We start from the raw sequence: 72,089 nt of genomic DNA, 5'->3' as shown, positions 1-72,089 counted from the left end.
CCCACTTTTCCCCAGCCACCCTTGCTTCTACTAAAGCTTGGAGGCTGGTCAGCAACTCAGGTTTATTAACCTGGTGCTCTGGGGAACTCCCCGTTCTTGACATAGGACATACAGGACATCCTTGCTCATGCCTTTCACAATCCCGATGTTGAGATCCATGATTATTAACAAATACTTAGGGCCTCATCACGAGATGGGCGGTAACGCTGGCGCTATTAGTGCCGGCGCTAATAGCCCTACCGCCAAACCCCCGGAGCTATTAGCGCCGGATCACGGGTTTGGCAGAAGGGTTATTGCCCATTCCCCATTGGGCCCATTCGGGAATTCCTCATTCCCCATTGGGCCCAATGGGCAAAATTCGCGATATTACCGCCGGCGGATTTCCCGCCGGTGGTAATTGCGCTGAAAATCGGCAAATTTGCAGCGGATTTCCCCGAGCTCAGAGCTTGGGGGAAATCCGCCAAAGCCATGATCTGGCGGACCCTTAAATGCGGCGGTAATAGCGCTACCGCCGCATTTAAGGGTTACCGCCAGACTCGTGTTGAGGCCCTTAGTCTAAACATTGCCTGTAACAGTACCTTTATCATTGGGGGACTGAGCTGTGTGCAAGGTCATTGTGTAATATATATAGCAGATACCTTTTAATGTTAATTTAGCACAATTCACATCTAATTTTCTATTCTGATCCTACGCTCAACTCTCTAGTGGAACATACATTAAATCACATTCCTTTTACATAGTTGGTGATTTTATAGTAGATATTTACATGGTGTCTTTTACATTTTACGCAGACTTAACATAAGACTCCCGACTCCATTTTTTACACGGTTGTTGACAGATCATATCTCCAAATAGGTGGTTTACAGCATTTTAAAGTCATTATACATGTTCATTTTTGGGTGCTGTAAAAAAAGAAATTGCTTGCACATACATTCAGTTTGCTGGCTTTTAATTGGCATGTTGATCTTGTGCAAGGCTTCTTCATCTGCACTGAACTCAGGAGCTAAATATTTACAGCTGGAGAAGGACTAAAGAGTATTACATTATACAGCGCAATATGAAATTAGTCCCTTTAACGCTATTTACCATTCCTCTGTGTTTGTCCGTGCAGGCCCATTCTGTCTTTTGTGTTAACTTGTCTTTACAATTACATTTGTTTTGCATTCTGAATACCTAAACCATGTTACGGTTCGATCAGCACCTGTGCTTTTCATCCCTATCAGAATAAAGTATTGCTATTAATTAATTAATAGCAATAATTAAATAATAATTAATTTTACAACCATTTTCCCATAATTCAAACTGCCTCATGATTGGAAGCACAGGTATTTGTATGAGAATGAGTCACTCCCCTTATCTTGTGCCGGCTCGAAATCCTTGGAATCAACAGTAGCAAAAACTGCACAGTGCTATTCACATCGGCTCATGCCTTCACTCTGCGGGTAGTCTGATTTGATGCATACATGGTTCGAATCAATCTCATTAACTTCGAGTCAATAGGTCTGTATTGCTCAAATTGGATGACTGCTTTTTGAATAAATATATTGATTTGAACCATCCTGATCTTGTTTTAATCATAGGAATCTAATATTATGTACACTTTCGAGACAGGTCTACCTAGTAAAGATAAAATGAAACTAAATTACTAACTTCCTGTTTCCTGTTGGTGCCTTCGGCTGCTGAGAGAGAGAAAAGAGGCACTGCAGACAGACATAGGGAATCAGAGCTGGGAAATTTGGTGAGGGTCTGTTTGTGCTTTGGTGGGTTTTAAAAAAATGTTTAAGGAGATGGGGACGCGACTGGGACAGATGGAGGAAAATATGGACAGAGAATGTTCAAGTTAAAGGAGGGGGTTTGTTGCTACGCTGCCTCTAACCAAACACCAGGAGAGATCCTGGAGCAGCATCAGCAGTCACTACTCCAGGCTGCTGAGTTGCAGCAGCCACTGTTGGTAACAACTGTGTTGTATCAGGGCGGTTCAGGAGACCCAAGACATCAGTGGGGATGGTTCTGGCTATGGAACATGGGAGTATTTCGCCATAATTCCTGTCATAACCCCCCCAGCAAAACGTCGGCCACAGTGCTGTGCAGTCTTTGTGAGGAAGTGGTGCTGGCTAGGGGAAAGGGGCCCCATTTCACCAACTCTAGAATGCTGCTTCACCTCAGCAAGAAACATATCAATACGTTGCCTCCCATGGTGCCACTTGACCATGCACCCCCATCCACTGGAACCTGCCCCGTGCTTATCCTTCCACCCTGTCTCCCAAGAGTCAGTTCTAAACACTATTCTCGCCCTCAAACCATTCAGCTGCAAAGGAGATACAGTCCCCACTCAAATTATAAATCTCTACGCTCCCAGCCTCACCCCCATCATCACCGAGTTTGTTAATTCATCTTTCATCTCGTGTGATGTGCCCAACTCCAGCAAAGCTGCCTTGATCACCCCTTTGCTTAAATAAAAACACACTTGACTCTACAGTACCTACCAACTACAGGCCCTTCACTACAGTCGCCTGTCTGTTTCCAATTCTAGACTGCTATGCCTGCTTGCAAGTGAAACAATTCTTGGAACAACAGTCACTCGTAGGGCTTCCAGCTAAAGCACAGCCCGGAAACAGCACTCATTGACCTAAACATACAACTTGACAGTATTAGAGATTCTGGCATATCAGTCATCCTTCTCTTTCTCGACCTCTCTGCTGCTTTTGACCTGGTGGACCATGACCTACTCTGCCAAAATCTCTCCCAGATATTCCACTTCTCACCTCTGGCAGTCTGCTGGATCAAATCCTTCCTAAACAACCGTACCTCCAGAGTCTTTCATGGCAACCATGCTACAGACCCATCCCCGTCCCTCTCAGTGTACTACATGGATCCTGCCTCTCCCCCACCCTCTATAACACCTACACCAAACCTCTCTTCGAAATCCTTTACAACCGAGGCATCACCTACAACAGATTGACAGAAGATACGCAAGTCCATATCCCACTGTCTGGCAATTACATCACTGTCTCCTCCTCCATTAACAAGGTTTTCAGCACTATCCAATCCCTCTAACAACCTCTGCCACAATGAGAAGACAGAGGTCCTCATCACGGGCTCCGCTCCTACCTAAAATTCCTGGATACCTTGTATTCCTCCTTCACTATTGATGGCAACACCAATCCTGTCCTCAAACATGCCACAACTCTAGGAGTATACCTTTACACTGTACTCTCTATGACTAGACATGTAAATTCCCTAGCATCCTCCAATGCAAACACTGCAAAACTCATTTCACTTAGCAGACAATTCCTGGGTCCCGGCAATTACCTCACCCTCTCAAGAGCAATCATCTTAAACAAACTTGACTATTGCAACGCCCTGTTCAAGGGCATGTCGGCCGCCAACTTAACCAAGCTACATCTGTTGCAGAATAAAGCCTTGCAGGTGGTACTGGGCCTCCACAAATCGGATACATATCCGCAACACGCAAGGAAGTACACTGGCTACCTATAAGAGCACTGATTAACTTCAAAACTCGAACCATCGCTCACTGATGCATCTACAAAGAAGGACCCAAATACCTGAATGACTGCATCACAAGAAAAGAGCACACCCACACCCTCCACTCCTCCAATCAATTTACACTATCTATTCCACGGTTCAATCCTGACATAGCGGGAGGGGGTAAGCTTCTGCACCACTGCTCCTTCTCTTTGGAACTCTTTTCCAACGACCTAAAAAATGAACCTTCCTACCCAGCCAGAAAGTTTTGAAAACATGATTATTTAACAAGTATGACTAATGGCCTCCTATCAGTCGCGCCTTACCTAGCCTTGACTATCTGTTCACCTTTATGCTATTGAGATACTACTTCTACTGTATCCTTCTGTACAAACGCTGTTATACCCACCGGTCTGGGTGTTACATAAATGTAAAAACACGTTTTAAGAAAAATATATGTCTCTGCCTCTGGAGATTTAGAAGCCACACGTTCATCCTGGAAAACAGAGGCCAAAAGTAGCTGATAAGGAAGCATTTCTTCCCTGAAGCCACATGGACCGTTAGCTCTATGGTAGTTTTCTATCCGACAACCCGTGGATCCACACTCAAGGTTGCGAGTAGGTCTGTTTACAGTTTTCCCGCCTTGTCATCACCTGCCAAGTCACAGACCTTTGCCATGTCGGAGAGGTTTAATTCAAGGAGGTCCCCAGAGAACCTACCTAAGTGATGCAGCGTGATGCTTACCTCTTGATAGACTCCTCAAAGGGTAACAGCAAAGAGAAGACATTGACCAGCACTTGCCACTGACTTAGAGTTTAGAAAACCCCATATAATGCTTTGCTGTGTGCGCTGCAATAGTCTGAGTTTGGATTGCACTTCTTCTGCAGTCTCACCAACTTGTATAAACTGCTGTTTCAAGAGTGGCTACCGGGGTGTTTTGGTTGTGCAGTGACAACATGTGAATAACTTATAATCGGTGCAGGGCATTGTTTGCATGGTAAGCTTGGCTATGCCACTATGACCCTTTCCTTGACAGTCTGACAGCTATTCACAAAGCATGTAATGTTCAACTGTAGTACATGTCCAATCATGGGATTTACAAAGCATTGCCAATTCCATTCATTGATTGCTGCGACAAATCCCAACTGCACATTTTGCAGCCTTCGACACTTTTTTTAGACCTCCTCCACCTTCTCCCAGAGGTCAACGCCCCTGTGGCTTCTGGCTTGAAAAATCACTGTATGCAAAGTGTTGTCTGACGAGCAACTTTGTCTCCCTTGCATTATTATGGGAACCCTCTTGCCTTGTACAAAATAAAAAGGCCACCCAGTGTGTTGTGATGGCCATGCAGTCAATGCTCTGACAAATGGCTCACAGTAAAATGTATTATTGCACACTCTGACTGCGGTAGTACCTGTCCACTGTGACCATAACATGATTCTATTATTTGGATGCTACATTGAGTGAGAAAAAACGTTTGGTTGGGAATTTACAGGCAGTGATATGCTATTTCCTAAAGTTCCGGAATCCAGGTCTCTCCTCAAAAGAGTAGGGCAAGAGGTCTGTTACCGACCTAATCACAAGATTTGCATTACCAGACCCTGTCAATCATATGACCTGTGATCATTTAGGCCACGCCAAAATGATTCTATTACACTGGCCAAACACAAAGGGTTGTTGCTGGTATTCATCGCTGGGATACTACGGGTCTGGCTTGGTGTTTTACTAATAAAATATTTTGAGGGTAATTGTGCTTGTATGCTGCTTGTCATTACATAATGGAATACATATTGGAAAGGATGCAATTTGGGTCTTTGGAGTTCTGCAAAGATGTGGTTCCCAAGTTGCTTCTTGCATTTTCTCAGTGCCCAGGTTGAGGTGTGCTTAGATTAATTCTGCCTCTGTGTTTGTGGTCACATTGTCCTCCTGCTCCTCATCTCTAGTGTCACTGCTTTCCATCAGCAAGACAATCATGCCCGGACTCTGATGGATCCCAACCCTTCTCATGATCATCAACATTCATGTCATCCCAAACATATTAATTTATGTCAGACTCCTCCTAACTAGATAGATCTGAGGAGACAGAGGGCTGAAACGTTCAGTTTCTACATGCTCGCTCCCCGAAATAGTTGTTGGAATCTGGAATTCTGGGTGCAAAATCATTGTGCTCCAATTCCGTTGCATGTACTTGTGCTGCCTGCACCTCGGAATGTGTGATAACCTTTAATTGACCTCATGAAATTCTGGCATCACCAGTGCACAAAGCAAGTGGTGCCACTGTTGTAAGGCGACCACAAGCAACATGACCCACCCTGCCTCAAGATGGTTTCTATACTCCAGATAAATGTAGGCACCTGCATGGTTCACTTAGTCGATCAAGAGATGACCAGTCACTTTTCAGTATCTCCTGCCTCTCTGTAACTTTATGCAACCCAATTGTCACTTTTGCGGTCTCAACACAACAGCACAAGATGCACTAAAAACTGATATGCTGTTCACTTGAACCGAGTATAACCCAGGGATTGCTGCACAGTTCACTCAGTCAAGAAAGATGGATGGTAACTGGTTAGTATCTGCCTCCGTAACTTTCTGCAACCCCAATTGTCACTTTGCTGTCTCAACACAACAACACAAGCTGCACTAAGGGACTATATGCTCTTGCCTTCCACTGGGGGTTACACAGAAGCTCTTGTGCAGTTCACTTATTTAAGAGATGGAATATCACTGGTTGTTATCTCCTGCCTCTGTATAGCTTTCTACAACCCCAAGTGTGGCTTCAATTCCTCAACACAACTGTACCGTGTTGTGCAAGAATAATGGTCTAGAAATAAATTACGCTAAAATTAAATGTATGGTATTTAAAACACCTGGAAAAAAAACTGCAGAAATTAAATCTGAGAATTGATGCGTCACCTATAGAACAAGAAAAATACATTTGACTATCTGAGTCTAAGGTCCATATATACTGGAACCTGGCCTGAGCAAGTCAAGACATCTCATTGAAATTTATCCAGATATAGTGGTGCTATTGTAAGATATGCTATGGACCATGGTAATGGTGCAATGAGGCCAACTATTGGAATATAGAAATGACAGTCACACCAGGCCACATTATATGGCTGTGGACTATGGGGACGCTGCAACAAATAAATTGGAGGCAACTGAAAACAGATTTTTAAAGAATATTTTTAGCCTCCCGAGAAGTAACCCTACGATTCCACTTCATGAAGAACTAGGACTCAGTCATGCAGGCAGCAAAGCTGCACTCAACCCTTTATTATACTGGTCCGGATTTGGATTGCCCCGATGCTTGAAAAGTGCAGGGACGTACTGAGAGATGTAATCACCTAGATGGGGGCAGCAGTTTACCATGGGTGAAGCAAGAGAAAGAACTATCACCTTGGTTACGTTAACTGTTGAACCCATGCAAACACCATTGTTCCTAACATTAGAAAAAGCCCTACAACAAATTTAGGCTAAAAGAGGCAGAGCATCGATAAAAGTGTGTCTATGTACAAAACAGAAATTGGGTATGAAGATTATTTAGATATGGTTAAACTGAATTTAGCCTGTAATTCTTTTGAAAGTTTTGATGCAAAAATGTACCTTTGAGCACTCATGCCTTTGTCTGTGGCAAAACTCAAACTGATTGTTGCCCCAACTGCCCTGACCATAGTTAAACAGAGATAATGTTTTTTTTCTTATTTGCCCTTTGTATGCTAATTTGAGAAGAGCATATTTTGAAACCCAGATACACATAATTGAATATTCGTAACACATTGGATGCACAAGTGCTTGTAAAGGCACTAATAGCGACATGCATGTTCTTGCTGTTGTTGCATGTGTATACCATGCTTGGAAATGCAGAACAAACGTGATAGATGACTCCAACCAAATAGCCCTGATCTGACATTATCCAGGAGATAATATGTCATCACACAAAATTAAGTAGAGTATTGCTACTATAGGTCATATCACTGTTTGAACTTTCTAGCTGTAGGGCAAGTTGGGATACATGCTGCACTCATTTATTGAGAATAATATGTTATCGGTTGATGTGATTTCTCTTTTATACTGATGCAGTTAGTGAGAATTTGGACTTTGTCGTATAATATGGATTTGCTATTGTTATGTTGTATTGAGATTGATACTTCTATCGCCATATAGCCCTATTATCATTCCATTTCAATATTATCTTGATACTAAATTGACTTTATGTGTTCTCTGGACATTTTAATTGTACGTTATGTTACCTTATAACTTTTATAGGTGTTTTTGCCAAAATAAAGTACTTTGGTTGATTGATTGATTGATTGATTGATTGGCAACAGAATAAGCAGTGGAAAGGGTGTATATGTTCTTCCCTTCAACCGAGTGTCACCCAGAGACTCCTGAACAGTTCACACAGTCAAGACAGAGGGAAAGTCACTGGTTGTTAGCTCCTGCCTCTATGTAACTTATTGCAACATCAAGTATCATTTCAGTGTCTCAACACAACACAACGCAAAGGGATACCGGACACCGTTAAGGACATTGGTGGCGGTAATCCTTTTGCACCCTATTCTGAGGTCCCTTAGTGGGTCCCGCAATGGGTGCCTGGTTTTACCAGGCGCCCTTAGCAGGAGCCGCTAAGAGTCCAGAGAGCTAATAACGGTACTGCAAATTGCGGTACCGTTATTAGCTACTTCCCCATTCTCATTGAGCCCTATGGGGACTTACCGGTCCCTCCAAGGTTGGAGGTAAGTCCCCATTAAACCAGGGCGGACTTGGTACCGGTGTGGGAGGTAGTCATGGCGCAAATAGCGCCATGATTAACTCCATACTCGGAATGAGGCCCTATATGTTCTCCCCTTCAACAGAGTGTCCTCGGGGACTCCGGCGCAGCTCACTCAGTCAACATAGATGGACGGTCACTGATTGTTATGTCTTACCTCTCTGTAATTTTCTGCAAGTGTCACTTAACTATCTCAACACAACAGCAGAATATGGCTAAGGGATTATATGGTCTTCCCTTCAACCGAGTGTCACCGAAGGATTCCTGGGCTGTTTGCTCAGTGAAGAACCAAGTGCTAACTGGTCGTTATCTCATGCCTTGTTGTAGTTTTTTGCCATGCCAAATGCAATGTCACTATCTCCTTACAACAGCAGAAACTGAGATGATAGAATCTATGCTCTTCTGTGTAGTCTCAATTTTTTTTTAGAAAGAAAATAATCTGCTGAATGAGAGAGCAGGAACATGCTTTACAAATATTGGCCCTGAGTAAACCATGCACTTATTTTTTTTCAGTGTTTCAAAACGAAATTAAAGTGTTTTTGGGTTGGAATAAAGGATTGCTGTTGATTAAATACAACTCCAAGCATAGAAGCATCTCCCTGCTGAGTCTGCAAAACAATAAATTAAGGCAGGAAGTGTAGGCCATATTACATAACTTCCCTTCATCTCCCAGAATACATTAGTAATATCATAGACGATGTGTTATAGCCATCTTTGAACCATTTCAAAGCTCTATTAATTCTAAAGTTTCGAATTTGGTTCAAATTGGTTCTCACCCCAAAGGAGGAACAGCCATTAAACTCACAGAAATCATTAGTAATTCCATTGAGAGTAATTCTAGCTGTCTTTGAAACTTTTCAAAACACTATTATTTCTAAAGGTTTCAATTTGTCTCTTATCGGTTCCACCACTTAAAGACTCCTATGAGCCAGCGTGTTCACATTTTTGGTTTGAACTTTTCATAAATTGCCTGCAGTTTGAATTTTTCAAACCACCTGAAATTCAGAAGGTTCAAAGTGTGAATAAATAAATTCACCCAGATGTACTGTCCATGAAACATCTCTTTTGAACCCCTAAGGAACGGCAGCATCTTCCTACAGGTGACAGGAACCCTCCTTGGGACTTCTGCTGGGAAACATTCAAAGACAGAACTGGCATCATAAAGGCCTACTCACAACCGAGCGGTAATTACTGGAGTCCTAGTGAAGTAGACAGACAGTGGAAGGAGGCGGATTTACAGGAGCCCAGAGGAGAGGTTTAGAGTGGTTCCATCAAAGATTCTGCTAGGGCATCTTACTTTTTCTGCTTGCCTCCCAATACCTGCAGACATATGTCATTGGAAGGCAAAGGACACTTGTTAGAGCAGTCGGGATTGGAGCCTTGACAAAAGGCCAGCTCTGGTCCAATCCACTGTAGCATTTTAGCAATATAGATGGGGGGAGACCCTTCACTTGGTTGATTCATCTTTCAACTTGGACACAAGAGTGATCCACCTGGAACTCTTTTGGGGATACAATTGGTTCCAAATTCCTCTGCCATGCAGTTTCCAAAGAAGAGTAAGGCTTTTCTCACTACCCATCCAGTGGACACTTTTGGGTTAAAATTCCAGTGGGGACAAGGCATACTGCAAATAAGCACTGATATCCAGGATCCTGCTTCTGAAGGTGACAGACCCCCTGCAAGTGTTCACTACAAACCATCCTGAATGGAAAGTCACAAAGAAAGGATTCACCTTTTCCCTGAGACCCTGGACTGATCTTCCATCAATCCCAGAACCAAGGAAGCAATCCCAGGTCATCCTTGCATCTATAAACTGTTTCAGCTCTCTTTTAGACACGTTCAACACCCTTCAAGCTGCATAAGGGAAACGCTAGAGTCATCTCCGACCGTAATGGTTCACAACTTTTGTATCTTTGAGTTTTGCTTGACAGCGGCACTAAAGCTCCAGCATCTACAGAGACCCGCTGAGTCGGCTAGCATTCCCAACTCAACACCGCCAGCAGCTTCTTCAAGCTCCAAGCCATTGTCCCTGATGCTGTGTTGCGCCAGAAGAACACATTACTACTACCAAACAACACAGTATCATTGGACCCAACGTCACTGCTCCCTACCTCGAAAGCAGCCCGCACGGAAGCATCCAAACTCTCAATTCAATGCTCTAAAGACTGGCTTAACATTGTTGAACCCAAAGACAAGAACATAGGGGATTTAAAGAGGTGGTGCCACTCTGGACCACCTTAAAATACATCTTGCAAGCCCCTCTTCCCTTCCTTATTAAAGGTATTTTGATAAACATTGACATTTGCTGCTTAAAGCAATTGACTGCACCCCTTTCTTAAGCCAAACTGCCAATTCCTTATCCAAAGCTTGCATTCTCTCAGTTTCCTTTACAGGGGTGCGATCTATATTGTTTTAGTCAGTTGTGTGCATTTAAGAGACAAAAAAGTATAGCTTTCAGGCTTTGCCTATTTCATCTTTATGATTGGGATCACTGCTCGTTTGGTAGTAGTGTGGAGTTGAGTAGGCAGTTTAACCACTACTCGTCCTGCAGAGCAGTAGACATTTCATCACAAAACACCCTGCAAACCTCTGGGGCAAGTGTATGTGTGGATGCAGAGCAACTGGTTGTGCTAAACAAGGGCTTAAAATGAGTACATTTTCCAGTTTCCATTACAAAATGTGCATTTCATTTGCTTGGCTTCCTTTGGAGCAAGACCCTGCTCAAGAGGGACATTAATGTAACAATGAAGTGTTGCTTGACAAGAACATTTATTTTCATCAGAACATGATAAACGCAATCACATCTCATGTTAATAAGTCTTCAGACATCTTCACTCGGTTGCACTTCAAGAACCTAGTTTCCTTCCTGTGTTATTGTTTTGTTTTGTCTTGCCCTGCCTAATATCATTTAGTGTATCAATCCCTTTCAGCCAAGAGAATTTACCAAAATAGAACCAAGAACTTGGGCTAATTTTGAAATTAGCACAATGAATGTTAAAAAAATACCGTGGCAGTATTGGTCCGAGGCATTTGGAGAAAGAATTAAGTGTGCATTATATTTTTGAAAAAAAGAAACAAGCAGAAACGTTCGCAAAATTCTGTGCAACTCTTAAAGGAAATTATACTGGGGGTGCTAGCATTTACAGAATCAATTTTCACTTGCACTCTGGTCTATTGCTTGTCATTTAACGTTAAGTTGATGTATTGTAAGGTGTTGTTTGGCATTTATTTTCCTCAGTTTGTGCAAATTTGTCTGGGCGTTGAGGGCATTCCAAAGTGGTCTGCAGGCTGCATTTGAGCGATTACCAAACGATGCCTTTCAAATGAAATCAAGGCTGATTTATAAATGGTCTTGGCAGGTTTTCTACATTATTGCTACAGGCATATTGATTTTTATTTAATTGCATGTTGCTCTTTGGTGTGAGTTATTTGGGAAAAGGACATCTCCTTATCATTCTACCACTGATGCACAAAACATGCAATCGACTTTTTTGGATAACTGAAAATGGACCATTTGGAATCTCTGTAACTATTTTATACTTTGTAGTTGATCTTGCATCCTGGGACCCCTGCAGCATCAGTCAATGATTAATGTCCTTCCGTCATGGTATGATCATCTCCCTTGTGAATACGGGATGCACCTTTTAAAGTGTGGACCACTAAGCAAGTCGCTTAGCACAAATGTGCCCAATTGCGCACAGGGAGAGTGGCCAGCGCATCCATGTAAGTACATCTATTTGATGCAAGTGAAGTTAATGGGCTTGAAAAAAGATACTTTCTGTATCAGTCGCTATGGCTCTGCATGCATGATTCTTACTGACTACTCCACTATCTCGAATAGGAGATACGTAGAATTGTACCTAGGTAGGTTTGAAGAATGGGGTTATTTCCCAAAAAGTGGGCTTCTTGGAGATGTAAAAAAAAACGATGTCAAAGCTCAAATTGTCTATGATGTCTTTAAGAAGGAAGACGGTGCACACATTCCCTTGATTATAGCTACTGCCAGTTATAATTTGGCGTTCCAAATCGTGCTGTTCCTGTGGCATCACAAAAAGACAATGGGCCCCATTACAAGTTTGCCGGTCTGGAAACAATGGTACTGGTAAACTACGAGTTATGCGAGCAGGTGCCTTTCACCCCGCCAGGTCTGACCTGGTGGACTGAAAGGCACCCGCTCGCATATCTAGAAGATGCACCGGCACCATTCCTGAATGGTGCATTCGTCCTCCCCATTCCCATTGAGTCCAGTGGGACTCAAATGGGACTCAATGGGAATGAGGAGTAATATTTTGCGGCACCCGGCAATGGGCAATTACCGGGTCCGCCTGGGCTGTAATGCCCCAGTAATTGTCCATTGCCGGGTGCCCGCAAAATTCATGACTCTGTTGGGAGTCGTGCCAGTAATTATGTATGTGTTTGCTGATTCTTTATGGAGATCTGCTTCAGTTTTCTGTGTGTTTGTGCAGTAGTGGAAGGCCTCATCCACATGCACCACCTCCTCACCCTGTCCTACTTAATTACCCTTCTAATTTGTAAAAGAAAACTTCCTCCCACAAATTGCCTTGTTCTTTCCTAGCACCAACATGATGTTGGTATGTCGGGGCCCTGATGGACACAAAACTACAACATTTTGTCATTCCCTGCTCAGAGTCAGAGTATGCATCAGAAGCATTGTCTTTGTTGTTCCCAGGGACGTGCAGGGCATGGTTTTTTGGTTGAGTTCTTTGTGGTCCATGAGTCGCTAAACCAGAATACGATCTTTATTATTTGCTTGTGGTTGGTGAGGGACCTGTAGTAATTAGGAAGTAAGGAATTGCTCTAGTGACACATGGCTGCAGATCAAATGAACATGTTTCTTACAGATTTGTGAGCAGAGCAACACAGAATCACTGGTTTCACATAGATGTGCAGAGATCCTGCATAAATTCATCAGGCAACCTGAGTGTCAGCAAGGTGGCTCTTTTCCTGCTCTCAGAATGTGAGGTTTTTCACCCTTGGGATACAGCTGCAGAAGAGGTAGGACTCCTGAATAGTATCTCCACTTCCTCCTAGTCCTCCTCCCCATCTTCTCCAGGGTCCAAGAGACAGTGCAATCCCAAGGAAAGCTGAGACTGCAGAATTCCATAGGAACTGATAAGATGGATCTGTGTCCCTGAAGAATTTCATACTTTGCATACTGAGTCTAAGTAAAGATATCTGAATGTGCAGATATTACCTGAACCTTTTACTCACATGAACTACTTCTGCCTCACCCTGTGTTTCCAAAGGCACTGTCTACTTTAAGCCTCCAGCAGTATATGTGTACTCCAAAGAGGTGCTCGTTATTCACCCTGATGTTCAGGGCATCATTCTTTGAGAAGGAAAAAAAAGAAAATAGATAATTACCAAGATTCATTTCTCAGCTTTCAAACGCTGTACAGGTGGTCTCTGTGCTTGCCAGACTCATGGGGTGTGCTTCTATGGCTCCCGAGAAAGCTGTTGTAAGGAACCAGATTGACAAAAGAGTGGATTCAGCAGTAAAGAGGGGATTTGTGGGTATTCATCACTCTTTGCGGGAAAATGCATATGCAGCCCGTACATTGGGACTCTTAGAAGCCTTCTTATATGCGAGACAAAATAGAAGATTCCATTTTGGAAATGGCTGGTATGAGGGAAAGTGAATGCCAAACAGTTAAAGCAAGGGAACCTTGGCAGATGTATATAGGCACAGAAAGCTTGTGGGAAAGAGAACGTTAGCAGACTTCCAGTCCCTGTGTCAAGCAATCAACAGGGAAGGAGAAGCAGGCTGAGTTGCTACATGACCTGGTATTTTGCAGTGTGAGGGCCACTGACACTATTCCTCCATCATAGAACATCATCATCTTGTTTTAAGAGGCTGGCACGCAGATTGATTGTAGAAGACTGGTGCCCTTCATTTCCTCTTTCAGGGAGACATTATTTTTTGATGAAAACTTGAAGATAAGGTCCATTGTGTGGTTAAGGAGGACAAACCTATGCAAACACTCGAGTGAAAATCAAAATTCCCTCAGGATTCTAAAAGAAAGAAACATTGCATCTCAGCCATCATTGCAGAACATAAGGTACAAGTACGGAGATGAAATCTAGATGTAGGCATTCATTAAGAGTTGGCCTGTATCTGGATGGTATTACCAGTTGGATCCCGCAAACTGCCCTTACTATCCCTGCTGGCCGATATACTGGTATTACCGGGATTATTACGGTTGGCTGAGAGACAGTAAATTCTCATAGGACTCCATGGGATGGGATTGTCTGAATCAGTGACACTCCTAATGCGGGCGCTGATGATTCTCTCATTTTTTTGCTGGTAGGGGCCTGATCTCCCGGCAGGCCAGCCCTGCCGGGAGATCCATGGCCCTCACCAGGAAATTTGAAGTGTACCATTCTGGAAAAAATGGCATACCATATTTTTCCAGGCTGGAACACTTGTAATGAGGCCCTTAATCTCCAAGAATACCTTTCAAAAATCTCAGAATCTGAAACACAATTCCTGACTATTGTCCCTGTGGAGCATCAGGGGCTTGTCTTCTTTATTTTGCTCAAATCTGGAACTGCTTTATCCCGAAGATGGGTGAAGTGTACCATATGGCAAGTTTATCACCTAGACTACTATAGTCACACTCCAAGAATGCTCATGGTTGTTACCCCATGGCCAATTCACTGAGATAAGATGGTAGGGGAAGAGATGAAATTGCAGACACTTGTAAGCATGAGAGTACTTGTACAGGTTCCCGTTTCCAAAAGGGATCAATGTGTATTCCATGTTTTCTTCCATCAAGAAGAGTCCAGGGGATTTCAATCTGGTTATGCATTTGAATATATTGAACATCTTAACTTTAGCCAGATTCTAGATTGAGAAGAACATTCCCTTGGAGATTAAAGAATGACACCTTAGCATCAGTAGATTTGCCTGATGCTTTTATTACCTTTTCAATTTATACTTTTTGCCAGAAATTCTTATGTTTTCCCACAGTGAGAGCATGGGCATAGGAAATGGGGGGCATGGGGGATATCATTCCTCCCACAATTATAGGCAGGGGGATACAATATTATTTATCCCCCCCACAATCCGAAGCAAGGAAAAAGAAAGGATCTTTATTTTTCCAATTGCACTGCAGGCCGTCTTTTTGGAAATGTGCCTTTCTTATTCCAAATGCTTGATATATATATACAGCCAGTTCTTTCTTTGCAATTAACTGCTCAGTAAGTTGATTGTAACAGTAGAAAAGGGAAGGCGGATGCACAGCTGTCACAACAACTCCCCCATTTATGTAATTGGCTAATCCCAGAAATCAACGATAATCTGCAGGGTATCTTTTTAAAGACAGTGAAAAGATTTGAGTATTAAGTACACAAAGTAATATTTACCTTGTATAGATCAGAGTAAAACAAGTATTAATATACACATACAATGTATGTAACTGTGTAATTTATTAAAGCCTTTGTAATTAAATATTTCTATGCAAATGTCACCATTCAACCATTGAGGTTTCCTTCTCCAACAAAGAGAAACATTGAATCAGTATTTGCCCATGAGATAGTATAGTCAGACATTGGGCCAGATTCCCAAAAAGCAGCACAAATGAAAGGAGCACAGCAAATGCACTCAATTTAATTTTGCTGCTTTCAGAATTGCTCAGATCACCTTATTCACAAAGTGAGATGAGCATTTTTGTTGAGCCCCCTTGCATAAATTAGTGTGCTCCCGACACTAATGTATGATTGCTGCATGCGCTTTTCACCAAGACGGGCCATTAAAGGGCCCAGCTCTGCGAAATGCCCAGAGGAAAAAAAGCATTTGCATTCCTGTTTGGGGAATGGAAATTGTATGTTATGTCAAGTTATTTATACTGCACATCACTGCCATTTCCATGGTCTCCAGGGGCGCTCGTGGATCTGTAAGTTAAAGTGGAGTGGGTTGGTGCATGCAGAACCAGCAGTAACTAGATTATGTGCATGTGGTGTGCTTTCTGGGTGTGTTTTGTTTTGTACACTGCATGCTTATTGTTTCCAGATGGGCAGGGTCCAGTGTTTGTGTTGTGTGTTGGAGACTATTGGGGTTTGCGAGTTGGTTTGAGAATGATGTGCAGTTTTGGGTTTTTAGCAGGGTCATTCATTAGCCATCTGGCCGTGGGTGGTAAGTGTGTGGTGATGGCAGGTGGTAGAGAAGAGGAAGTGGTTAGTAGGATGTTGAGTTGTATCTGGATATTGTGCAGCTATGCTATTGTTTTCGTTTTGCAAGACATTCACCTTTGCATTGGATTGAGGTTAGAATTGAATTGGTGGGACAAGACTTCCGGGAAGGAAATAGATTAGTCTGGTAGAAAGGATTGTGTAGGGGATTGTTAGCTGTGACTGGGGTGGGTAATAATCTAGAGGGGATAATTGGTTTCCTGGGTCCTCCTGACCCGGTTTGCAAACTTTGCATTTTTCTTAAAACATTGATCTGAGAATTGAGGAGTGTTCGGTTGTAGGGGTCCTCGCGGTTCTGTCCCTTGAGGCTAGGTGTTCTTCCGTCGTCCTCATTTCCTTCAGGATTGAGTTCCATAGTTAGAATGGAGAAAACAGTTACTCTGGGTTTAGTTTTCTCATAATGTCTTGTTTGTTTTTGGAGGTCAGTGCTAGAACTTAAGGTTCTTCTGGGTTGGTATTGGGTGATTTTTTCCTGGAGGCTTCCATGTCATGTGGTGGGGGAAGCCATCAAACTTCAAAAAGAAATAGGGCCTCATTACGACCCTGCCGGTCCGGAAAGAACGGTGGTGGTAAACCGCCACCACCGTTCTTTCCAGACCTGCTGATTAAGAGTCCTGCAGGCGAAAGGTGTCACTCCCGGCAAGTCTGACCAGGTGGGTTTCACACCACCCGCCTGCAGGCGGACATGGAAACACTGGCACCATTACAGCATGGTGCCGGTGTTTCCACTTCCCCATTCCCGTGGAGTCCTAGGAGTCCTATGGGACTCCACGGGAATGGGGATTTACCCAATTCCGATTCCAGAATTACCAGGTCACCGGAGTAGTAATGCCCCAGTGATTCCGGAAATCACGGAGGCGGAATGGTAATACGAGTCCGGCGGTAACCTGCTGGAATTTCCGGCACAGTTACAGCCTGACTCGTAATGAGGCCTACAGTTTCTTTTTGAAGTCACTCTGCCTTTATGAAGAAATTATTTCTGTTTGAAAATAATTTCTTCATAAAGGTAGAGTGACTTAAACAAGAAACTTTTTTTTTTTGAAGTCCAAGTCCCCCCCATAGGACAAGTGGCAGCAGGGCCCCCTACAGCACAGGGATTGGGTGAATATTCCGCTGGTTATTGGAGACCTGGTTTCTGGAAGGGTGTTGTTAGTGGTCCTCCTGGATGTCTCTATGGCTTGCTGGATTGAGAATATTTTTACTCTAAGGTGGTCTGGAATACTCTCGCATAACATTTGCGATGGTACAGTGTTGTTAATGCATGAGGTTGGGCTTTATATATCCTTCATGATTCTGTACATTTCCATTTGGGGGTTTGTTTCCGATTGGATTCGTGCAGCGTAATGTGCATTCTTGGCATTTGAAGACTGCCTTTCAGTATAGATACATTTGTATTTGGTCGTTTTTCTTCACGTTTTTTTCTAGTTTATGGGTTATTTTCATGAGTTCTCACAGTTCCTTTGTGAAAACATCTGGCCACACATTTTTTTCGGAGTGGGTTTCAAAGTTTTTAAGGGTGCCAAATGGCCCACTTCATCTGTGATCCAGGTGTGAAGGTTCTTTTCAACAGTGTCTGGTGTTGTTTGATGTAGTTGAGAGGTATCGGGTTTGGTGATTTCTAGTAGTTGGGTTAGTGTTTCTAGCTCAAGCTTTTTCTAGTTTCTTTTGTTTGTCATCAATTGCTTTATGTTTGTGGGTATTGTACGGGCTGGTGTTCTAATGGTGAAAGGGATCATATGATGGACAATCCAGATGCGTAGGAGGAATGTTCAAGACTTATTACAGTTATGTTGCTGATAGAATCGGTGGGCTAAACTTTACACTCAATAAAGCATCAATCCCTTGCTGCATGTGTGAGTGTACATCATTCCAGTGGCGACGAGGATGGGATTGAGGATGGCAGCCCACTGGGTAGCCATCCAAATTTAAACATCATTAAACAGGACTGAGCTGCGTGTTCCCTGGTCCAATAAGAAACCGTCTCTCAGGATTGATAAAGCCGAAGAGACCTACAGACCGAAAGGAGGGACTTCTGGTGAAATCGGCACTTCTGGTGAACTTTTAAAATTACATGGACTTTGGCTAATCATCTAGCTTGGAAACAGTGGCTAGAAAACAAGCAATTGATCAAAGATACCGACTCTACAGAACACAGAAGTAAGTCAAATGCGCTGCTCGAGCGTTCAGGCTGGGATATGCTTAAGGGAGACTGGCTTTGATATATATATATAAAGGCAAAAGTCTGAAGTGCCATTCTACTGAGTGGACTTTGTAGCCGTATTGTTCCCAATCAGAGGCAACTGCACTCAATTCTCAACAAACTGAAATTGCCTGCGTGTGAATTACTAAAGCAACGTCACCAGCGTTGCATACTGCTTATGACTGTTATCGGCAACTGCAATACGATCCGTCACGGTTGTATTGCCAGCAACGAGGGCTGTGCGGTGCACCCAAATCGTTGTGTTAATTCAACTGGATAGCATTATACAAAACAGAGTGCCATGTACCAGAGGGAGACAATGCGTGCAGTGTAACCAGATGGCTGCCTTAGTTCAGCTGGATAGCACTGTTTAAAAACAGAGAGCCACGTACCAGGGCGAGACAGCCAGCCGAGATGAGCCACAGTTACTAAACGCATAACACATAAGATTAAAGGACTCTGCTCCATGCCAAAAATGTGCCATTTTGGGTTTCCTAGGAAACTTGACACTATTCCATGGTTTTAAATTATGCACACAGAGCCGAAAAGAAGCAAATCCTTGTGCGATGAATGTGATTTATGAATACATATGAGTTTTAATGCTTACGAACTCTAATGCACAGGAGTTACATTTGTCAGGATTGACAAACTGTAAGGAATATTGAGTTTAAGAAAGAAAAGGTCTATGCAGTATACGGAATTCAACTCAAATTGACTTTGTGATTTTATTAAAGACTAACAGGGTAATTCATAGAATTTCGCAGAAAAGTGTCGCAAGCGGCTGGCGCAGAGTGTCCGCGTGCGATTGTCTGCGCCAGGCACGTGCGCTAAAACCAATTTCCGCGCACAGCGTATTCATGGATTTCAGGCTCCCAAACCAGCCGTGGCGCAGAGTATCGCAGCGACCCTGCAGCAGCGCCAGTAACGCCCCCAAGAACGCCCTCGCGCAAGGAAAAGCCATCAAAATCGCTAAATCATCGCAAAGGGCTGCGCTAACCCTGGACCAGTCTACAGGGCTGCCAAACAAGGAACGCAAAGCGGGTAACGTGCATATCAGGGGTACGCGTGAAGTCATACACGCGATTAGCCAGGGTACGTGTACTACAGGGGTACGCGGGAAGTACTACACGCGGTTGGCCAGGGTACGTGTATTACAGGGGTGTGCGGGAAGTTCTACACGCGATTCGGCTGGGTACGTGTATTACAGGGGTGCGCGGTAATTCTCACATGCGATTTGGCCAGGTACGTGTATTACAGGGGTGCGCGGGAATTATCACATGCGATTTGGCCTGGTACGTGTATTACAGGGGTGCGTGGGAAGTTCTACACGCGATTGGCCAGGGTACGTGTATTACAGGGGTGCGCGGGAATTCTCACATGCGATTTGGCCAGGTACGTGTATTACAGGGGTGCGCGGGAATTATCACACGCGATTTGGCCAGGTACGTGTATTACAGGGGTGTGCGGGAATTATCACACGCAATTAGGCTGGGTGGGTCCTCACAGGTGTTCCCTGTACACCCTCCACGGCCCCTGCAGGCAGCCCACAAAACAGGGGACTACCCTGCACACCTGCTCATGTCCCCCTGCACCCCCACCCCCCCAGCAGTGCAGGGGCACACTCCACCAGGCCCCCACCCATGTCCCCTATCACCCCCACCCCCCAGCCACCAGGGGCACCCTCCACCAGGCCCCCACCCATGTCTCCCAACACCCCCACCCCCCAGCATCCAAGGGCACCCTCCACCAGGCCCCCACCCATGTCCCCTATCACCCCCACCCCCCCGCCACCAGGGGCACCCTCCACCAGGCCCCCACCCATGTCCCCTATCACACCCACCCCCCCGCCACCAGGGGCACCCTCCACCAGGCACCCACCCATGTCTCCCAACACCCCCACCCCCCAGCATCCAGGGGCACCCTCCACCAGGCCCCCACCCATGTCTCCCAACACCCCCAGCCCCCAGCATCCAGGGGCACCCTCCACCAGGCCCCCACCCATGTCCCTATCACACCCACCCCCCCGCCACCAGGGGCACCCTCCACCAGGCCCCCACCCATGTCTCCCAACACCCCCACCCCCCAGCATCCAGGGGCACCCTCCACCAGGCCCCCACCCATGTCCCCTATCACCCCCACCCCCCAGCAGTGCAGGGGCTCCCTCCACCAGGCCCCCACCCATGTCCCCTATCACCCCCACCCCCCAGCCACCAGGGGCACCCTCCACCAGGCCCCCACCCATGTCTCCCAACACCCCCACCCCCCAGCAGTGCAGGGGCACCCTCCACCAGGCCCCCACTCATGTCTCCCACCACCCCCACCCCCCAGCCACCAGGGGCACCCTCCACCAGGCCCCCACCCATGTCCCCTATCACCCCCACCACCCAGCAGTGCAGGGGCACCCTCCACCAGGCCCCCACCCATGTCCCCTATCACCCCCACCCCCCAGCCACCAGGGGCACCCTCCACCAGGCCCCCACCCATGTCTCCCAACACCCCCACCCCCTAGCATCCAGAGGCACCCTCCACCAGGCCCCCACTCATGTCTCCCACCACCCCCACACCCCAGCAGTGCAGGGTCACCCTCCACCAGGCCCCCACTCATGTCTCCCACCACCCCCACACCCCAGCAGTGCAGGGGCACCCTCCACCAGGCCCCCACTCATGTCACCCACCACCCCCACCCCCCAGCCACCAGGGTCACCCTCCACCAGGCCCCCACTCATGTCTCCCACCACCCCCACACCCCAGCAGTGCAGGGTCACCCTCCACCAGGCCCCCACTCATGTCTCCCACCACCCCCACACCCCAGCAGTGCAGGGTCACCCTCCACCAGGCCCCCACTCATGGCTCCCACCACCCCCACACCCCAGCAGTGCAGGGGCAGCCTCCACCAGGCCCCCACCTATGTCCCCTATCACCCCCACCCCCCAGCCACCAGGGGCACCCTCCACCAGGCCCCCACCCATGTCTCCCACCACCCCCACCCCCCAGCAGTGCAGGGGCACCCTCCACCAGGCCCCCACCCATGTCCCCTATCACCCCCACCCCCCAGCCACCAGGGGCACCCTCCACCAGGCCCCCACCCATGTCCCCTATCACCCCCACCCCCCAGCCACCAGGGGCACCCTCCACCAGGCCCCCACTCATGTCTCCCACCACCCCCACACCCCAGCAGTGCAGGGTCACCCTCCACCAGGCCCCCACTCATGTCTCCCACCACCCCCACACCCCAGCAGTGCAGGGGCAGCCTCCACCAGGCCCCCACTCATGTCACCCACCACCCCCACCCCCCAGCCACCAGGGTCACCCTCCACCAGGCCCCCACTCATGTCTCCCACCACCCCCACACCCCAGCAGTGCAGGGGCACCCTCCACCAGGCCCCCACTCATGTCACCCACCACCCCCACCCCTCAGCCACCAGGGTCACCCTCCACTAGGCCCCCACTCATGTCTCCCACCACCCCCACACCCGAGCAGTGCAGGGTCACCCTCCACCAGGCCCCCACTCATGTCTCCCACCACCCCCACACCCCAGCAGTGCAGGGGCAGCCTCCACCAGGCCCCCACCCATGTCCCCTATCACCCCCACCCCCCAGCCACCAGGGGCACCCTCCACCAGGCCCCCACCCATGTCTCCCACCACCCCCACCCCCCAGCAGTGCAGGGGCACCCTCCACCAGGCCCCCACCCATGTCCCCTATCACCCCCACCCCCCAGCCACCAGGGGCACCCTCCACCAGGCCCCCACCCCCCAGCCACCAGGGGCACCCTCCACCAGGCCCCCACCCATGTCCCCTATCACCCCCACCCCCCAGCCACCAGGGGCACCCTCCACCAGGCCCCCACCCATGTCTCCCAACACCCTCACCCCCCAGCAGTGCAGGGGCACCCTCCACCAGGCCCCCACCCATGTCCTCTATCACCCCCACCCCCCAGCAGTGCAGGGGCACCCTCCACCAGGCCCCCACCCATGTCCCCTATCACCCCCACCCCCCAGCCACCAGGGGCACCCTCCACCAGGCCCCCACCCATGTCTCCCACCACCCCCACCCCCCAGCAGTGCAGGGGCACCCTCCACCAGGCCCCCACCCATGTCCCCTATCACCCCCACCTCCCAGCCACCAGGGGCACCCTCCACCAGGCCCCCACCCATGTCCCCTATCACCCCCACCCCCCAGCAGTGCAGGGGCACCCTCCACCAGGCCCCCACCCATGTCCCCTATCACCCCCACCCCCCAGCCACCATGGGCACCCTCCACCAGGCCCCCACCCATGTCCCCTATCACCCCCACCCCCCAGCAGTGCAGGGGCACCCTCCACCAGGCCCCCACCCATGTCCCCTATCACCCCCACCCCCCAGCCACCAGGGGCACCCTCCACCAGGCCCCCACCCATGTCCCTTATCACCCCCACCCCCCAGCAGTGCAGGGGCACCCTCCACCAGGCCCCCACCCATGTCCCCTATCACCCCCACCCCCCAGCAGTGCAGGGGCAGCAGGCAGTAAGGCAGCAGCAGGTGGGAGCGTGCTCGGGGCTCTGGGGGGCAGTAGTTCGGCCTTCCGGGCAGGAGTGTGGTATTCCGTGTGCGTAGGCGTGGCCAGCTTGGTACGGAGTGATTTTGCACGTGAAAATCCTGCACGTCAGCGTGAAAACCGAGGAAAGGCCCTCAGCGCGTAAGCGCGTCTGTGACGCGACCCGCACGGGTGTTTCCCACACAGCACGTGATGACAGAGCACACGTGGAAAGACTGCACGTCAGAGTGTAATTGCGTGTGATTGGTGGAAATGGCCCTACACGCAGAAGTGACAAAGCGTGTAATTGGTGGAAATGGCCCTACACGCAGAAGTGACAAAGCGTGTAATTGGTGGAAATGTCCCTACACGCAGAAGTGACAAAGCGTGTAATTGGTGGAAATGGCCCTAGCGCGTACACGCCGCGTAAGTGACGCTGAACGTGTGGCCCTGTATAAAAGGTATGTGTAGAACACGTTTTCCTTGTACGTGCTTTTCGTGGAGAGCGAGTGGGTGAATTCTGTACTTCTTGTCGTTTCACACGCGATTTACTTCACGGCGTTTCAAGTTCGTATTCCCTGTTACCTCTGACAGCTTTTTCTCTTTTTTCGCTTTTACTGGTTTACCTGGGCCTGTTCCCTCAAACAGTGTTCCCTTCTACTGTTGTCCTGTCTCCTCAGACAGCGTACAAATCTTCTTTTGGCGGGGGTGTTGCCAACCAAAGGTGCTCCTTTTACACGCTCGTTTACCAGGCAGACGGTGAGTCACGCACGTATCTAACATATGTGCTTGCCCCGTGTGTAGCCTACCCCTTCAGAGGTCATTCTAGGCTGCGTGTGACACGCATACGTTCATTCTTGTGTTACTGGGTGCCACAGCGTAGTGCAGGTTTTTCTTTCTGCACACGTGGTCTAGGAGGGGTTGCGTACACGTCATCTCCCTTTTTTGGGGCTCCTGTGCGTAGCGTGACCCGTCATCTTTCCCCAGGGGTTACAATCAGCCTTTCAAGAGCACTAGGGTACAATTACCATCTGGTACCCAACCCCTTTGACCCCCAATTGCCCAGGACAATAGTTTCCAGCCACTCCCATACGCACATTTACATCAGTGCTATGGCTGGGAGGCGAGGATTCCGTAAGGGTGGCAAAGGTGGAAGAGCCACAAGTGGTGGCCGTAGTGGATCCGGTAGGGGACGTGGTCGTTACTTGCAGGGTGAGCCTGTCCCCCCATGTGTGGAGGACCAGTCAAGGGCACCCATAATCCCCCCCCCCTCCCGTTGAGGCTGATGTGGCTGACACCATCCATGCTCAGCCCTTGTTGGACCAGCCCATTGTGGCACCAGATCTGGCTGACTCCATGGCTGACTTCCAGGTCAGCAGGCCTATGACACGTGCGCTGGTGCACGTTGATGTCACCATGCCACGTGCATCTGGGCCAGCAAGGTCATCTGCTGCACCAAGGAGGCAGGGCGGAGAGGCTGCAGGGGCAGCTGCGGCTCCATCCACCCCAGCCCTCACACACCCAGCCAGGACAGTGTCGGTCCTAGTCCATGCTGCTGACATTCCCCCTGACACCATCACACTAGAGCCAATGCCTGCACCAACTCCCATGCTGAGTGTGCAATCCCACACTCCTGATACAGAGTCCACCAGGGCTCCTGCCCCTAGTGTCCAGAGCGGCGCAGGACACTCAGGATCACCACCACCTTCCAAGCGGAAGAGGAAGAGTGCTCGTCCGGCACAGGCTGATGCCCCAGACACGGCTACACAGTCCGGCCCATCCAGGAAGCCCAGCTTCACGGATGACGAACTGAATGCACTTGTCGAGTATGTGTCCGGACATGACAACGAGATGGTCATTGTTGCAGGATCCAAGACCACACCTGCACAACGCCAGGCACACTGGCAGACCGTTGCGGACATCGTAAGTGCCCTTGGAATCGTGAGGCGCACAGCCAATGATTGCTATAAGCGCTGGAATGACCTAAAGCGCAGGGCAAAGAGTAAGCTGGCCTCAAGTCATGCCGCAACTCTAGTGACTGGAGGTGGGTCTCCAGTAGTAGACATGGAACTCACTCCACATGAGTCAGTCGCTGGGACCTACGTCACGGAGGAACAGATCCAAGGCGTGGGAGATCTGGCTGATTACGAGGCATTGTCCGGTGAGTGCACATGCATGTGTGTGTCATCCATGTGCATGGTGTGTGTGTGAGGGCTTCTGTTTGTGAGCCAGGTGAGAGTGTGTGCGCCTGAGTCGTATGGGTCAGCCATGTGCTTCATGCAATACTTCCTGCACAGCTGCATTTGGCCATAGCAGTATCCCTTCTGCCAACAGTAGACATCTAGCCCAACTGCACGCCAGTTGCCCTTGAAGTGTCACCTTGCCACAACATAGTTGCTTATTTTTCACTGTTCATTCAGTCAGTTTGTTTGCATTCCACCACTTTCACTAGGCATGTCGCTGTCCACTAGTCACATGTCTGACATGGCTATGGTAAAGTGGAGTGACTTTGTTACCTGGATATCATTTGTACACACATGTCCCTGTGCAATTGGACCATTTCAGACTGGCAGCTCCAGGTGAAAAATCTGACCTGTTAGAATTAGAAAAGCGATTACATGCGGGAACTGGACTGAATGAATAGGGTGCTGCCCTCCTCTCCATCTTCACTCAATAGCAATGGTACATGCCATCTGTGTGATGGCATGTGTGTATCACCTGGCAATCACAGGCCAATGTGTGATGCCACTGCCAGGCAGCATGCAGAAAATGTGTTCATCTTCCATCTTGGTGTCATCAGTGTGTGCCATTTGCCTGCACTTCATACGCAGTGAGGGTGCATGCATGGGAGGGTTTCAGTCATGTGGGACATGTGTCAATCAAGTACTGGTTCTCTTGCTTCTCAGCCCTCATTGTGTGCCATGGTGCTAATGCCTGTTTCCATTTCTTTGTTTTCATGTCTTTGCAGGGGAAGACGCACCTGATACTGCTGGGGTTGTGGAGATGGTGCAGACCCAGGAGGGGTCCGAGGGCCGACCAACCACCAGTGAGGGACGTGGTGTGGTGGTGGGGGAGAACCCACAAGTGCTGCAAGTCGTGCTCTCAAGGGGTGTCTCTGGCTGCACCTCCCCCGAGCTGTACTCAGGTGTTGATTCGGATGAGACCTACGTGCCGTCGCAGGTGAGTGTTCCAGGGAGGGATTCTGTTCTGTCTCACCCACCTGCACCAGGGTCAGAACCCTCCATGGGGATGTCAGTGTTGGCAGCTACGCCTTCGGTGGTTACGGATGCAGGGTCACACTCCGCGACATCTGATCCTGTTCCTGGGCCAGCAGATCAGAGGGGGAATGCAGTCCTGCAGCCTCAGGCAGTGCCGGCACAGCAAGGCGCAGTTCGCCTTGCCCCAGACAGGTGTGGTGCCCGCCGACGTGGTGGCCGTACGCCACCCGGCAATACAGCATGGGAGCAATCCATTTACGGTATGGCAACCCAACAGGCTGCATCATCCGAGATGATGGCTCAGGCCATGGATAGGGTGGCCACTTCCATTGTCCCCCCAGAAAGGCTGATGGAGCGACTAGAGCAGGCAACCGACTCCATCTGCCAGTCACACAGGGAGGACATGTTGGGGTCCAACAGGGACAGGCGGGCGGCACTGGCGACTCTGCAGGTGGCCATCTCCATTGAGTCCCAGGGCCACAGGGAAGCCCTGAGGCAGGAGCTCCTTCACCTCAGGACGACTCTTGTTGAGCTTGAGGCTTCAACACACCAAAGGACAGAACAGCAGCTGGAGCGTCTCACCCGTACGCTCTCAGCTGAGATGCAGGCAACGAGGGCGGAGGTCCGGGCATCCCGTGAGTTGTTGCATGGGGACCTCCGCACACTCATCCTCCAGAACCAGACCTACCACACCCGCATGCTTGCAGCCATGGAGGAGCAGACTAGGGCCTTGCGTGGGCTGCCTCCCATAGTGCAACCACCTCCGGATGCAGCTGCACTGGGTGGCCTCCCCAACCCCCCCGGGCCCATCAATGGCCATTTTTGATTGTTTCTTATTTTTATTTTTATTTTGATTTCTTTTATTCCCAATTTTTTTGGGACGATTTGTTGGCTTCCGTGGTTCCTGTGGGCATACGCTGCATTGTGGCTGGGCACATGCAGGCTTGTAATGTATTTGGTTCAGATGCTTGGGTTTGAGTCACACACACCCCTCCTGCTTCCCGTTTCCATGGGCTTGCAAAGGGTGTGCCCAAGTGACAGTGAATTACACAGTGACGTTGGACTCCCATGAGCTGTGTGGGCAGTCTGTAGTCAATACTGTGTATACATTCCTAGTGCATATTGCTGTTGTGTTGTACACTGCATGTTGCATTGATGTGTAACTCTTCTTCTGTGTCTACCTCCCAATTTGCAGGTCCCTTCCTCATGTCTACACAAGGACCTCTAGTCTGGAGATGGGGTCCATGTTGGCAGCAGTGCACCTACAACTCTACATGGCGCCAACACTGCACAGTTGGTAGTCTTGGGAGTGCAGGCATTTCCAGGTGGTGAGACTACTAATATGTAACATTTGTGATGTCATGTTAATGGTACTACGTGCTGAAGTATGTTGTTGGTCCGGCATTGCTGTGAGCATTTCAGGTGTTGCAGGTTTCTAATAGGGACACTGTACATAGTGAGACTAGTGTCATGTTGTGGGGATTACTTTGTTTACCTGCAATTAGCATGACATGGCACGGTGTGTCGTGTGGCGGTGCTGGGGTTGGGTTGGCTGACATGGCACTGTCATCTTGTTGCATTTTGCAAGTGGGTATTCATTTGAGCTGCTTCAATGTGTAACTTCACAAAACTGCATTGGTGGTGTCTGTGTGGGTAGGGATGCACACATTGTGACACTTCCAGGTGAACAATCTCAGGCTGATATGGTATTCACGGTTCATTCTCCAGACATTCAGGATCAGTGTCAGGTTGAGTCATCATTGATTGTCAGATGGAATGTGCCAGGGCAGTGTGCACTCCACAGGGGTGTGATTTCTATGTGAAGTAATTAGCCACTAGCTGTCTACGGGCTGCCTCCCCCCGTGCCCTTTCCCCTCCCATGCGCAGCGGCTGTGCATGTGGTTGGGGATGTGGGGCCACCACCATGTCCACGGCCAGGCCCTGGCGTGTTGCAACGTTGTGCAGGACACATGCTGCCACTATGATCCTGCACACTACTGGGGGAGCGTATAACAGCTGCCCGCCAGAACGGTCAAGGGAGCGAAAGCGTGACTTTAGCACTCCGAATGTGCGCTCCACTATGCCCCGGGTCGTAATGTGGGCTGTGTTATATCTTACCTCGGGTGGCGTGGTGGGGTTCCGAATTGGCGTCATCATGTGGGGGCTGAGAGGGTAGGCACTGTCCCCTGTGGAGGTGGTGATTGGTATCATTGGTGGGGTTGTGACCTTGCTCAGTATCCAACATGCATGCATGTGCAGTGGCATACATACTCACCAAGCAGCCATGTATCGCCATGCCGCCCAGCTTCTAGGTCCCGGCTTAGGGTGGACATTCGGTAAATGAAGCTGTCGTGGGTGGAGCCGGGATAGTTGGCATATACTGAGGTGATGATTCCCTTGGCATTACATGCTACCTGCACGTGATGGAATGCCAGTGCTTGCGGTTCCTATAGATGTGCTCAGATGCCCTGGGGGGACGTAGAGTCACATGGGTGCAGTCGATGGCACCTAGCACTTTGGGGAATCGTGCCACACCGTAAAAATCCAGGGCGGCAGCATGCCTTTCTGCAGGTGTTCTGGGCAGGTATATGTGCCTGCGGACTGATGGGCGTGCAGTCATGATGTTCAAGACCTGGTGTAGGCAGCGTGACTGGGTGGCCTGTGACACCCCACCCACTATGGCACTTGTCCGCTGAAATGATCCAGTGGCTAAGAAGTGCAGTACATTGAGGACCTTCTCCAGGGGGCTGAGTGCTTGGGAGCACAGGGTGGGTGATGTGAGGTCATCCTCCCACTCACTCACAAGGTCCAGTATAATGTGTGGTGGAAACCTGTACCTCCCATACACCTGGTCATCAGGCATCCCGAAAAGGCTGATTCTGGGTGTGAATATTCTGGCCCTGACTATCCTCCTCCTCCTCCTTTGGTAGCCCACTGCCACTGCTGCTAGGAACGGTATGTTCATCCTGGCGTCTGAGCTTGTTATTGTTAAAGTGCGCAAATTTATGCTTTGCGCGTGTTCTAGGCGAGCGTGTGACCCGCGCACCCCTGGAATCCAGTTCCCAGTCCAATAGCGTGTGGAAATTCACACGCACCACGGGATACAGGTTCGCTGACGTACTTGCGTGTGTAAGTGCCCGCGCACCCATGAAATACACGTACATAGGCCAATCGCGTGTACGCGCACTTTTGTCCAATTACACGCGATGAAACTCTGACGTGCAGTATTTCCACGTGTGCCCCGTCATCACGTGCTGAGTGGGGAACACCCGTGCGGGTCACGTCACAGACGCGCTTACGCGCTGAGGGACTCTGGTCCAATAGAATCGCGTATGCGTGCTGACGCGCTTACGCGCTAAGGGCCTTTCCTCGGATTTCACGCTGACGTGCAGGATTTTCACGTGCCAAATCACTCCGTATCAAGCTGGCCATGCGAAAACACACGGAAGACCACGCTCCTGCCCAGAAGGCCGAGTTACTGCCCCCCAGTGCCCCGAGCAGCCTCCCACGTGCCATCTGCTGCTGCCTGCCTGCCTGCCTGCCTGCTGCCACCGTGCCCTGCCATTTGGTGCCTGCACATCAGCCATCTGCAGGGGTCCAGTTGCTGTGTCCACCCCTGCTGGAACTGAAGACTCCCGACTGGGATTACATCGCTCCACAGCCCAGCCCCAGGACCCAGTTGCTCACCCACACCTGCCTCTGGGGTTGCCATGTCGGGCACTTCCACATCTGGCACCAGTGGCAACCCCAGGCCAGAGGGGCAGAGGGGCACCAGCTTCACTGCCACCGAAGTTGGTGTCCTGGTGGAGCATGTCCTGGGGCAGTATGATGCCCTCTTTGGATCGTCCCGCGCGAGCAAGGAAGGACGGGAGAGGATCTGGGCCGACTGTGTGGTTGCCATCAACGCGGAGGGGGTGGCAACCCGCAACGTCCTGAAGATCAAGAAGCGCTGGGAGGACTTGAGGTCCAGGACCCTTGTGAAGGCCCGGCGCCTCGTGGAGGGGGGCCGGGGCCGCATGAGTTCCATCCAGATGAGGGTCCTGGAACGCGTACGCCCAGCGCTCCACGCCCAGATCCTTGAGAGGGAGGCCCGTCTGGAGTTGAGCGGTAAGTGTCCAAGCATTACTGTGTGAGACAGGGCATGTTGCGGTGTGCTGGTTCTATGATACTTGCCTGTATGTGTGCCATAGGCCATGTATGCATGTATGTGTGCAGGGACATCATGGTAATGCATGTGCGACCAGTGATGTGTGACCCACATGGTTGTTGCATGTGTTCAAATGCCGCATGGGGAGCCCTATGCAGATTTTGAACATGAGAGCATGCCAGTCTCTGTACCTGGACATGGGTGGGGGTGAGGGATGGGTGCTGATGCCAGGTACATATATGGTAGCCATGTCTGTGTGCCTGACCTGCGTGTCTGTGACTTGTGCATGCCATGGATGCATGACACATGTGTGTGACAATGCACAGATTCAGTGAAGCAGCCAAATTACCCTTGTATCCGCTGTGTTTGGTGTGTTTGGGGCCAGATGGATGTGACTGAGGTGAAGTGTGTGCATGTGATAGGCATGAGCCATGATGCATGTGAGTTACATATCATTGAATGTTTCAAGAGTCCATTGGACATGCATGGAAATGTCCATGGCATGCACCATGCCTGTTACTGTGTGTGTTTTGCCTGGACTGACCCATGTGTTGTGGAGGGACATGATGGAAGTGTACTTTGACAGTGGTGCTCATCTGCTATTGCTTCCTGTCTAGGGGACCATTGTACAGTGCCCTGATGCTTGTGTTCTTTGTCTCCCTCTACGCAGCGGCTAGTGAAGAAGAGGGCCGAGACGGCGCTGTGGAGCAAGGCGGCGGGGATGCCCCCACGGCTGCAGCGGAAGGGGTGGGTGAGCCCCCACAGGGGCCTGTTACGGTGGGAGACGGTGAGGAGCCATCCAGGTTGGTGGTTTGCACAGAGGAGGAGGAGGCCGCCACTGGGGCACACATGGGGCCTGGTGGGGGCATCCCTGCTGGTGCAAGTGGTGCAGTCCAGGGCCAGGGGCAGGAGGCAGCACAGGTCACCATGGAGGGGCCTGTGCATGTCGCTGTCCCTGACCCTGTGAGTGCACCACCATGCACCAGCAGGGATGCCCCGTCCCAGGCCCGTCCGCAGGTAGAGGGGATGTCCATGTCACCTGACTCCCCTCCACCTGCGGACGTGGGAACCCCTGGCCGTGTGGAGAAGGTCCTGATTGGGGTCGCGATGCGCACGGCTGTGATTCGTGATGCCGTGCGTGCTTCCCGGGAGGACGACGCACGTCATTACGAAGTGCACCGTGCCGACGTGGCCCAATTGGGATCGGCCATGTTCGGGGGTTTTCTGCATGTGTTGTCCAATCTGGCGGCCCTCTCCTCCTCTGTGCAGGCTATACACCAGTCGTTCTCCTTGCCGTCTTCCGGCCCAGATGCCACCAGGGCCCCCTGTGGACCTGCCCCGACCAATGCAACCAGCTCGGTGGGGATCCCATCCCTGCCACAGTTGGGAGTCGGAGGTCCAGCAGGGGTGGACAACACAGCAACTGGACCCCAGCAGGTGGAAGATGTGACAGCATCATCAGGCAGGGCACGTGCACGACGGCGTCAGTGGTTTCCATCAGCCTGGATGCCGTCGTGCTGGCAGAGGCAGTGGCGTCGGAGGCAGCAGCAGGCTCGACGTGGGAGGCATCATGGCTCGGGGCCTTCAAGATCAGAGGGGCAGGCATCGGCCGGAGGGCAGGGCAACCCTGGGATGGTGGTGTCTTCCGTGTGGGAGCAGTTGGTCCAGCGGATAGGTGCGGAGCGGCAGCGGGCGGAAGAGGAGCGGCTCACCATGGTCAGGGCGGAGTTCTCCATGCGTCGGGCGTTGAGGCGGGCTGAGTGCCTCGAGGAAGCTCGCAGGGAGTTTGAGCTGGACATGGGGTTATCCCTGCGAGACCTCGGGGCCAGGACAGAGTCCCGCCTCCAGGACATCGACATGGAGTTCGATGATGCCCTGGCCAGCAACATCACCAAGTGAGCCGCAGGACTTGCCCGCTGCCTTTGTATATAGTTATTTAGTTAGTTAGTGTTAGGTTTCCTTTATTAATTTTTGTTTTTTTGGACCGCTCGGACAATGGCCACTTTTTTGTATATATTATTTTCATTAGGTAGTAGTAGGTTTCATTTATGGTGTTGGGCTCATGGACCCTGGAATTTTCGTGTATATAGTTTGCTTTTTGAAGAAACATTTTTTTTATTAATTATTGTGTTCACCATGAGGAAATGGTTTTTCATTATTTTACTTCCACATGATTTTGCTTTGGACAACATTTGTTTTTGGATTACTTTGGTTTTTTTATTTTTACATTTGTTCTCGGACATGGACCATTTATTTTGTTATCCCCATTGTTGTATGTTTGATTTTTTTACTTATTTTTCATCTTTAATACATGTTCTTTTTAACTTTCACTTGTGGTATTTTCTCATTGGTTTCATACATGTCATGATATGGGTTTTGACATTGACTTGCACCCATTGTGTATGTGTGTGTGACGGACATGTGTTCATTTACAGACTTGCCATTGGGGTTGTATCATGTAATTGCATTCACTATGTGGGTGGATGCAATCCTTGCCTGGGTGTTTGTGCTGGGTATGCTGCCCATTACTGCCATGATTGAGTATCGTCAGGACCTGGGGGCAGGGGGACATGTGTGGGTGCCTGGTGGAGGGTGCCCCTGCACTGCTGGGGTGTGGGGGTGGTGGGAGACATGAGTGGGGGCCTGGTGGAGGGTGACCCTGCACTGCTGGGGTGTGGGGGTGGTGGGAGACATGAGTGGGGGCCTGGTGGAGGGTGCCCCTGCACTGCTGGGGTGTGGGGGTGGTGGGAGACATGAGTGGGGGCCTGGTGGAGGGTGACCCTGGTGGCTGGGGGGTGGCGGTGGTGGGTGACATGAGTGGGGGCCTGGTGGAGGGTGCCCCTGGTGGCTGGGGGGTGGGGGTGGTGGGTGACATGAGTGGGGGCCTGGTGGAGGCTGCCCCTGCACTGCTGGGGTGTGGGGGTGGTGGGAGACATGAGTGGGGGCCTGGTGGAGGGTGACCCTGGTGGCTGGGGGGTGGGGGTGGTGGGTGAAATGAGTGGGGGCCTGGTGGAGGGTGCCCCTGGTGGCTGGGGGATGGGGGTGGTGGGTGACATGAGTGGGGGCCTGGTGGAGGCTGCCCCTGCACTGCTGGGGTGTGGGGGTGGTGGGAGACATGAGTGGGGGCCTGGTGGAGGCTGCCCCTGCACTGCTGGGGTGTGGGGGTGGTGGGAGGCATGAGTGGGGGCCTGGTGGAGGGTGCCCCTGCACTGCTGGGGTGTGAGGGTGGTGGGAGACATGAGTGGGGGCCTGGTGGAGGGTGACCCTGGTGGCTGGGGGGTGGGGGTGGTGGGTGACATGAGTGGGGGCCTGGTGGAGGGTGACCCTGGTGGCTGGGGGGTGGGGGTGGTGGGAGACATGGGTGGGGGCCTGGTGGAGGGTGCCCCTGCACTGCTGGGGTGTGGGGGTGGTGGGAGACATGAGTGGGTGCCTGGTGGAGGGTGCCCCTGGTGGCTGGGGGGTGGGGGTGGTGGGAGACATGGGTGGGGGCCTGGTGGAGGGTGACCCTGGTGGCTGGGGGGTGGGAGTGGTGGGTGACATGAGTGGGGGCCTGGTGGAGGGTGCCCCTGGTGGCTGGGGGGTGGGGGTTGTGGGAGACATGGGTGGGGGCCTGGTGGAGGGTGACCCTGGTGGCTGGGAGGTGGGGGTGGTGGGTGACATGATTGGGGGCCTGGTGGAGGCTGCCCCTGCACTGCTGGGGTGTGGGGGTGGTGGGAGACATGAGTGGGGGCCTGGTGGAGGCTGCCCCTGCACTGCTGGGGGGTGGGGGTGGTGGGAGACATGAGTGGGGGCCTGGTGGAGGGTGACCCTGGAGGCTGGGGGGTGGGGGTGGTGGGTGACATGAGTGGGGGCCTGGTGGAGGGTGACCCTGGTGGCTGGGGGGTGGGGGTGGTGGGAGACATGGGTGGGGGCCTGGTGGAGGGTGCCCCTGCACTGCTGGGGTGTGGGGGTGGTGGGAGACATGAGTGGGGGCCTGGTGGAGGGTGCCCCTGGTGGCTGGGGGGTGGGGGTGGTGGGAGACATGGGTGGGGGCCTGGTGGAGGGTGACCCTGGTGGCTGGGGGTGGGGGTGGTGGGTGACATGAGTGGGGGCCTGGTGGAGGGTGACCCTGGTGGCTGGGGGGTGGGGGTGGTGGGAGACATGAGTTGGACATGGGTGGGGGCCTGCTGGCAGGTGCCCCACAGTGCTGGGGGGTGGGGGTGGTGGGGGACATGAGTTGGACATGGGTGGGGGCCTGCTGGCAGGTGCCCCACAGTGCTGGGGGGTGGGGGTGCAAGGGGACATGAGTTGGTGTTCATTAGTTCAAGGAGACATGTGCCTTTGCTGGGGGGCATGCCCATGTTGGGTGGGCTGCCTGCGGGACATGACCAGGGATGCAGGGTAGTCCCCTGTGGTGTGGGCTGCCTGCAGGGGCCGTGGAGGGTGTACAGGGTACACCTGGGAGGACCCACACTGTCAAATCACATGTGGGACTCCCCGGCACCCCTGAAATACACGTACCGTGCAGAAATCGCGTGTAAAACTTCCCGCGCACCCCTGAAATACACGAGCCCAGGCTATTCGCGTGTGGAACTTCCCGCGCACCCCTGAAATACACGCGCCCAGGCTATTCACGTGTAAAACTTCCCGCGCACCCCTGAAATACACGCGCCCAGGCTATTCGCGTGTGGAACTTCCCGCGCACCCCTGAAATACACGCGCCCAGGCTATTCGCGTGTGGAACTTCCCGCGCACCCCTGAAATACACGCGCCCAGGCTATTCGCGTGTGGAACTTCCCGCGCACCCCTGAAATACACGCGCCCAGGCTATTCGCGTGTGGAACTTCCCGCGCACCCCTGAAATACACGCGCCCAGGCTATTCGCGTGTGGAACTTCCCGCGCACCCCTGAAATACACGCGCCCAGGCTATTCGCGTGTGGAACTTCCCGCGCACCCCTGAAATACACGCACCCAGGCTATTCGCGAGTGGAACTCCCCGCGCACCCCTGAAATACACGCGCCCAGGCTATTCGCGTGTGGAACTTCCCGCGCACCCCTGAAATACACGCGCCCAGGCTATTCGCGTGTGGAACTTCCCGCGCACCCCTCAAATACACGCGCCCAGGCTATTCGCGTGTGGAACTTCCCGCGCACCCCTGGAATACACGTAGCCCGCTCCCCCAGGCCCGATCGCGTGAGGAACTTCACGCGAACCCCTGTAATACACGTAGCCCGCTCCCCCAGGCCCGATCGCGTGTGAAACTTCACGCGAACCCCTGAAATACACGTAGCACGCTCCCCCAGGCCCGATCGCGTGAGGAACTTCACGCGAACCCCTGTAATACACGTAGCCCGCTCCCCCAGGCCCGATCGCGTGTGAAACTTCACGCGAACCCCTGAAATACACGTAGCACGCTCCCCCAGGCCCGATCGCGTGAGAAACTTCACGCGAACCCCTGAAATACACGTAGCCCACTCCCCCAGGCCCGATCGCGTGAATAACTTCACGCGAACCCCTGTGATGCACGTACCCTGCTGAAATCGCGTGTGAGACTTCCTGCGCACCCCGGTATACACGCACACGTATTTTTTGTCAGCGGGTGTCCGTGTTTGTGGGTACCCCTTTGCACGTCATTTTTCCTGGAGGGCCACAGTATGGGACATTCATCATGGCAGTATATAGGTGCTATTTGTTGGCGCACCTTTTGGCGCACATTTCTTACAGCCGCAGAGACGCTACCGCCTGCTTTCTTGTGGCGGTCGTGTTTGTGCCTGTGCGCTGGTTTGAGCGTGCGCTTTTTTTCCCTATTCTATTCCATGAATACGTGTTGTAGGCGAGCGTGTGGGCGTTCCGCGCACTTGTGCCCTGTACTTCCCCCGTGACGCCCACGTTTTGGCAAAATGTTCCCCATTCCGAGTGTTACGCCCGTGTTCCGCCTACTTTTGTTGCGTGCGCCGCGCTATGTGCGAATTTCGCTGTGGCCTGTGCGATTTTCGCTGTGACCTGGCGCACGCTGTTAGATGGCCTGTGCGCCAACGTGCGCCGCACACTTTTTTATCGCACATCCGCTGGTTTTCTCGCGCACGGCCTTCCATGAATCGACGTGCGCTGCTTTTCGTGCGATTTTCGCACTTGCACTGCGATTTTCGCTATTCCACTGCGATTCGCATGTTTTTGCCCACTTGCGCCGCGCTAATTATTCCATGAATCGGCCTGAAAGTTTTGAATGATATAATCACTGCTCCACTATTACAACAGCATAATCCACAGAGTTTGACATTTATTAGCCACTGCGGACAGTTCCATATTGAGTTTTGTATACTACAATCACAGTGCAATATCAAATTCTGAGCACACATTCAAAAAATAAAATAATAAACTGCAAGCAAGAGCATTACAATAAACTCCTTACAACCGAAGTGCGAGAACCACACATAGAACATAATCTATTGCTTTTCCACTACTTTGCCACTTCCTTCCAACCAAGTGTTCACCGATTACTATATTGCAAAACATGCAGGGAATGCCACCTCCACAATATTTTTTGGACACAAAGGGTGATCCTGCTTTACCTTGGAAACGATCGAAGAAGCATTTTGAGCATTATGTCCTTGCTGCCTATGGCTCGCATTTCACCAATGAAAGGAAGAAATGATTACTCAGACATTGTTTAGGCAACTATGGACAAGAACAGTTTGAGAATCTCCCACCTCTATCATAAGAACAATCAGCAGGTCTCACAGAATATGAAAAATGTGTTAAAATGTTAGATTTACATTATGAAAAGTCTGTCAGCATTGTTCTTGGAAGGTATCATTTTGGTAAACCGAAGCAAGAACCTGGGGAAACAGTGGAACAATTCATTACTTTCTTGCGAGGTTTACCGACCTCATGTGAATTTGGAATCAATTTGGATGAAAGATTACGTGATCAGTTTATGCTCGAATTCAGTGATGGCAAAGTAAGGGAAGCATTATGGTCCAAAGGCAACCCATCATTAGAAGAAGTTCTTAGGATTGCAAAGGCGGTGGCATATACGAGTAAATGTGTTAGAGAACTTGAGAAAAGAACAGAAAATGATAATAAGAAACAAGAGATATTGCTAGTGCCAGAAGTATTAGTAGTTCAAAGTAAGAATACAATCAGAAGAAAACAATTCGTGAAAAATCCTGTATATATAAATGAGAAAGTAGCGAGATTCTAGGAAAGTAAAAGAGTTCCAAGACCGTAATTTTTTTTACAGATGTGATAGCATGCATTATTTAGCGAACAGGGCAGATTGTCCAGCAATCAAGGACGTGTGCAAAAAATGCAACAAAAAGGGACATCTCACCAACGGCTGCAGGACAAAACAAGAAAATATAGATTATATTGATGAACTGCGCAAAGGAATGGAAGAATGTACCTTTTCCATTGAAGACTCAAACATAAACCAAATTGAGGATGATGATGTAGATTTGGAAAATCCAGAGCAACAATAGTAATGAATGATATAGAACTAAGTATGGTTATTGATTCTGGAGCGAAACATACCTTACTACCAAAAGTTCTTTTTGAGAAGGATTTTAAGACCAATATCATGCTGAATGAGGTGGATGTCAGACCTGTCACATACGGTGGCAAGCGTATTGAATTAGAAGGGTGGTTTTGGTCAATACTCAAATTTAAGGACCGTATGGCAAAAGGGAAAGTCTATGTCTCCAAGAAAGGAAGACTTCCTTTACTGACTTAGTCACATTAAAGGAGACTTAAAATAAAATTAGACCCAAGTGCCCTCGAAGCTGTATATGCTGTGGATGAAGAAGCATCAACTAAATTACTTGAATGACATCTGGTATTTCGTGAGGAACTCAGTACTTTGAAGAACTTCGATCACAAAATTCGGATGAAAAATGGTGCCTTTCCAGTGGTCCAAAAAGTGAGACCGGTTCCTTTGGCCATGAAAGCTGCAGTGAAGGAGGAACTACAGAAAATGGAAGCACATGGTGTGATAGAAAGGGTGGAATCCTCAGAGTGGGTTTCTCCTTTAGTTATTGTGCACAAACTGAATGGGAAATTAAGGTTGTGTATTGAGCTCAGATGTGTAAATAAGTGTGTTTTCCAGACAAGCATCCATTACCCAATATAACGGTAATGTTGGGCACTATTAAGGGTGCCAAGATAATGAGCATAATAGAGTTGAGATCTGCGTACCACCAGATAAAGTTACACCCTACTTCTAGAAACATTACAGCTTTTATTACCACAGAAGTGTTATTCCAATGTAAGAGGGTGCCTTTTGCTTTAATTTCTAGTGCAGCTGTGTTTCAGAGGATAATGTATCAGCTATTTCATCAGAATGGAAGGTGTTTTATGTTTCCAAGACGATGTGCTAGTTTATAGGGAAAACCAGGAAGAACATGACAATAGTATCCATAGGGTTTTAGACATCTTTAAGGAAGCGGGTCTTAACCTTAGCAAAGACAAGTGCAAATTCAATAGGTCATGCATACAGTATTTAGGTCATGAAATCTCAGATAAAGACATTAGACCTAAGGTGGAATTAGTAAACACCATTATAAATGTCCCCACCCCCACTAGCAAGGATAAATTGATATCGTTTTTGGGCATGGCAGAGTATTACGCAAAATTAATTCCTGATTTAGTGAGCAAAACATTTAATATGAGAAAATTGGTCAAGCAGAATGTGAAGTTTGAGTGGTATGAACAATGTGAATGTGAATTTAATAAGATAAAGGTAGATCTGAATAATGCTCCTACTTTGAAATCATTCAATCCTAACAAGAAAAGCATCATCACCACTGATGCCAGCAACCATGGATTAGGGGCTGTTTTGTCCCAAGTTGATGGAGGAGTAGAATATCCCATTGCTTTTGCCTCAAGAGTATCGATTGAGGCAGAATGCAATTATTCAACCACAGAGAAGGAATTGTTGGCTGTCAAGTGGTCCATTGGAAAGTTCTGCACATTTATTTGGGGCACAAAATGTGCAGTGAGGTTGGATCACAAACCACTGAAAGAGATTCTCATGACCAAAGGGTTGGATAAGGTTTCTTCTAGAATTAGGAAATGGGTGGCAGGACTGCAGGAGTATAATTGGGAGATAGAATATGTGCCTGGTGTCAAGAACAAGTCTGATGACTGTGGGCCTCATTAGGACCCAGGCGGAGTGGGTTTCCGCCAGCGCTAATCGCGGCGGACCCGTCCGCCGTACTACGAGTTCCCTTAGCGCCATGGAGGTTTTCTCCGCCTGGTTTTACCAGGCGGAGAAAACCATGGCGCTACGGGACCTCGTTGTTAATTACGCCACCGTATTTTACGGTGGCGTAATTAACTCCTTCCCCACTCCCATTATACCCTATGGGGCAAGAATGGGAATGGGGAAGGGCAGAATGGGGATTGGGGATTTACCGCTCCGCCGAGGTCGGAATGGGGCGGTGAATCCGCCAACCCCCATGGCGCTATCGACGGCTTTCCGCCGTGCTTCGCGGTGCATTTAGCACCGCGAAATCCGCCTGGGTCCTAATGAGGCCCTGTCTATCAAGGATAACTAATGTTGTTGATGACGAGAGTGAGGAGGAACACATATTATATTTAAATCAGGTGATAGTTTCAGAGGAAGAATAGATGCCAGCAATGACATCCGATGGAGTTTTAGAGAAAGTGAAGGAACATTTGATGAATGGTGTTTAGAGCAATGAAATTAGAAAGGGAGATATTCCAGAAGCTGTCAAACATATATTTGATGAGATGCATATGAAAAACAATATAATGTTCAGAGGTGATCAAGTTTATCCTACCTTAGGAGTAAGGAAAATAATATTACAAGTGACACATGAAGGGCACCAGGGTATGACAAAGACTAAACAACTTGTTAGGCAAGATTACTGGTGGCCCGGTATGGATCTAGAAGCAGAGAGACTCATGAGGAAATGTTGTGAATGTGAGAATTCAGCCAAAGGGTACATCATGAGACAAGAACCTATAACGGTTATGTCTATATCTAGCATTCCATCGGAATGTGTTGGTTTGGACATTATTGGTCCAGTGAGAAGTGAAGGAACTTTAAAGTAATGCATAGTGCTTACAGACATTCTATCCAGATGGGTGGACATTGAGTGGGTGAAAAATGTATGTTCTAAGGACTATCATATAATTTTTGGATGTGATTTTCAGAAGGGGAGGATATCCCACCACATTCATCACTGATAACGGTGTACAGTTAGTGTCAAAAGAGATGAAATTGTTCCTTAAGGATAATGGTGTCGAGCACAAAACTAGTTCTATATAACATCATCAGACAAATGCAAATGTTGAGAGATTTAACAAAGTCATTAAGCATAGCATTAGAGGTGCCCTGGCAAGGAATGGTGACTGGAAGAAAGCTGTGGCGATACTATTGTTCACAAAGGTTTATCCCACATTCTACCACAGGTATATCACCATTTGAGATGCTGAGAGTTTGTCCTTCATGGTTAGGTAGAGCTCAAAAGAGGGATATTGACTTCAAGGATGCGGAGAACAAAATACTCCACACACAGGTAAAAATAAAAAAAATATTTTGATACCAGAAAGGCGGTGAAGGAATGCAAGGTGATTGTGTGAGAGTGAAAAATCCCCAAATATCTTCAAGCAGTCATGCCAAGTGGTCAGGACCCATACAGGTCATAGAGAGGTTTCATTGATCCATGAAGGTTTCGGATGGTAGGGTATGGAATGTCAACAGGATATGCAAGAGTTGTAATCCATTAACAATGATTCAGATAATAGCAATATGGGCTATGGAAGGAACAATAAGAATGAGAAGAGAAATGTGATACAAGGGGCAGTAAGCGCACACAGGAAGTGTGTATGTAGTAAGCCTTCATATTTAAAGGATTATGTGAGTTAAGACTTTTTCACATTTCAACTGCATTGTGACAATCAGTAGAACCAAATATATACATGTTAGTAATTTGTGTCAGCATTTCATTAAGTAATTCACAGTTATTGTAATAATCTTTTAGTATCTCTTTTCTTCTTTTACATCATTTCTTCTTTCAGTTATTTTGTTATGTGTATTTGTCTGCATTAAGTTTATTTTCAGGACAATCGCCAGAAGTACAGCCATTTCCTTCAACGTCAGTGTTTTTCTGTATAAAGAAGGAAGGTGTGTAATATCTTACTCTGCAAACATAACAGTGTAACCATGAGCAGCTGTAGAACATAGAACATGGAATGTGAAGGGAAAGATGCTTAGGAGGAATGTTGAGGCCATCTCTGAGGAATATTGCATCAAAGGTGTGTCCAGCTCTGTTGGTGGGTCCGTTCACCATTGTTTTAGATGGAGAATTTCCAGGAGTGCTCTGATGGACTTAGTTTTTGTTATATTTTCTCTTTCAAACCAAATGTAGAAATCTCCCAGAATTATTATGCTATCATGATGTATGGCTATGCTGGCTTTGGCGTCAGTGGATTTTGGGGTTGAAGTTAGGGTTGTAGGTAGGCAGTCTCTAGATAAGAAGGAAGAGTTGGTTGGATTGTTCACTAAGATTGAGGTTGACTAAGAGTGATTCTCAGTTTTCTATCTGTTGAAGGTAAATATGTGGAGATGATTTGGTTTTTGTTTGCCATAGCAATTCCTCCTCATCTGCCTTCTCTGTTTGATTGTATTATTTCATGGTTGCCTGGTATGGTTCCATGAGCGATTACTTTCTAGGTGTCATTTTTCTGTCAGGAAGAGGGCGTCAATACAGCCTTCACTAACGAGGTTGTACATTTCTGTTTGATGTTTTGCTATAGATTGTCCGTTAAGCAGGCTGCATTGTAGCATGTGTGCTTTGGATGACTCTTTGTTGGATGCTTTTCCTGGCAGTCCATTTGGTGTAAGGTGTGTGGGTTGTCTACCAGTTTGCTGTGCCTTTGTGGAGGAGGTCCAGGGCTGTCACATTTAAAATATAAAACCATGATAGAGTTAGAAATGACAATCATGACTTGCGCCTCCCCACTGCGCCTTCCTTCCAAAGGCAGTGGGGGATGACCCTCATTCCAGGGCATTTAAATACCCTGAAATGCCCTGTTATTTTCACAAATGCGCATAGGGGGAAAAGGGCATCTGAATGAGTGCATCTAGGTTGCACTCATTCAGATGACCCTTGTGAATTGCGCTTCTCATTTTTTGGTCTCAAGTGAGGAGCTTCACTAGCACATCTGACTTGCATCAAAAAGCTTTTGAGAATCTCACCCATTGAATTTTTCTAATGATCTACCCTTGGCCTTGCGTCACCTATAAGTCACAACAATTGCATTAGAGTACAGCTAGAGAGAAATGGCATATGAGGAGGGACACAAAGGTTGTAGGTGCTTTTTGGTTATTTGCCCACCCATTGACTGCCGATGGCCACGCTAATCTCTATGGACTTTTCCACCCAGTTCCTGCCCCTCCACACCCAAAACACCTCCTCATGGAAACTCTTTGAGATTGCTTTAATCAAGCCTTACCATCAAAACGGTGCACTCAAACTGCCTGCCAATGTTTTTTCAAAGAAGTCTTCTGAGAGTTAATTACTTAATTGGAGTTTTAAATGCACAACTAGTGCAATAAACATGTCTTAACCTAGTCTGTCTTCAGCCACTCGATTTGTAAGCACTATGAATGTCCTTCATTAAAGTCCTATGAAAAACAGCATTGGCACATACACAAATTTTGGCCTCTGTATAAGTATTTGGCATGTTTCAAGCACTGCTATTAGATGCCGACGTATTTTCACAATGTTGCACCTGCTGTCATCAATGGCCAGTTAATACCACTACAGCAGTGCCTGGCAAGTACCTTTCCAATGCCTACAAATGCCCAAACTGTTGCCATTTGACAATGCTTGTTTTTCATTTTGGCTGAAAGGTGGCAAAGCAGAACATCTTTAAAAAGTGTGAGAATAGCACTTGAATGCATTTCTTTTTGATTAAGTAGGTACATTGAAAGGACATACATTCTTTGATGTATCAACATCAATAAACTCCTTTAATTGTAAAGTATGAAGCAAGCACAGCGTATGCCCAAGTACTCTTTGGCAATACACATGCCAGAATTGCATAGACAGCACTGCCCATCATGGAGTATACACCCTACTGTACTCCGACACCACACAGCAATGTGTATAAACACAACGCAGCACTGTGCATACACACCACCCCACTGCACCGTATGCCCACACCAGCCAACCTTGCACATATACATCACCACACTGCACACACACACAGTATTCCAACACAACACTTCACACTGCCCCCAGCATAGCAATGCACATACTTCACCCCACTGTGCATACAGTACCCAAGCACTGCACTACACTGCACACTCCCACTACCCCCAGCACCACCCACAGACAACCCCCTACAGAATATGTAAGTGCAGTGCTATCCAAGCATACACACGTCTGGGCATACAGTGCTGGTGTTCATAATGCTATCTTGCTATAATGTGAAAACTACAAATAATTGACTGTGGGATCACTGTTCTAGTTTTGGGATATTTGAATCTGCCATTGCATATGATAACTTGGCATACTTGCATCTGGCCGTGTTGTGCTAAGTGGATATAATGGAACCTCGCATTCACATCATAACTGAGTGAAACAGAACCTTCCACTGCTATGCCAAATGGGCATAATATCGCCAGGAACATCTTTGCTAAATGGACATAATGGAATCTGGCACTGCCTCCTAACTGGGCATCGTGGACACTGGCTCTACTATGCGAATTTTGCATAGCCTCAATAATCAATTGAGTACCTGGGCATTGGATGGTAATTGTGCCTGAACCTGATGTACTGATGCCAATACCTGGTGATGGTATGGGTACCTTGGAGGTTTGTGCATAAAACAGTGAAATTGTTAAGTATTTGGGCTTTTGATTGCATTACTTGTCATAGGGTAGAAATATATGGTGCATTGTGTGAGTACCGGAGCACATCATGTCCATACCTGACAAACGGTGGTACTTTATGATGGAATAGCTGGTAATTAGCATGAGGAACTGGAGATTAACACCAATGCATATAAAATGCTTTTACGTCAGGCCAACACTATTTGCTTTGCCAATGCTTGCTCTAAGTGGGGTCTAAAATGTTGCAGCATGCATGGTAATAGCCAAATCAGTAATTTCATCTATCGACCTTTTTTTGGACATTATCTTTACCGCTCCCTACCTCTTAAATGCTCCCCCTCTCTGATCATCTTTTTTCCACCACTCTCAGCATCTATCCACTTGCCCACTACTCCCTTCTTTCATCCTCCCCCAGTTCCCCTTGTGAACTCTTCCATTCCACTCTTTCACTAACCAGGGAGAAGCACTGAAATATAGTTAAATACCGGAACTCAAATATGCCCTCCTCTCTATACAATTCACCATCTTATCAAGCATCCACAAGTATTCTTCAGTCGCAAAGTGGATAGATATGTTTCTAAGGAATCTTCCCAGACAAAGAGCTTTCTGTGCACAGTTGAAGCTACTGCACATCCTCTTAACTGTTCCAGTTTCTTTCTCTGCAGCTGAGAGAAGTGTTAGTATTTTGCGACAACTGAAAACCTGACTGCGTTCAAGTACAACTCATAAAAGACTGAATTATATTGTTCTGCAATAAATAAAGATATCATGCATCTGGTAGAAATCCAAGCAATAGCAATATAATTCACTTCGGAATCTAAAGGATGCAAAGATGCACACACAAAAAAAAAAGATCAGAGCCCCCTTACAACAGTTACACTGAGAGCTTCAAAAAGATGCATAGTACTTTGCTTAGTTAAAATCCCTGCTGTAAGATCGCAAATGCTTGGAAGTTAGTTTTAGTACTCCACAAATACTGCATTTCTAACACTGTTTTGCTGACAAAAAAATGATAATGAGCTTTTGTGCTGTTGGTGAGAAATCTGCAACTTATTGGAAGTCTGACTGTGTTTTTAAAACTGTCATTATTGCTTTTTTTTTCTTTTTTTAAGAACAAAGAACACATATATTTAAAGTGCTTTAAGGACTGGCACTACACCCTCTGCAAGTTTGGATTAGGGTTACGTTGTGTCATTAGCAAAGTCCCAAAAGTGTCCGTTGCCCCCTTCCCCCCAGTTTGTGTGTGTCTCCTACACCCCTGAGTGAGAGAGCATTATCTTCTCAGGTCCAGGTCCTCTTTGCAAGCCATTACCAAAATGATGAAATTCTCAGAATTTTTGGAAGGTATTCTCTGCCAGAAGGGTATTTTAATACCACACTAGGTGGGCAACTGTCTTTTTATGGTTCTTCCAATGCCTCTTCCTCATAAGCTTGTTCTGTCTTTATACATTGGTTAAGGATCACTTGCTTTAACTGCTTCATTTTTATGTGTTCTTTATCCCTATCAGTTCCCTAACGAAATTTTCCATTTTGTTGATTCTAAGTCCCAAAACCCTAGATTCAGCCTTTATTTTCGTGATGCACATCAATATTACCAACCACCTGAGGGTGGGTTTAAATGCATCCCAGTTTAAAATTAAACCAGCCATCGTTTTTGTTAAACTGAAATAACTCCTACATAAAAGTCTGAATTTATTCAAAATCCTGTGGTATCAGTAGGTGGTGCCTAATCAAGGCCTATCCCTTTCAGTTCCAAGATTACAATTAGATTTAATAGGGGACGGTAAGTCGTTCTGAGGCTTCTTGCATTTCAGGGCATGGGATTTAAAAAATCCGTCCGACCGTGCACTACAATCATGCCTTTTCATAAACAAAAAAAGGTAATAAAACACTCCTCTAGTTGCTCCGTCTCATAGATTATCAGTAGAACCCCAGGTTTGAATGTCTGCATTACTATTATGCACGGACAACATATCTAAGTGCTACTGAGAAGTGTGGATGTCTCCCCAGCAAAAGAAGGTCATATATGGAAATGGTGTTGGCAATTCCATGAATTACTAATGGCCATCAGAGGTTGGGCCATAACACCTGACTTATTCACTCACTGTACTTTCAACCCAGCGATTGGGGATGTTTTAGGTGGTGGTGTATAGCAGGCGTCGTAGTGGGCGGGGTGGAGGAAAAAGATAGAATTAGAGAAGAAAAAACACATTGAGGGGTTTTAAACAGTTTTTTTTTTAATTAAAGGCTATGTGTTTTACTGTGTTATTACTGTGATTTACCTAGTTTTGCCACCATGTTGGAAAAACAGGACTTTGGACTGAGATAAATGCGCAACAGGATTGGATTTACCTGAGCAGATTTACCAAGCCAGACGTTAAGAACAAAAACAGGGAATGTTGAAAAGTAACCATGGGAGAGAGAAGGGAAGACAGATAAAGATATAAAGGGAGAGAGAAGAGAGAAGAAGAATAGTATGTGCTCCCGGGGAGGGGCTTGCCCTCGAGCGGCACCCCGTTAGTTAAACAAAACTGTTTATCTAAATTACGCTGCACCTACAAATGTACCTAAACTGAACTCAGACCATGATTAACTGTAACCGTCTAACCAACATGTAACCTGCCTCTTACCTCTGCACCATTATGTAAGCAGACCAAGAGCATGGCACAGCCTGTATGTAACTAATCTATGTAATCAACAAGCATTCTGTAACAAGCGCTACGATGCCCCAGGGCCGATCGGCACTATACAAATCCAAATAAATAAAATCCCAGGGCTCTGTTGATTCTGCTAGCTGTGCTACGTGTGTCAGCTGCAGCACAGCATCATACATGTCCTGGGCTGCGCAGCACACCATCATACATGTCCTGGGCTGCATGTCGGAGCAGCCTTGGTTAAGTAAGAGCCCCATTCTGGGGCTGGCATGCATAGAGGGCAGCCCCAGAACTGAGGACTGGTGAAGATCCAAACCCAGGCTGGGGCGACATGGCGACCCCAGACTAGCGCCATGGATTGGGAGGCATTTGGACTGTCCAGGGTAAGATGGGAGGGGTTGCTAGAGAATCATGAGAATGGAGCCCCTGGACACATGCACCAGCGGCCTGGGTGAAGGGTGTGTGGCCTGGAGCAGTAGTTCATCATAGTCTCCACCCAAATGGGCAGGACCTTGGTAAAGCCAAGCGCAGGAACTTTCCGCTCAGGACAGCAATGAAGCACAGCTATGGAGGAAAGAGTGGCTGCTACACCAGCACTTAACATAAACAAGAGATATCACACTGCCACAGAGGAAACAGTTAACAGCACACCACCTACAGAGTACTCGATACACCCACTGCTGTCATCTTTTCAATTTTGTACTTATGTACTTTTATGCATAATTCGACAAGGAAGGCCATAATGCCAAGGGTTCCAATACTGAACAGTAGGTAAATGGTGTACATGTAATCAGCATGCTTACTTCTGTGTTGTAGCCAGGGTTGTGAGTGGCGGGCCTGCTCCTCATAGGTGCTGTACATTTTATATTGCACTTTCAGAATAGTACGTTTCTCTAGGCTGTATTGTGGTAATGCCCACTTCCCATCGACATGTTAAATCATACTGTACCCATTCTAAGAGCACAACTACTGTTCAGTACCAGAGAGAAATAAGATGTTTGCAAAAGTGTTCCACAAAATTGTCTGCGCCAGCACCCTCCACCGTGACTTTGAATTCCACAACAGTGCAGCCACCCTCCCAATGCCCAAATTCCATCTTTCTCAGCTGACATCTGTACTTCCCAAAACATTTCACTCTTTCCAACATGTCCCAAGGCACAGTTTACAGGGGGAGGGAAAGTGATCTATGTATATGTGTTCGTAATTTTATGAAGTGTGAGACTGGCCCCATGATCGATTTTTGATATTTCAAATATCACTACAAATATAAGAATATCAACACTGGCTGAATACTAACCAACATTGAAGTACGATTTGTGTAAATATGTGAGAAATCATTAATAAAGCATATTATTGACAATTCATGCAACTGAATAAGGTTATATCTGTTTCAATGAATGACACTCTGAGAAAGGCACTTACAGCACCAAATAATTAATTGCAAATACAATATAGCACCATACTTACCTTGCAAAGGTTGCAAATCTGTATACTTCCAAATATCATTGTAGAGATAATAACAATAAAATGTAATCATTCAAGTGCATTGCATTCACTGCATGCTGTGGATACTGCAAAGGAGATGCCTTAAACCATTACAACAATTAGTCTGAGTGCATACACATTTGTGTCATTATGTTCAATTATTTTAATACAAGCAATATAGAATTATGAGCACGTATCAATATGCAATTCTATTTGCCTCACTGCACGATTACTATTTTAAAATGTTAAATGATGCTTGACATAATTGTGCTCTAGCACCTTGAAGCGTCTGTTTGTGTTAGATCGAATTACAATAATTATCTCAAATCAAATAACTGGACAGACTCAAGAAATATGTCAAAGTACTACTTAATTGCCATTTAATAAAGTAGGGAGAATATCTACTTATACAACATATAGATACAGCATTGGCTACCCCTTTTCAGTATGTCACGCCTTTAACGCCTGCACACATCCTCTGCGACGATCCGCCATTTTGTCTGAATCTTGTGGCCTGACCTCAAAATGGCGGGCGCAACGCGGCCCGAAAACGAGGCTGCCTTTGGTTGCTAAGCAACCTGACTTCTCTTCAGCCAATCCCCTACACCGGTAGGCGGAAGCCGGCATCGGGAGAAGGCCCAAGGGAAAAGGCCTTGTTCCTCCCCAGTGAGCCCCACTCAGCTGCATCTGCTCGCCTAGGAGGGTGAGAGGGCTGGAGCCCTCCCCTACCCCACACGAGCTCACCAGAAGCATCCAGCCGCATATACCACTCGTGCTGCCTGACCTACATGAAGCAGCATCTATGGAATCCACAGCATTGGTGAGGTGATTTCTTTGCTAACCAGCCTCATTTCACCTTTATTGGGCCTGCCCTCCGAGCCCTGTTGCCAACCAGAGCCCCACCTGTGTACCCGCACACATCCTCTGCGACGATCCGCCATTTTGTCTGAATCTTGTGGCCTGACCTCAAAATGGCGGGCGCAACGCGGCCCGAAAACGAGGCTGCCTTTGGTTGCTAAGAAACCTGACTTCTCTTCAGCCAATCCCCTACACCGGTAGGCGGAAGCCGGCATCGGGAGAAGGCCCAAGGGAAAAGGCCCTGTTCCTCCCCTGTTCGCCCCGGGACGCTACGGACCTGCGGCCACATATGTCCGACCAGCTTCCACTAGCCACTACTATTTGCTAGGACACTGACTACTTCCACCCTTAATGCTCTGCACTGCTACGCCAGACCGTTACGCACCGGGGCCAGAGCAGGAGCTCCCCCACAGCAACCCGCACTGCAGGAGCAACTCAGAGACACCTTGTCCCTTGACCTTTGTCCTATAGGTAAGCCTGCGGGCCTTATCTACCCCTTGCACTATCCCCAGACATGCATGCTATTTTCATATGTGCCGCCCAAAATGCCATAGTCATACTATTAGCTACACACTCAATGCACATGTACCTTTGCTAGTCATTCCTTGTCCTGCCCAGTCTATGCCACTAAAAATAAATGTATGCCTACCCCATCTCAAACAAATCAGCACTCATTCCATAGTGTGCCCATACAAATTCGAATCTAGCCATTTTGATGTGATACCCTGCCATTCGTTTCTAGCCTACCCTTAGCGGCCTTGATCTACTGTATTAACTGCCTGCCCCTAGCGGCCCTGCTCAATTGTGTTATTGCCTGCCCCTAGCGGCCTTGATCTACTGTACTAACTGCCTGCCCCTAGCGGCCCTGCTCAATTGTGTTATTGCCTGCCCCTAGCGGCCTTGATCTACTGTATTAACTGCATGCCCCTAGCGGCCCTGCTCAATTGTGTTATTGCCTGCCCCTAGCGGCCTTGATCTACTGTATTAACTGCCTGCCCCTAGCGGCCCTGCTCAATTGTGTTATTGCCTGCCCCTAGCGGCCTTGATCTACTGTATTAACTGCCTGCCCCTAGCGGCCCTGCTCAATTGTGTTATTGCCTGCCCCTAGCGGCCTTGATCTACTGCGTTAACTGCCTGCCCCTAGCGGCCCTGCTCAATTGTGTTATTGCCTGCCCCTAGCGGCCTTGATCTACTGTATTAACTGCCTGCCTCTAGCGGCCCTGCTCAATTTGTGTTATTGCCTGCCCCTAGCGGCCTTGATCTACTGCGTTAACTGCCCACCCCGACTAACAGTGTTATTGCCCACCTACCTGTACATCTCTTGTCTACAAATGCAGCCCCTTGGCACACACCCCAAAGCGCCTACACACCTCCCTTCCTCTTTATCCATCTTCTGCACATCCCTATCCCTTCTGACCATCTGCAGCATGCCGCTTGCGCACCCAGACCTGCATGCCCACCCATGCCTTACCCCACCATCTGACCTCATACACACCACAGCGTCGTCTGCACTCCATTCCACACTCAACTACCACACCAATCCGATCGAACATCACCCACTCCACCTCAGGCTCTGTAGACTTAGAACACGCACCAAACACCTCCTAACTCTCCGCAGCACTCCGCACTCCACACTCCTTAGGAACAACAGACTCAGCTCTCGCACCCATCCATCAGCCGCCCACACTTACCTCTCTGACCACACTCACTACCCTAGCACCCATCACGCTGCATCTATCACGCCCCAGCCTCACACACCCAAATACGCATCGCCCATCCCCAACACCACCAACGCCAACACACACACTCCACGACCTGACTTAAGATGCGCTCTCATCAATGCGCGCTCTGTCCATGCCCATGCCATTGAAATCAATGACCTTATCACCACCCACAATCTTGACCTACTTGCCATATCCGAAACCTGGCTCCATGAAGCTTCCAGTCCATCCATCCAGCTCGCTCTCCCTCAAAACTATACCATTCTCAGACAGGACCGTAAAAACTCCAAAGGTGGTGGCGGCGTCGCCCTCATCTTTAAAGACACCCTCTCCATAAGAACGTGTGATCAACAATGGGACAACAACGCTGATCTCCTCGCTGCTAAACTAGCCCTCTCACCTAACTGCACCATAAACTTCTTCATCACCTACAGACCACCAGGATCACCCTTTGACTACCAAAAGCAACTCCTCCAAAACTTAGGCAACAACCTCAAAAGCACCACCAAAAGCATCCTTCTAGGGGACATTAACCTTGGTTTAGCTGACCCAAAGGACAAAGCAGCCGCAAATTTAGCCAAAGAACTATCAAACATGGGGTTCGAACACAAAATTACTGCCCCCACTCATAACAAAGGCAGATCCATCGACTGGCTAGCTGATCACAACTGCTCATCTGCAATTACCTCCATCTCGGCCCTCCCATGGACGGACCATTTCCTCATTCAATTCTCCATTCTTACCACGCCCACTCATAAAACCTTAACTCATGCCCCACCCGCTAAAGTAAGAAGCTCCAAAAAACTCACTGCTTCCAACCTCGCCCCTCTCCACGATATCCCTGAACTCAAGCCTCCGTTCATCCATGACCCTACCTCTCTAGCCAACATCTATTCCAGCACACTCACTCAAGCCATCGATCTCATTGCCCCTCTGGAAGAAAAAAAAGGGAAAAAATCAATGCACTGCAACTCGTGGTTCACTGAAGAACTATCTGACCTTCGCACCAAGAAACGCAAAGCCCTATCCAGATGGCAAGCAGCGCCCAATCAATCCACGCTTAAAGATTTTAAAGAGATCTCCTTGACCTACAAAAAAGCCATATTCCACGCTAAATCCGAATTCTACAATCAGAGAATTACTAATGCCAGCTCCAAATCAAGAGAAATATTCTCCATATTCAAAGAACTCACCACACCTGCCTCCGGCCCAGATGAAATCATCAAGGATGAAGCCTGGTGCACAGGCATCCAGGCTGCCCTCCTCAACAAAGTTAAAACTCTCCAAGACAAAATAGCCTCACAACGCAAAGCTCTCAACACCCCCACCTGCTCGCCCACACCTTCCACCAACATCTCTCTCTCACAAACACCCCTTTTTGCTTTTAGAGAAGTCTCAGAGACGGAAGTCAAGGACCTCCTCAAAAAAATCAAACCTTCCACCTGCAAAGGGGATATCTGCCCACCCTCATTAATCAAAGAGTGCTCAGAATCCCTCACCCCCATCATTACAGCTTTCATCAATGCCTCCTTCGCATCTGGAACTGTACCACAATGCCTAAAAGAAGCCTGGGTCCGCCCGCTCCTGAAAAAACCCTCTCTCGATCCTTCCTCCCCTAACAACTATCGCCCCATCACCACCGTCCCCTTTCTCCTCAAAATCCTAGATAAAGCTGCACACAATCAAATCCAACACTACCTGGAAACCAACACCATCCTAGGCAAAAGACAATCAGGCTTCCGCAAAGGCCATGGGACTGAAACTGCCCTTCTAGATTTAAAAAATCAATTTACCAAAATAATGGACACAGGCAAACCTGCTCTCCTCCTTCTGCTCGACCTCTCTGCAGCATTCGACCTGGTCGACCACAGTATTCTCACATCTCACCTCTTCAATGCTGCACACTTCTCTCACAAGGCCACCACTTGGATCACATCCTTCCTTGAAGGTAGGGCCATGAAAGTGTACTCTGACCAGGACAGTGCCCCCCCCACCACTATAAATTGTGGAGTCCCACAAGGGTCCTGCACTGCACCGACCCTTTACAACCTATTCACCAAACCCCTCTTTGACTTACTGGACTCCCTCAACATAGCGTACACAAACTACGCAGATGACACGCAAGTTCTCCTCCCCCTCTCCGGAGACTACGACCTAGACTCAGAAGCCCTCCTCAAAATCTACTCGACTATCCAAACCTGGATGGCTATCAATGGCCTCTGCCTTAACGGAGACAAAACCGAAATCATCATCCTAGCCCCCAACGAAATACTAACCAAACTCAGCCCCAACTATTCTCACATGATCATTGACAGTATTAGCATACCTGTCTCCTCTGCCGTCAAGACCTTAGGAGTCTACATTGACGCCACACTCTCAATGACTAGACAAACCAGTGCCATCGCCTCAGCTTCTGCTCTGACCACCAAACTCATTTACGCCATAAAACCCTACCTCACCACGCCTAACTGCCTCTCCATAGCCAGAGCTACTATAGGAGCCAGATTGGACTACTGCAACGCCCTCCTGGCAGGCACATCGTCAAAAAACCTAAACAGGCTCCAAATAGTGCAAAACAATGCCCTCCGCGCTGCACTACACTTCCCCAAAACTGACCATATTTCACAGGCCAGAAGACGTGTCCACTGGCTCCCAGTCAAGGAAAGAATCAACTTTAAAATCCTCACTCTCACACACAAGTGCATCAATCACACAGCACCCCCCTACCTATCTGAAACTATAACCAAGAACTCTTCCATCCGTCCCAGAAGAAGCCATCACGCCAACCAACTCCGAGTACCCACTGTAAAAAGAGCCAGAGCCGGCGGCATTGGCTTCCCACACATAGCTCCTAAGCTCTGGAATGCCCTCCCTAACTCACTTAGAGCAGAACCTTCTCTGTATTCCTTTCGCAAATCTCTCAAAACCACTCTATTCAACTAACTTCCATCCTTCCCTCACACACACCAGCTCGCATACGTCTGTTACGAAATGTGTCTGATACGAAATGTGCCTTGTAATGAAAACTGCTTTGTAACCATCTTCCTTCCACGGTAACCATATTATGTATGTCCTCATGTAACAGCGCCACGATGCCCCCGGGCTGATGTGCGCTTTAAATAAATCTGAATAAATAAAAAAAAAAATTTAACGACCTCTAAATATGTATAGTACTGATTATAGCAGACACAACAGCAGTGGATTGGTCTATGCTACACTGAACGTTAGGTTGTCCCTCAACCCCACTGACTGGTTGGCATACTATACCAAACGTGGAGTTTTGGCTCCTTAGCAGAACGTACGTGAAACAAAACGTAGGTGTTTGAATCCCATCAGACTACTCCCTGTTTTCCCAATGAGTCCATCGTCTCTCATCGGTAGGCCATAAGAAAAAGTCTTCCATTTGTAGTTGACCATGTTGCCTGTTCATTGTCCTGGAACATTCAAGGGAGTTTGAGCACACCACTATCTAAGCCTGACGTTCAAATGAATAGCATTTGTTTTCAACTTCTGAGTCACATGCGAAGAGACCAAATTGGGTCAATTTCAGACGTCTAGTTGCTGCTATTTGATTTAATTATGTAAGGTGCTCTTGCTCCTCTTGGCCTCTAGAGAATTGCTCACTTTATTTCATATAATTTTTGTATACTTTTAATTGATCTGCAGTTTGGCTCTCACAGATGGTGTCTTCTTCTTTCATCTATGAAGAATGTCCAACATTCAGAGTTTATCCATCTACTCCCTTTGTGCTATGAGCTTATCCTTTAAAATAGCATCCTTAACTTTGGGCCAAACTTAACTAATTGTCGGGTCTACACCCAGAGCTGTTTTTCCGTGTCTCCTGATTGTATTGCCTTGGCCTGTCTCTGAGGTAGCTTGGTTAAGTTCAACATGAGCCAGCGTCCATTTTCCCATTATGGCCATCCTTGCCACATTATATATTCCTCTATGGCAAGCTTCTTAATGTTTTCGTTCTACCTTGAGTTACTGCATATTTACAGTTTTTAGTCAGTAAGTTACTTCATCTTCTATAGATCCATGATTACTTTAGCTTTAGGTACATGTTACTCTTAGTGCTTCAGTTACATTGTTACTTCTAAGTATTTTCATATTGTTTCAGCATAAATTCATATATTGTCTTTATGACATCACTTTGTACTAGTCAGATCTCACTTTAATGTCCGTCCATAATATCTGATGATGCATTCTGACATCTTGGCAGGCGAAATCCTTCCATGTAACATTCTTCCATGCAACATCCTTCCAACTTTAAGTGCGAGGGTACATTCTGTATGGTTGCCTGAGTGCAAACCATCTCTCAAACACTCGATGCGGTATGGGAACAATACAGGGGATCCCATGCATTGCTTTTCTCTAACTGTTCCAGTATGACGGCAGCGAGGACTTGCGAGATAGCATCTACCTGCTTCTCTACATAATAATATGTATGAATATATATACCTGAAAAAACACATTTTTCTTTTCTAAATAGCAAGACTTGACCACCACTGACTTGCAAACTATGAAAGGAGAGTATTTCATATTTAATGTATGGCAGCAAGGAACAAACAAACATTATTTTTTAATAAAACAATGCCATTAAAAAGCAATGCGATTTTGCCCAGATTGTATAAATACCAGACTGGTCTAATGACAGTGTTAGCCACCCATTGAAGCGATGTTTGTACTAAAGATGCAAGACCACGATACATGACAATGGGCCTCATTACAACTCAGGCGGTAAGGGTTTTACGGCGGCGTAAACAGCGCCGACCCTTACCGCCTGAGTACGAGGTCCCTTAGCGCCATGGCGGACTTAACACCTGCTTTTAGCAGGTGTTAAAATCCATGGCGCTAAGGGACCATGGAGTTAATTACGCCACCGTAATTTACGGTGGCGTAATTAACGCCTTCCCCACTCCCATTATGCCCTATGGGGCAAAATGGGAATGGGGAAGGGAAAATGGGAAAATGGGGATTTACCGCCCCGCCAAGGTTGGAATGGGGCGGTAAGTCCGCCTACCACCATGGCGTAAACGTAGTTTACGCCATGGTGGTAAAGTCACGGCCCAGGCGGTAACTTACCGCCTGGGTCGTAATGAGGCCCAATGTGTTCTAAAGTACAGCTGCATTGTTCTTTTGTTGTAATGTCATACTTATTCACAAATCGTCTTGATATCTGTGTGTGTGACAACAACACATAGTAGAACATCAAAAAGGGAAATTATTGACCTTCCAAGGTTAATATTTGCAATTACTTTCTTGACAGCTTCAACCAGTTTAAAGGGATTACTGCTGTAATGCTCACCCACAAGGTAGCCACAGTGCAAGAACAACAGTGAAACCTTTAATTGGCTAAGTCACTTCACCCTCTTTTAACTGCTGTAGTGCCAACTCTTGAGGTTAGCAGGACAGATCCCACGTTTGTTGATGCAGATTCCTTTGAGATACAACTACAAACTGTTAGGGAGAATTCTCAAAATGTGCTAATTTCCCTTACCTTTTGAGACCCCCAGCAACTTTGCTGGATTTCTAGGATTTGATTTTTTACCTGGGAAGAGTGAACTTTTTTTCCCACTTTTCCATGTATTTTGATGTGTGATGATTTTCCCAGCTGTGTCCCAGAGGGTAGACGATTCGTTGTTGTCATACCCTACCAACATGGAGTTTCAGCATTTCCAGAGAGACAGTCTGACTCCTTCAGGCTGTGTAACAGAATGACTTCCGGTGGAAACGCCCCCTTCTCGGTTCACTGCCGTTATATACAACTTCAGGAGGAGAGACTCATCCTGTAGCTACTCTCACAGGAGTTGCAAAACGCTCTGCAAGTTATCCTCAGGCAATCTCATTACCTAGAGACTCTTACCTTCCTCTTTTGTCTTTTGCCAAGCTAACGTTCTTTCTTTCTTCGCTCAGACTTGTCGTCTCTCGGACTTCCTGTTCTTTGTGACATCGCATTCTGTGTTGGAACGCCCACAAGGCGTCGCAGCTCTCGTCTTGATCCGCATTTCTCTACTTTCCCACTTGGTAGGTGCGAAGATCTACAATCACCCACTCTTGTATCTCAGCTTTAGGCTAACCAGTTATTTTCGTTTCACTTCTGGGGTTTTATTTGTTGTTACATTTCAATAGACTCCAGTCCTGGCTATTGGAACTACTTCTCCCAAAATCCTCTAATTCGGGTCGGATCGCACAAACTCTTCTTGGTGAACACGCCAAATCTATCCCAAGATCCTCAACTTTGGATCGGATCGCGCAAACTCATTTTGGCAGGTCAGCCTTTCTTCTTCCCCCAAACTCTGGGTATTTTTCTTGTTAATCAAATTAGATTCAAATACCTTAATTTCCTTATCACAGCAACACTGATCAGTATTATCAACCATTCAGCATCTGTCAACAACGGCAGTCGAAGGAAGGGTTTACTTCCATTCTCATTGGGGTAAGACATAGGGGGATAGGAAGGTCATATCCTACTTTCCTGGTATCTCCAATTCCAAACTAATAGTTTCCTTCTACTTTTCTACTACAGCTTAGAAGGGAAACCAACTCCAAACCATAACCTGCTGGATGGATTTGCTCTGGCTGTAATACCATTGCCAGTACAAAGGGACATCTGATCAGCACTCCCCAGCAGCTCTTCGCAGGGTTTTCTCCCCCAAAAGGGTTTCCCTGGGTTTCTCTCTGTGATCAAGCCCTTATTGGCTGGATCGCATAGAGACTCTCAGGGGATTACTACTAGCCACAGCTACTGCGATCATCATAAGGGGTCAGGTAGGTGATCTTCTGTGCCTTCACTGAAATCATATATCCCTAACATAAAAGTTTTACTTTTGTGTCCTTTGGTAATGGAGTTTTTAAACAAGGCATTTTTCTTATGTGTCATACAGCACCTTTAGTGAAGTGGCACAGGGGTGTCTTTTAAACTCCTCAAGGTTTAAATACCTTCTCTGGGACTGACTACTGTCTCCCAGAGCATGTAAACTTAAAGTGACTTTACTAGTCTTTGTAAATGTACAGACCCAGCACACACTATCATCTTATAGAGTGCTGCAGGGGTTGCCTAGCATCCTCTGAGTCTAAACACTCATGTAACAGTCAAATGTTACCTTTTCTACTTGCAATGGCTGGTGGCAGTGGTTTTAAACAAACTACCATGATTCTTCCCGACTACGAACACCGGTAGCTAAAAATAGGGTCAGCCATGTTTTCCAATCATAGCCTTTAAGATGTTCTGGGGGTGTGAAACTCCATATTGCTTGTTTTGAATGCTCCCTTCTTTAACAAATGCCAATAAAAACACATTTACAAAAAAAATACATATTGTGCAGCATTGAAAGCCAACCGCCCAAGGCACATCTATAAAAACAGACTCCGGTCGACTTTTTTCTTTTAGGAAAGGTCCTTCTAGTGTCCAACTCTGCGCACCAAACCAGGTTTGGTCCCTTTATTCGTTGGCCTTTGGTGGGCTTCAGTGCTGAAGCCCTCGTCTGGCGCCTGAGTGTCTGGGATGGACAGGATGTGAGGGAGGTACCTGAAACTCCCTGTGCTTAGTCTCCTAGGAGACCTGAATGCTCTCTGGCGTGATTGGACGGATGGCTGTCCTGGGACTTGGAAAGCAGAGTCGACCACTGGAACGAAAGAACCAAAGACGAGCAGAAGGAAGACGACTGCTGCAACTCCTGGTCCACCGGTCAAGCCCTGCTGCAGGTCCGAATTGCTTGAAACTCCATCGACAGACAAGCCCTTCAAGGTTAACTTCTTCCCTTGGATTTGGTGGGAACAACCAACTTGTAAGCCGCCTGGACACTGTCCCCATACTGGTCGAATTTTCAGCAGAGTGCTATGGAAAACTGGATAGACAGTGGGAAGGATACCAGTTTCTGTTCTTTAAGGTACTCACACCTTAAACCAAAGTTTTTCCAAGCTTGTGGCCTCTTCCCTGAGCAGTGCAGGAACCTCCCGACATCGTCCTTCTTGTCCCCACGGCTGAAGCTCAGGAACAGCGAGATCTGCAGGAACTGCCAGTAACAACTGCCTCAGCTACAGCTCTTCTTCACTTTAAAGCTACTGTGCAAATGCAGTCAGAAAATCTTTTCGGTCGCAGGGAAAGTGTGTGAAACTTTCCCAACTTTGAAGGCTTGTCCTTCCCTAAACCAACATCTAACTTTTCGTCTAACCAAATTCTTCCAAGATCCATGGCAAAGACTTAACATTTTACTACCAGAACTGTGCTATCCTATACAAGACTCTGAACCATTTACTTTGGCCCAGGCCTATTGAATTGAATTGCTGGTTGTAGCAAACTGAAACCCTTTGCCCTGCCTATGAAAGTATTTGTGCCTTGATTTATTTTAACCTTATCTTTTTACCCCTTTTAAAAGTAACTGAAGTGCCATTTTGCTCCCACTTCAGGGGAGCTGAACTTGTTCAGTAACTTATTGGTTGTGTATTTGTAGCATGTTAGTATATGATGTTGAGCTGCTCTTGCTCGTGTAATGTTTTCAAAATGACTGTGTAAATAAATGTATATTATTTTACCAAGAAACCTTGAGTATATGGTTATTTGAATCACTGTGATTGTTGGTCCTTTGTGTAACCCCTTTGTACTGCTCACTTTACTCTTGAGATAAGTCGGGCTGCTCAGCCACTGCTACCACAATACAGTATAGTACAGGCTTGTACCAAAGGTGAAATTGTACTGACACTTGTAGACCTAATTGCATGTAGTGGTCCCAAAGGGTACTGCCTTTGATTCTGCCTAACACAATCCATAGTCCCAAAAATAATGTAACATATGGTGTCAACATCGGCTGCCACTATTGAGCTAGTATGACCTTTTCTCTAACTGATGGTTTCAAATTCACGTCTTACACTGTCCCTACAGCCATTCCCCAAAACAATATGACAAATTAGCTTGTAAAAAGCTCAGATAAAAAAAAAAAGTAAAGAACAACATGGAGCAGCTAAAGACAGATTAGTCCTGCTCTGTCCTGATAAGTGAGGCTAGGACTGTTAAAAATATTGATGTTCCAAATCTGAGCTCACCTTGTTTCAGTCGGAAACAATTGTGACCCTTTCAGTTGGAAAACCACTGACTCCAGTGTTAAACCATGCAACGCATTTGGAATGCATTTGGGCTGAGCTGATCCAATCAGTCCCTGGGGTTCTCTAGCCCTCACTTTGTTTAAATGGGGGTCTATTTGCCTGTGCTTTTCTGCTTTTTGATGACTGCCAGCAAGGAATGGCAGGAACAAAGAAATTACCAAACATTGTCCTTCTCTTTTCCTTACGTTGTATTTGGAATTTATACAGAAACTGTCCCTTTCCCAACCATGCCAGTTACTTTATGGAGCAAAGTAGCATCTAACCTGTGACGAAGATAAATGGCAAACCTTTAGCTAATTGGCTAAAGGTTTGCCATTCAGCATGCAATGTGTCTTTGCATTTTACATACAAAATAACTACTAATGATCAAAACATAAATAACAGCACTATATCTGAATTCACTATGTCTAAATTCAGCCAAAACGTATTCCTGCCCTCAGTGGCGTAACACAAAATGTGGAGGCCCCATTTGCGAGACATGCTGATGCCCCCCCCCCATCCTGAAGATCCTCAACAAAGTATCTGAAGCGCCTGGACCACCATATGTGTGCAATGACCACCATTTGTGTGCAATGATCATGCTCTTGCAAGGGCATGTGCACACTCCAATAGATGAAAGATGTATGTTTTTTTTTATAATTAAAGCGTAAATCTTTCACCTTGGCCCTCATTACGAGGTATGCCAGTAAGGGAAAAACGATGCCGGTATGGTAATACCGGCATCGTTTACCGTTCCGTAGCATTCCGACCTGGAAACCCGGTATTAGCGGCATACTAAACAACGGTGCCGCTAATAGCGGCATAGGCGCGTACACGCACCCCTTCAGGGAGAAAATACCGGCATGCCGGTAATAGGGGGTAATTCCAACCCACGCATACATGCAAATACCGGCATCGCGAAGCCGGTAATCACGGGCTGCACGATGCCGGCCATACAGGCATCGCGGACCACCTGCAAACAGCAAGCAGGATACAAGGCAGCTGCCACAGGTGCACACAATCCCACAGGTGGAGCCAATGGAGGCTGTGCCAGTGTAAACTGAGCATACCCACACAACACAACCCCCCCCCACAGGTGTATGCAATTCAGAGTGGCCCAGTACAAAAGGAGCACACCTACACACCACACCCCTTCCTACACCAAAATGCTACCACTAGCAGTTGCAATCATGGCTCTGGAGGACATGCCTATACTGCTACAACTACAGCAACAACAGCAACAACAACAACTACAGCATCAAGAACAGGCAGCACAGAGGAGACGCAGGAGGGGAAGGAGGGTGAGACAGGCCCAGCAATTACCACCAGCGCAGGCAGCTGTGCCTTGTAGGCAGCCACCAATCCCTCGCACCAGACCCAGCCCATTCAACCTAACCCCTGAGCAGATCCACACCCTGTACCGGTTGGACCGTGACACCATCACCACCATAGTGGACATGATACAGAACGACATTGCCAGCAAAATAGAAATACTCACTGCCATCCCCCCACTACTAAAGGTGGTGTCTGTGCTACACTTCCTGGCCACAGGCACCCGCCAGCACACAGTGGGACAGCTGCATGGCATTTCATAACCACTATTCTCACGCATGCTGAACCAAGTGCTGGATGCCCTCCTGAAGCATGCAAGCACCCATATATCCCTACCACGGACTGCCCAGGAGATAGCCGAAACCAAAGTAGGCTTCCATGCACTGGCAGGCATGCCCAATTGTGTTGGTGCCATCGACTGCACCCATGTGGAATTGGTAGTCCCCCATGCCATAGAGGCGGTGTACCGCAATCGCAAGAAATACCACTCCATCAATGTGCAAATGGTATGTGACTCCAGCAAGATCATCACCCATTGCTGCGGCCGATTTCCTGGATCCACACATGATGCCACGGTACTGCGCAATTCAACGCTACCCCGTCACATGGAGCGACATGCTGGACCACGTGCCTGGCTGCGCGGTGAGTTGCACAGCAGGCCCAGGGCCATGCTGTGGGGTACTGATGTGTGCGGATGCAGAAGGGGGGGCTACTGCACCTGGGCAGGAAAGGTGGGGGGGCAGTGCACCTGGGTGGGAAAGGGGGGGAATAGTGCACCTGGGTTGCACTAGCCAGTGAGTGGAGAATGCATGCAGAGCTAAACACTCCTCCCCTAAACCAGCAAAACAGAACACAACACATCACTGGGCCACATATCACAAATATTGCAGATGGATGACAGCAAGTAAGAAGCACAACCAGGGCACCATCGTTATTGCAAGCAATGCATGAATGAATAGGATGGCAACTGTGGCAATGCGGCAAGTGTGACCATGCATATTAAAGAATATACAACATGATTTGGAGGCCAAACATTTGTGCACTACCAAAGCACATCTGCCAGTGCATGCATGATTACACCCAGCATCATCTATTGAACCCCATCCAGTGTACCACACCTCATTACAGTATACATTGCATCTAGGTGACTATTTGGTACATGTACAGCGACATGTGCATGCCCACACCAAGTAGCTGCTGCCATGACTATGCTCCCTGAAGGTGGCAGTTCTGTGTGACACACACCTATTTGTAACTGCTTGCAGGTGATGGGGGATATCCCTTGAGGCCGTGGCTATTTACCCCTGTGTGGAACCCGCAGAACAGCCATGAAGAGGAGTACAATCGTGTGCACACTCGTACCCGTGTTGTGATTGAGCAGACCTTTGGCCTGCTGAAGGCGCAGTTCCGCTGCCTAAGCAGGTGTGGTGGGGCACTCTTATCTAGGCCCGAGAAGGTGGCAAAGATCACCATGGCCTGTGTCATGCTGCACAACATGTGCGTCCGAAGGAATGTACCACTGCCACCTGACATTGACATGCATGGGCTGGGTGAGGATGATGGGGATGGAGACGGAGGCGAAGGAGCCCCCCTGCCAGTACGTGATGCACGGGATGGCCATGCTGTACGCCAAGCACTAATTGATGAATACTTTTGAAATGCATGGACAATGTAAGTAATGTGTCCGCGACACACTGAATCTGGACATGCACAATTTTTTGTTCGAATTGCCCCACTGTACACCATCACACAATAAATGTACATGTACAAAAAGAACGATGTCCAACCAATGATTTGCTTGCACACAAGGGTGTATTTTCAGCAGATGTAATATGGTGAACATAATCCCCTCACAACCCCCAGTAAACTCCCTCACCCACCCCACAACCCCAGAAAATACCCCAGTAAACTCTCTCACCCACCCCACAGATCCCTAATGTCCACATATGTCCAACAAACAGTGGTTCCTTCACCAATGTACTTTTTCTAAATGTCATTGCCTGTCCTGTTATTTCTTGGCAATTTTTGGGTCTGGGGGTGCCATGGTCAAGCGCCATGCACTGCTCCGCGTTAACCGCACATGGCTCGAGGTGGAAGGGGTTGTTGCAGTGGAGGTGTCAATGGTCAGTCCCATGGCTTGCCCAAGGTGTGGGCGCTGCATTTGTGGGAGATTTCCAAGAAGGGCCTGTGTGAGTGACCCCATACACTCCCAAAAGGCACCTGTACATTTTCTTTATCAACAAAAAGTGACTCGTAATAACAGATGGTGACTTGAAAAAGAGAGGGTACTGGGATGCGCTGTTAAATCCATAATTTTCATATTTGCTAATTACGAGTACCCAATCCTAGTCTGTAATTTGGGACTTTTAACAAATTAGAACTATTGCCTCATCGGACCTCATAATCAACAAAAGTTGTTTTTTTACGTAGGCAAACCTGTTCTAGACAAGCATGCTTTACTAATTATGGTAAACTTGTTCCAAGTAAATTGAAAATGTGGTTATTTAGGCAAAACCTGTTACAGACAAACATGCTTTACTAATTCATGGCAAAACTGTTTCAAATAAATTGAGAATTTGGTTATTCAGGCAATTTTGAAACTGTGACTATTTAGCCTACAAGAATTATACACATTATGTTTTCAATGTTTCTTGTTGGATATAATAATCTGTTTATATTTTTTTCAAGATTTTAATGTTTCTTATTTCATTTTTCACTAATCATTAAATCACAATAATTAAAAATATTCCTTTTTTCATATTTTGTTTTGTTCTGGCTGATTGTTTATTTTAACTACAAAGGTAACATTAGGCCACAGATATCTAATAATACTGATATCATAAAGTAGATTGAATTCATTTAAAAAAATTGGGCAAAATTTATACTTTTATAAACAGACTCTTGGAAACTTTACATGTTTTGCGTATCTGCATGCTGCACAAGGGTGTTGGCAAGCATGGTGAGTTCTGTGTCTGAAAAACGCTGCTTTCTCTTCCTTTGGGAGGACTTCTTGGTGGCCTTTGACATCCTTCTTCTGTTGTGGCACACAACAACACGAGAGAAGTGGTCGTTATGGAGGATGGCAATGGATTCTGTTTTTAAAGATGGCCGCCGGCCCATTTCCCGTTCCTGCGGGATGACGTAATTTCCGGGTCCATTTTTTGCAACATGGTAATACCGTGCCGGTATTACCGTGCCAGTATTTAGGGGTAGGTATGAGGCGGTGCCACTATGGGCGGGTCCCACGATGCCGGTATAGGGGAGTTGGAGGCCCTTTAGCGTCATGGCGGTTTTGCCACTACCAGCATGGGGAACGCGCGTGCTTGCGCACTCGTAATCACCCGTTATTAGCGGGTTCATAGGAGCACGGACCCGCTCATTCCGGCATGCCGGTAATGAACCCGGTTTTACCGGGCAACTCGTAATGAGGCCCCTAGTGTAAAAACAAGGAGGCAGTGACTGGCCTCTGGCCCCTAAATGTACTAGCCATCAGTAGTGACTGGTGATTTCTTCTATTGGAGGGGCGTAAATATGTGTATGCAAGAGTGACCAAGTGTAATGAGGCAGCCCAAATCAATGAAAGAAAGGTTCAGGGGGGCTCTCCCCATGGGTAACACTTTTGAATAGTGGGTTGAAATGGTGCATTATACAGAACACTTTTTGTGAAAAATTAGGTAAAAAGCCAGACAGTTTGCAGTTATTTTTGCTGGGTAACTCATGAAAAAATCCAACAGATGCATGTCACCATCAGTGTACAGGAACATTTCCCAATGCGTTTTCATGTCTTTCCCCACAATATATGCCAGTGGTCAATGTGGGCGAGAGCAGATGGGAACGGTTTTAATTAAGTGTTACTGTCCTATGATTTTATTTTAGAAGGAAACCCCTCTGGAATGGTTATGTTTTAAAATAAAATTGTAGGAAGAAGTTGAAACTTGCACTTCAGTGCACTGCACTGAATGTTCCCATTAACAGCAGGCATATTTGTTTAGGGGTGTGTATTGCACGTGGGAGGGGGCATGGCAAAGGGGTTTGTGAAGAGCATGGCAGGCCAGAAGCGAACATAATTCCACTACTTCTTTTTGCACACTTCGACCACTGATATATGCCAGTATGAAAAATATTTTAATGCTCTTTGTGCTCATACATTTCCATACTGGCTACAACAATATATGCCAGTAACTCCTCCAAAGAACATACGCCTTTGGAATTACCATTAAAAATGCTATACCACGATGAGAAAACATGTCCAAATTGGGTCCAATGTAGGCCAGTCTGGACATACAAGTATGCTTATGCTTGCTTTTTCATAGATGCTCAGTAAACAAATGTAATGCCACACTACGAAATAGCTAGGCTGGCAGAACCAACATGCCAGTCTAGCCATGTAATAACATAAATCATGCTTGCTTGCTTTATCATAGATGTCAGGTACACAATGACAAGCCAAGACTGGTTGTACCATAAAACTAGCCTAGACACATAACAACACACATCAAGTTGGCTACACCCGAAAATGTCACTAAAACAAGCCATGTAACTTAATGAAATATCAACATTGCTCTCATGCTAATCAGCCCCCAGGTTCAGGCTTAGTGGGCTCAGTGACTTGCACACACCCATAATACTATTCGTACCCATTCACCCACCAGTCACTCACCCATACACTTTCTCTCACATTCACTCAAATGCACCCAGAGCATCCATAGAGCATTCTCCAAACATGCACCCACCATCATATTCATACCCATTTACCTACCAGTCACTTACCAATGCATCTCCTCTCACATTAACTCACACTGCATTCTACACAAATGCACCCACCCAGAACATTCACATTCATACTCATTCACTCATCTGTCACTCACCCATACACCTTCTCTCATAGTCACTCACATTGCATTCTCCACACGGCACCCACCCATCCAGAAAATTCAGTAACATTCATACCCATTATAAAGACCGGAGGGGGGCGTCTGTACTTCTGCTTTCTAAATGGTAGATGAGAGGCACAGAGGACCCCAGCCAAGATTCTCTATTATTGGTACGTGGTCAAGCAATCAAGGCCTATCTTGGTTTGTAGTGTAGTCCCCAAGCACCCACAAAGGAATGTCTGCAGTCAGGGGGAAGGAACAGAGTCAGGGCTTCCCGGGACTTCAGGAAGATCAAGATAACAGGCGATGGAAGGCAAGAGGCCACGGGTGCCATCTTGTCTCCATCAGGAATCTACCGACTCCAATGACAGGGCCTGGGCATCCCAAAATGGAGGACGCTCATGGCACCAGTCAATTCAGCACGGAGTTGCCACCAGCCCATACCCTGCTCTGTGGGCCACCCACAGGTGTCCAAAAACATACACTAGGGGCACAGGGTTGTACACCCACCCATGGGTTTCCATAAGGGTATTCCATGGGTCTGTACACCAAACCAAAAGATAGAGCTGCACCGCCAGGAGTCCCACATGAACACCTGCGCAGAAAGCAAGACAGAACACATGATAAAAAGCAGTAAAGGACAAGGATACGGAGGCCCTGTCCCTCCGATGAATTTCCAGCATCACACCCATTCACTCACCTATCACACATCAAAACTCACACTGCATTTGACACAAATTCACCCACCCGGAACATTCACACACACACACACACACACACACACACACACACACACACACACACACACCCATTCACTCACCCATACACCTTCCCTCACATCCAGTCACACTGCATTCTTCACACATGCACCCACTGACCCAGAACATTGACAGTTACATTCATATGCGTCCAATGACCCATACACCTTCTCTCATAATTACTCACACTGCATTCTCCACATGGGCACATGCACCACCCACCCAGAGCATTCAGCCACATTCATACCCGCTCACTCACCTGTCACTCCTGAGTACACTGTTCACATTCACTTACACTGTATTCTACACAGGCACCCTCCCAGATCTTTCACACACACCCACACACACCCATACATTTTCTCTCACTTGCACTCACACTGCAATGTTCACCTGAGCACCCACCAAGAACATTCACACACACAATCACATTCATACCCATACTCCCACCAGTCACTCACATGGATATATTGAGCAGGTAAATATGTAGTGCCTAAAGGACTGACAAACACCAGACATTGACCAGGGTGGAACCAAAGTTATCAGGAGAACAAGACAAGTAGTCTGCTAGCTTTAGTAGAAGTCTAGGGCATGATCAATGGCATGGGAAAAGATGGGGAAAGTGTCAAGTAGTCTAGAAGGGTAGGACATCAAGGACCCAGAGTCACTGCATATAGCTTAAGAAATTGTACAATTTAAGGCTTAATATATTCTGTGTTGGGCCCTCCCTTCCAGTTACTGACCAGTGAAACAAGCAGCATGTGAGGGACCACTCTGATTTCAGACATATGTCATTACAAGGTTGGAGGTAAGGGGTTAACGGCGCCGGTAAAGGTGCCATTGCTGTTAACCCCTTATCGCTGCATTACGAGGTCCTTTAGCGGGTCCCACTATGGGCGGCTGGTTTTACCAGGCGCCCTTAGTGGGAGCCACTAAAGGACCAGCATGCTAACAATGGGCCCGTTAATAATGGGCCCGTTGTGAGCATGGACCCCATTCCCATTGAGCCATGTGGGTGCTCCAATGGGAATGGAGATGGGTTCACTGAATGAGGAAATACCGGATCCTCCACGGTGGAATGCTCCGGTAATTCCCCATTCAGGAAACCCGGACCCAGTATGCAGTAAGGGGGTAGCTATGGCGCTAGCCAGTGCTGGAAATGGAAATGATTAACTCTGAGAATCCCACCAGGAGGCATGGTGTGGGGGTGTCCCTGGAGTTCATGGGATATTGTTCTAAGCCCCTCCATAAATGAAGATTTCCATTTCAGGAGGTTAATTATTGACACCTGGAAAATAACCCAAGAGAGGAGGAGTGTTTCCTATAATGGTGCAAGCAAAGTAAAAGAGATGCATACCATTCAAACCTACAAAGCGTGTGTAAATATTTTCTGCAGAGTGCAATCCTAACAAGCATATTCACCTGTATTCTATTGTGGTCTAGTGGGTATGTTTCTCTTACAATCCTGGCTTCAGCAACAAATGCAAATTAAAAACAATAGATCTCTTGAGAGGTGGAAATGGTGATCCAGGGCGACACATTTTGCTGGATCTCGGATCCAGGAAAATCCAGCCCAATAATCAGCGCTGGTGGTTGAAGTATCTTTTTTTAATATACAATATTGACAGGGACAATGTCGGGAGCAATGGGTGCCAATCATTCCTGGCAGGAATTGAGGCAGATGACACTGTAGGAGGCACAGTGGAGCAGAATGCTGGGCAGCACCATGCAAAGGAGCACACTGCAACCCAAACACCAGATTACAGCATGTTGACGAGACCTCTGCCAACAGAAAGCTGAGGAAGCATTGCGGGATGCCAGCAGCATCCCAAGGACAGCAGGATCCCATTGCCAGAACACACCAACTCTAAATCTACCCACAATGGATCTGGAAGACAAAGCCTTTGGGAAATCAGCTGGTGTGATTATTGTTGCCATTCGTCTGTGATAACCACAGCATAAATGCATGAAACACAGTACTATCATTTGGCTTTTTGCCTTTAATTCCAATGTAAGGTGAACATGGCTTCATTTAACACAGCGAGAGCAAGGGCACACATGAAGATACAGTGGCAATCAATGTACAGGATTTCCCTGCAGAAGCGCTGCTAAAAGCACTTGCTTTCAGAGCAGAGGGTGGATGGAGAGGCAACCTCCTAGCATTCCAAACAGCCAAAAACAATGTCCTTTTGTTGATGCCTTTTTCAAACTTGCACTTTCTTGGTTCAGTGTGAACCCATGTAGAGTTTTGTGTAACATGCCTCCCTGGCAGTGTCAGTCACACCCTAACACCAGCACTGGTCAATGGGCCGGCTCTTGCGGGGTCCAAGATCCGGCATCGGATGTCTGGACAGATCTCGGACCAGGCTAAACTCAAAAATGCTGCTTAAACTTGCATTCATTAGTTTTCTTTGAAATATGTTTCTTTTGTGTTGGACTACCACACACATACCCTGTAATTTATGTGCCCCTTCCTTTGTGTTGTATTACAGGTTATATTTATATAGATGATACATGCTTGTCAAACTGCTTAATCACAAATACATGCTTCTTTTGTGCTGAAATACCTCCACTTTCACCCTAAATATAAGCAAATGACCGGCCCAACCCAGGCCCTTGCCAAACACATTTTATAACACTTGTTTTGTATAAGGAATTGCCAAAAGTAATACGATTAACAACCAGTTTTGAATATATAACATCTACGCAGCGGTTGATCAACCTGCGGAGCTACCTGGGTAACCTACTGTAAAGCGTGTCTATAGATCCCTCAATGTACTAAAAATCACTGCATTACCAACAGTATTTCGGGTGCATCACTGCCATGAAAGTGATTTAAAGTGGTATTGATGTACAGTGTGTAGTTTGAAGAGAAGCAGCATGACGGAAAGTGCCCCATTTTTAAACTAGTATGTCTTACATTTCCTTTCAGCTGAGTTTGAATGCTAAATCCGCCCCCTCCTCCAAACTCTTTCCCCATCCTGGCCCTTGTGGGATTCTGCCTTTACATAGTTTCTATTTGCACCACTGCCTAACTCGCTTGCTGTGCGGGATAGCACTGGCTTCTGGGTGCCTTAATCTGGTGCCATATTCTATCTCACAGACACGTACACATTCAAACACTTGTTAATTTTACCTTGATTGCAGTGTCTAGCCGAACTTCATTTACACTGCTGCCTCTGGTCTGACTCCAGTCAGGGCCTGGGCACCGGGTGGGGCTATGGCAGTGAGAAGTTCTCTGCTTCTCGGGTTTGCCAGGCCCTCGGTTAATTAGCAACCACCTACGGAGAGAGTGTCCAGACATGGGAGAGAAAGTCTTGCACTCTGCGTTGCCTTGCAAAAAATGAAAAAGGAGCCCGTAGAACGTATGCACATTTGCAACCTTTTCATTTTTCTTGGCAGTGTGTGGATTGTGGGGTCAACGGAGCACCCGTAATTGTGGAGACTGCATTGTCCCCAGTTATGCCAGTGCCTGCACTGCATATTTGATACAGAGAGCAGGCAGTCATAGAAAGCTGCATAGTAGGTCAATGCTGAAATAAGTAGGGAGTCTGGTAGGTTTGTACTCCAGCCAGCATGGAATAGCAAAAACAAAGAAAAGACAAAACATTTTCCTTTACTCTTTCTGATGTTAAATCTATAGCTCATGTATATATTGTGCCTTGCCAAAGTAATCTTGGGGTTCACTGAACCTTTAAAGCAAAGTAAATCTGTGACAATATTTCTAAAAAGTTACTTGATTTTGATTTTGAATATTTCTTACGCACACCAAGCAGACTTAACTAGATCCGGGCGCAGATGGTAACTATAGTTCAGAATTGGACTGTAAGAGTGCTGCCTACAACCTATACCTCATTAGCTCATCTAAACAGGAAGGTTTTTTAGCAGCTTTCTAAAGCCTTCCAAGGATGGGCAAGCACGGATTTCAACTGGGAACTGATTCCAGAACCTCCTGTCGCCCTTAGAGACTTGTTTTTCCTGAGGTATGCACATCAACAACTTATCTCCAGAATGGAAATCTCTAGTTGACTGGTAAGAGCGGATCCTGGCACTCAGATATTTTGGTGCAAGATCATAAAAGCCTCTGTACATCAAACAGGCCACTTTAAATTTAACAGAGTCTTCCACCATGAGCCAGTGAAAAGATCTACAGAGAGCCGAGACTTGGTCCAGTTTCCTGAGGTGGCCAATCAGCCTAGTTGCCGCGTTCTGGGCCCTCTAAAGTCTTGCCATCTGATTTGCGCAGATCCCTGCCATTAGACTATTGCAATTGTCAAGGTGAGAGTTGGTCATGATGATCGTGGGTGTGTTGGGGTGTTCCTTCATAATCATCACAGTTACAGTTAAAAAGATATCCACATTACTTTTGGTTGCCAAACTGGGGATTTGAGCAACATTTGATCCCTCTCACATCAATCTGTGGTGGCTGAAGGTTTGGTTACTCTTAGACATGCACAAATTGGTGGAAAATATGTCAGAGTATACAGAGTGTTTCGTAAACAAATGTAAACCAATATTTTCTGAATGTTCTTATTTGTTAAATAATAAACATGTTCTCAGCAATACTCTTGCAATCTATATAAAAAATATATGAACCAACAATTGAGGTGTTACAGGTTTGACAGCATATCCCAATGGGCTTGCAACCCATCCAGTCCCACGATATGAATCATCTACAGATGATGCAATAGAAGGGGTTATCCTGTCAATGCTGCAGATACAGAAACAGTACAATACATCTTGTAAATGAGATATGTGAGGATGCTGAAGAGAGTATTTGTGTAGTTGAAGATGAGGATGAACTTTTGAATGCTCCAAAAGTGATGGTGCAAATGAATGGTGTGCCCATTAAAATGATGACTGACTCAGGAGCAAGCAACACTTTACTTCCAGAAACAATATGGATGAACAACTTCAACCACAAATACCT

Source organism: Ambystoma mexicanum, chromosome 3p (assembly GCF_040938575.1).
Source record: "Ambystoma mexicanum isolate Mex_15411 chromosome 3p, UKY_AmexF1_1, whole genome shotgun sequence".
Classification (NCBI taxonomy): domain Eukaryota; kingdom Metazoa; phylum Chordata; class Amphibia; order Caudata; family Ambystomatidae; genus Ambystoma; species Ambystoma mexicanum.
Note: the sequence above shows the minus strand (reverse complement) of the source record.